At 47.1% G+C, this 72,089-nt stretch overlaps 1 protein-coding gene across 1 annotated transcript; it reads right to left on the bottom strand.

The window, feature by feature from the left end:
- Positions 1–12,152: 12,152 nt before the first annotated feature.
- KGD4 (alpha-ketoglutarate dehydrogenase subunit 4) lies at positions 12,153–69,851 on the bottom strand. Its single transcript, XM_086962969.1, has 4 exons — positions 69,618–69,851; positions 32,503–32,566; positions 19,450–19,658; positions 12,153–12,420 (listed from the first exon to the last, which is right to left on the bottom strand). Exons 1-4 carry the CDS (start codon positions 69,654–69,656, stop codon positions 12,403–12,405), a joined length of 330 nt encoding a protein of 109 aa, XP_086819095.1. The 5' UTR covers positions 69,657–69,851; the 3' UTR covers positions 12,153–12,402.
- Between the last annotated feature and the right edge of the window lie 2,238 nt (positions 69,852–72,089).

Genomic DNA, 72,089 nt, shown 5'->3' with positions numbered 1-72,089 from the left:
CGGGTCCCCTTACATTCATGACACTTTCAATACTTTTATTTCGAAGTGGGGGAGCTGACCACCTTGGCCACTCTCACAAGCATCATGCTTGTGTACATATTGCCATTGCATAATCATTGGAAATGAATAGGGCTTAGCATGACGGTATGTTCAATATCCCAATTAGTTCGCAAACTGTGAGTCCTCCCAGATCTCCCAATAGTTATATTTCCTACTGGGTTTCCCTTTCCTATCCCACTTATTTACTCTATTTATGGAAGCCACCCATTCTAAGTGCGTAGGGGAAACTGGTCTTATCCACTTAATGCAGAGTTCCCTTCGCGCAAGCAGAATCAACATAAACAACAAGTTCTCTTCTTTCCTTGTTAAGAGTGTTACTCCCTCTTGCCGGCAGACCCCAAAAATAACAAGATCCATACTTACTATGAGTGGTCTTCTCAGTACAGCTTCTAGGATTTTACTCACTTCCTGCCAGAAACCACCGAGCTGGGGGCACTGCCAGAACATGTGCACATCGTCCGCCCTTGGTAGGCCACATTTGGGACAGGATTTTGTGTTACTGCCACTGAATTTGGATAGACGCTTTGGCGTCCAGTAGGCTCTGTGGGAAGTAAATAGGTGGTTTCGCCTTAGAGTAGCAGATTTCACAATGGACCAACATTTGCTCATAGATACTTGCCACAAATGTTGAAGGTCCAACGATGGTAGATCTTTTCCCCAGGTATTCTCCGGAATCGACAAGTCCTCTTCCTTGGCTCCAATCAGTGCCCAATACCATAATGCAATTTCTTTTCTCTTTGGGGAATTCTGCAACATTGAAGCTTCTAGGATTTTGTTTCCACTGCACTTCTCCTTCAGAGTTTTTGCCCAACCAGAAAGTTGATAAAACTTGAATTTTGAGAGGGATGCATTTGTGCTTGTACATAGAGACTCCCAATCTATTAGAGTGTTCTTAACCAGTACTTGGCCCCATACTTCATAACCTGATGATTTTAGTGGTTTTGCCAAACTGTCTTTAAGACACTCCGGAGTTCCTGGAGAGTCCCATATAGGTGCAAACTCACTATAATAAGGAATATCCAGAGTACTCCTGATCCGATACCACAGTTTCGCAGCTGATTCCAAAGTCTTCAATTTTATTTTTTTGAAGTACTTTGGGTGTCCGAATTTGTACAAATAGTGGCCAATATTATTGGTCGTTGCTTTAAGATGACCCGGGTATAGATCTTGTTTACCTAAGAGGACCCTAATATGCTTAAATTGAAAGGCTCTATAGTATTCAACTAGATCGGGACTAGCAATTCCTCCTTCCATTTTTTTTCTCCGTAATTTACCCCATGCAATGCGAGGGCTTTTAAATGCCCAAATGAAACTTGACAGTTCACCCTGTATTTTCTTTAGAGTTTCTCTATTAAATTCTAGAGGGATAGCACTAAATATAAATGTGAATTTCGGGAGGATGGCCATTTTAATTAGGTTAGATCTACCTAAAAATGTTAGAGGAAGACCTCCCCATGCCTTCAGTAGTTTTCTTACTTCCGCTGTTATCCTGTCTAGGTTTATCTTTGCTATTTTATCTAAGTTTTTGGTCAACTCTATCCCCAAATATCTGATTTTCTCCCTGTTGTAGTTGCTATTCACTTGGAAATTCCAGCTCATAATCTCTGTTTTTGATTGATTAGTTTGATAGCCGGATATCCTACCAAAGTCGTTTAGAGTGTCCTCAATCGCTTTGATGGATCCTACGTAATTATCCGTGAAAATCATCAGGTCGTCTGCATACAAAGCTATTTTCTTTTCCCATCCATTATATTTGAACGAGGTTATTTCCGAATTAGATCTGAGCTTGTGTGCCAGCGGCTCGATGTATAAATTAAACAATAGGGGCGAGAGGGGACACCCCTGTCTAGTCCCCCTCTTTATATCTATATTCTTTGTTAAGCTCCCATTTATTAGAACCCTGGCTTTTGGTGATCGGTACAATTCTTTAACAGCTTCCTGGAAGTTTTCACCCAACTTATATTTTTCTAGCGTTGCATTTAGAAAACCCCAGTTCACTCTGTCAAACGCTTTAGCCGCATCCAGCGTTATTATTGTTAAGGGGATTTTCTCGCTTATCGCTATATCTATAGACCCAATAAGCTCGTGGGTCAGTTCCTGCAAGTGCCTGCCTCCTACAAACCCTTTCTGATCTTCTTTTATCAGCTTTCCTGCTATTTTACCGAGCCTTTTTGATAAAATTTGTGTAAAGATCTTATAATCACTATTTAAAAGGCTTATGGGGCGATAGGATTCACATCTTGCTGGATTTTTACCTGGCTTTAGTAAGATACTTATCGTGGCGTCATTCCACGAATCCGGAAGTTTCCCTTTCTCTAGATAGATTTTGTTTAGCAAGTTTGTGATAGGGGGGGAAAGGACCTCACTAAGTTTAATATAGAGTTCATTTGGTAGGGCATCCGGGCCTGCAGCTTTACCCCTTTTCAAGCCTCTCAACACCTCTTCTACTTCCTCCTTTGCAATTGGGGCATTTAATTCATCTTGTTCCTGGTTCGATAACACTGGTAAATCCAGGGTTTCTAAGTATTTATCTAAATCTTCACTTAATGGGGCTGTGTCCTCGGTATATAATAGGGAGAAGAAGTCTACAAATTCTGTTCTTATTACTTCTTCTTCAGAACAAATATCTAAACCGTCTTGCGGTAAGATATTGAGTATCTTGTTTCTATTGGAATCTGTTTTTATTTTCCACGCTATCAGCTTGCTGCACCCCTCCCCATATTCATAATGCGCCAACTTGCTTGCCTCCCATTTCTCTCTTACCCTACTCTCTAACTCCCCTGTTAGCAGTTCTTCTTGCCTCCCCCTGTCGTCTTCCAACTTCTTTATTGTTTCAGGATCAGCCTCAGCCACTATTAGTAAGTCTAGGTTTTTGATGTTAGTTTCCAGTATTCCTATCTCTTGTTTTGATCTTTTGTTTTTGTATGCAGACAAACTGAGTATCTTCCCTCTTATAACCGCCTTATATGCATCCCACATGACCTGTGGGGACACGCCCTCCCTATTATTCTCAAAGTACTCTAACGACTCTATTTTGAGACTCTCAATGTTCTGTGGGTCATTAAAAATGGTACGATCCACTGTCCATCTAACTGCCGGCTGTTGTGACTGAGATTTACCAGTGATCCAAATTACTATGTCATGGGAAATGTTTACCAGAGCAAGTAACTCAAATACAATGCAAGAAATGGAAATATGGTAATGTTTTTGCAACTAAGAGAAATACAAGAAACTAAGCAACAGAAAATAGAAAGATTTTCTACTTTTCTAAAAACGGTGTGGTGTTTCCCTTTTGGTGGATGGGCGCTAGATTACTGTCAAAGGTGTGATGCAAGCATAACACGAATGCCTTTGGGATAGGTCTTTCCACTCTGTGCCGGGCACAGAGTTGAAAGACCTATCCCATATTTGTTGGTACCCCAGGTCCAACAAATATGCATTCAGGAAATTTGGTGTATAGCCCCCATCTACTTTGAAGGTTTTCAGCACACTGGCAGGAGGCTGATCCTTCGCCTGCTGGCAGGGCCAAAGGGGACCTCATGGTCCTCATATCAAATAAGCTCCCGGTAAACATCAAGACATTTTTTTACTGTAGGAGCACATTCACTGATACTATGGCTAACATTCAGGGGAGGCCGGGATATGGTACTGATTAATTATTACAATCATGTTTTCGAAGGTACTCGGGGGAAGGTGGTATCAGCCCTTGATGGGGGACTAGAGACGTTACTCTCTTCTGCTTGCATCCAGCATACCGGTGTGCGGTCTTTTGGCGGCCGGTTCCTGTTACGAGTCCCTTTTATACCAGGAGCGTTACTATTTTTATCAAAACTCACGGACAATGCTATGACCAGATCATCCTTCTTAGAATCTCCTGCTCCTGGGACATCTTTTCTACTTTATTTTTAGATGGATACAAAATATTCGTGCTAATAATCAGCCATCACTATTGCTCACCTCCGGATATTTTATCTGCTTGTGGAGATAAAATACTCGTTTCCTTCTCTATCGCTCTCATCACCTCAACATCTATTCGCAGGAAGTTATCCTTGTGGAGGTTCTACAAATGTTAATACAAGCAACGATCTGAATTAAAGCTACCTCCACTATATTCCCCCCCCCCCTTTTTTTCCTTTTTATTTTTTCTGATGTCATAACATCATATGATACGCTATAGGACTACAACCTTCCACATTTTAAGACTTTGAGAAGCTGTTTTTACCGACTGACCTTTTCTATCCACGCCACACCTAATTGTGAGTCTCGGACTTTTTGAAATTCTAACAATAGACGGTCACCTGAAGAAGGCTCAAGAGCCGAAACGCGCGTAGTGGTGTCTACCGCTTTGCCTTCATCACTGTATATTTGTTTCATGTCTATTGATTTTGTATTTTCCCTTTTGTATTTTTTAATTCAAGACTATATAAATTTAAACACATAATCACTTATAAAAACTATATATCAAAAACAGTAGAAAACAAAGAAAAAATAATCAATAATAATAAACAATAAAGCTTTATCAGAAATAACTTGTTTATTGGTTTCTGTATACAAGTGGACTTAACATACCGCTTACTCCAGGTTTTCATCTACAAAAAACCATAAACTAAATTATCTAATCATTGCTTGTCACTTGGCTATAGACCTTTCTCAACTCTGTTTCTTCCCTATGTATAGCAAGTGCAACTGTATTATATAGGGGTCCCCTTTTTCCAAATAGTTACTCTCTTCTATTACACATAGTTTTATATTATTTTGGGCAGAGGTTTTAATATTCAAGCCTCCCCCTTGTCCGACACACAGGTGTGTGGGGTTATGGATCAGATTCGGCTGGCTACTTACATTTTCCCCATAATGATTACGGGGGCTTACTGAACTCCATGATTACTAAGTTAGATTTACATTTATTAAAGTGTGCATGTGATAACAATGGAGACCCTATACCTATCTTTATAGGACAGACGCCACATCCGTTATTGACCACGTTCTAATTCCAGCTAAAGCAAGTAAGTGGTGCTCTATACCTAGGGTTGTTAAGTCGGATTTGAGTAATCATAACTGTATTATATTGATGGTTTCCTTTTAGGGTAAAGCAATTGAAGTTTCACCAAGCCTAATTCCCGACATTGTCCCTACAAGACCTAACGAGGTTGCGTTAAGTGGGATGGAGTTGATCCAATTCAATTCATGCATGGTATCTGTTTTAAAGTGTATAGAGATATTATTTATTGCCTGGAAGAAGAAGTTATCCCCAAACAGTAAAGAGTAAAACAGTTACTCTTTACTTTTATTGGCATTATTAATATAATCAATGATCTCTTGACCCATTCGAGCAAAATAGGTCATGGCCAACATAGAGGTTGGTTAAACAATGCATGTAGAAGAGCCTCCAAAGAACTGAAACTGGCCCTTCACTGTCAACCCAGAGAAAATTTGCTGATTAAATAACTTAGAACAAATTATAAAGATGCTCTTCTTGATAGGAAAAAAGAGCTTCAAGAGGAGGCTTGGTCCAAATTGTCTTATAGATAGAGCGGATAAACCATTTTGTGTGATATTGTCAATTCTCCTTTTTTAAAGAGAGATTCTTTCCCAGAGTTACTATCCCAGGTTACATGTGCACTTCCAAAGCGCCACAAATGTACTGAACACAAAGAACAACTAAGTGGAAGTCCTGCATCAATTACGATAATTTATTTTATGATATTTTCTGACAGGGTCAAAAGTACCACTCTACTCTTCAAAGGTTCGTAGTTTATTTTAGTCAATCTAACTATTTAAACTTGTAAATAGCTGTAGAGTGTAAGATGTGAAATGCATCCAAAAACATCGGCACAGAATTTCTTAAGTGAAAGTAGAACCCTCTAGTCACTAAATACAGTTGGCTTTAATATGAACTCCCCGACAGAGATGAAGCCTGAAGCCTACCCGCAAGCCCGCATGGCTGTTTCACTTCAGTAATCAAACAGGGTGGTATTTATTTATTTATAACATTTATAGAGCGCACTGTGTGTCCTGGCGCTAGAATGAAAGCTCCCCTCACCTGGCCTGAAACTTAATGAACGAAGAGCCATGTTTTCAGAGTTTTGCGGAAGGTCATCAAATATGTAATCCGTCTAAGAGCCAAAGGGAGAGCATTCCAAGCCCTTGCTGCCCCAGAGACAAAGCTTCTGCCACCCCAGCGTGCTTTCCTTATCCGAGGGGTCACGATCAGCCCCAGGTTGGCTGAACTTAGATATCTGCCCGGCCGGTACCATTGAAAGTATGGTGTTAGAAACGACGGGCCAAGACCACGGAGGGCCTTGAAAACTATGCACAAGGTTTTAAAAGAGATCCGTTTCCGCACTGGGAGCCAGTGCAGCTTCACCAATTCCTTTGGTTAGCCTGTGATGAGACTAGCTGCTGCGTTTGCAAGGCCTGTAGTTTGTTAAGGAGTCCCTGTTGGGCATTAAGAAATAGGCAGTTGCAGTAATCAAGGCGAGATAAAACCAGGGCGGTCACCACTGTTTTCTTACACTCATCGGGTAAAAAAGGAAGGATCTTCCGGATTATTTTCAGTGTAAAATTAATGGATGATGTCACTGCATTGACTTGGGGCCTAAAGGTGAGCTTATCATCAATCAGAACCCCTAGGTTCTTGACCTTGGTGACTGGAATGGGGGGTACACCCATCCCTTCAGGCCACCAGCTCGGACTCCAAAAGTTATCACTGGAGCCAAAAAGTAAAACTTCGGTTTTAGCCGAGTTTAACTTTAAACAGTTTCTGGCCATCCAGTTGCTAACCGCCGACATGCACTCTTGGAATTTACTGGCTATGCCTTCCTCTCTACCTGGTAGCAGTGATACCACAATCTGCTTATCATCCGCATATGGCCTCCCATGTAATAAAGTACTCTAAAACTGTCCTAGTGGGGGATTTAAATTATTGGTTCGATAGAACAGACACAGACACCCAAGCTGGAGAACTGAAGGATCTGCTTACAGATCTAAACCTGGTCCAACATATTCACTTTCCTACTCACCAGAAGGGTCACAGCCTGGACCAAATTTGGACATATAACTTACCACCATTCTCTCCTATTATAAGCCCTTGTATTTGGTCAGACCATTATCTCATCCAGTTCCCGCTAGAAATTCAAGGGCAGCACAAGGCCAAACCTCCTATGGGAAAAGAGTTCCGTAAATGGAAATCCATGGACCGCTCTGGGTTCATGGACACGTTGAACAACACCCTTCCCCCATTAGGCGAAGACCTGGAGGTTGACGAGAGGGCACTGTCCTCCTGGCTCCTCCACGCAGCAGATCTGTTCGCCCCCTCTGTATACTTATCTAACATTAGAGGCAATGATGCCCACAAATGGTTCACCCAGGAACTTAGAGCACTTAAATTAGGGGTACGACAGAAAGAAAGACAGTGGAGAGCCACCTACTCCTCACAGGACAGGGAAACTTTCTGCGTCACTAGGAAAAAATATCAAAAAATTTTAAGTCAACACAAACTCAATTACTTTTCCACAAAAATTCTATCTTCATCTAACAAGTCCAAAGATATTTTTAATATAGTCAATGAACTCTGTGACAACGACAGGACAGCCCCTTCAATAGCTCCTACGCAGAAGCTATGTGACTCCCTGAATAACTTTTTCAGAGAAAAAATTGTCACTATTAAATAGAGCATTGCCAGTTCCCCAACGTCACTTCCTTTGGATGACGTCTTTTATAATCCCTCTGTACTAGATGCCTTCCCGGCCATTGATGGTAAAACCTTTTCTTCACTTTTGACGAGGGTAAAGTCCGGATCCCCTAATGACATCTGCCCCCCCCACATCTTCTCGGAAATCGGTCAGACTATCCCTCAGGGTATCCTACCCCTACTAAACAAATCACTGACCCAGGGCAGGGTGCCTACTGGCTTTAAACACGCCCTGCTAATCCCTCTAATAAAAAAAACAGGTCTGGACCCCTGGGACTCATCAAATTATCGTCCCATATCCCTGTTGCCGTTCTTATCCAAGATATTGGAGGCTCACGTCTCCAATTGCCTTTCCAACTTTGTGGAAACCACTGGGTTTCTGGAGCCAAATCAAGCTGGGTTCCGTCCAGGCCATTCGACCGAGACGGTAACCCTGGCAGTCCAGAATACACTTCGGTGTAACGCAGACAGGGACGTCCACCAGGCACTGGTGCTTCTTGACCGGTCTGCTGCATTCGACACGGTCGACCACACTATTTTGGTCGGCCGTGTCGGGCAGGCAGGCCTCAGAGGTACTGCCCTGAGCTGGGTGGAATCATTTTTGTCTGACCGAACTCAAGCAGTGAGACTGGGCACCTTCACAGCCCCTAGAATTAAGAACGACTGTGGTGTCCCGCAGGGCTCTTCCCTGTCTCCCCTTTTATTTAATTTATACTTGCGTCCCCTCTTGTACTCCTTGAGGAAATTCAAAGTGTGGATCTTTAACTACGCAGATGATCTGCAATTGATTTTCCCCCTAGGGTCGCCGGATGCTGTCACTGAGTTTAGGGAGGTCATGGCTCATATCCAGAGATGGATGGGCCTTAACCACCTAAAACTTAACCCAGGCAAGACTGAACTGATCTTGCCTGGGAAGAGCGAACTCAGCTGGGGACCTCAATTTTGGCCTCCGGAGATGGGAAATCCCCCCTCCAAATCCCGCACGGTCAAGAGCCTTGGAGTCACCTTTAGTGAAGACCTCTCCTTGAAAAGTCAGGTAGGGTCAGTTGTTTCCGCATGCTTCTTTCAGCTGCGCAAGATCAGAAAGATTGCCCATTTCCTAACCCACTCTGCCCTGATACAGGTGACCATCGCCCTTGTGCTGTCTAGGCTGGATTACTCAAATAGTTTATATTTGGGCCTTCCAGCCGGGCAGCTCAAGAGGCTGCAGCTGGTTCAAAATCAGGCGGCCAGGCTGATCTGTGGGCTTCCTAAATGGCAGTCCATCAGGCCAGGCCTGGCAGATCTGCATTGGCTGCCGGTAGCCCAGAGGGCGGCTTTTAAAACCGGCTGCATTATCTTTAGGGCATTACAAGGCAAGGGCCCCAAATTTATCATCAACTTGCTTGCCAGATACATCCCCTCTCGCAACCTCCGTTCTGGTCACAAAAGCTTGCTCACGGTGCCGGTTGTTAGGAAACAACGTCAGGGCGGCAGCTCCTTTCATTTCCTTGCTGCCTCCCTCTGGAACTCCTTGCCAGCTTCTTTAAGGTCACACGAGGATATTCTAGCCTTTAGACTAGCCTTTAAGACCTGGCTTTTTAGGGAAGCCTATCCTTAGATGTTCTAAGTTGTCCTCCTGTTGTTGTGTTGTGCTTCTGAAAACTTCCTACAGCGCCATGAAGCCTACGGGCGTACGTGCGCTTTATAAGCTAAATTTAACATAACATAACATAACATAACATATGATGTAAGCTCAAACCCATACGATCGAATGACTGGGGCCAAGAGGAAACATAAACATTGAAAAGGGTGGGACTTAGGGAGGATCCCTGGGGAACCCCGCAGGGTAGCACGAATGGTTTAGACTCAAACTTCCCCAGTCCCACCACCTGGATCCTATTGGTGAGGAAAGCTTTCAGGATCTTAAGGGCCTGCCCTTGTATCTCGCAGGCCTCCAAACGGTCCACCAAGATCGTGTGGTGGACCGTGTCGAAGGCCGCCGACAGATCCAGCAGGAACAGGGCTGCTCTACCGCCAACGTCCATCACTTTTCTGATCTTAATAGGGAGCCAGTGGAGGCTTTGTAGCAGGGGGGATGCTTTAGTGTGTCTTGGCTGTCTGAAGATAAGACGAGCGGCATCATTCATCACCACCTGTAGCCTATTTATCAAGGTTTTTGGTAGGCCAAGGTAGAGGGCATTTCCATAATCTATGCGTGAAATCACAGTAGCTGCGACGATGGAACGTAGCATAGATTGGGAAATGATAGGCACTAATTTCCGTAGCTGTCGGATGATATTAGTACAGCTGCCCACCACTGAAGAGATTTGGCTGAACATAGAGAGGTCACAAACCAGTTTGATCCCCAGGCTCTTCACGTTCAAACTGGGTTTTGGGGCTGGACCTAACTCTGCGGGCCAGTAGAGGTCACACCATGGTGAGGTGGTAGATGAAATAACCAAGACCTCAGTCTTGTCTGGATTGATTTTTAGGAGGTTTCCTGTCATCCACTGGACCGTGTGTCTCAAGATATTCTGAGTGTGGAGTTGGGCGGTGTTTGTATTGTCAACACTCAGCAGCAGCTGCGTGTCGTCTGCGTAGTTATATACTGTGCAGCCCATACTCGCCAGGGAGGCAATCAGAGGCTGCAGATATAGGTTAAACAGCAGTGGGGATAGGGCCGAGCCCTGAGGTACCCCACATTCTATTTCTCCCACTGCGGAGATTTCTTCTCCGAGTTGTATTCTTTGTGTCCTTCCTGACAGAAAGGACTGCAACCACTCGAAAGCCCGGCCTTTGATGCCAAAGTCACTCAGCCTTTCCAGTAGCAGCGCATGACTGACAGGTGGCTGCTGCTGTAGCTCGTCTTGGTCTTGGTTGGTGCTGGAGTAGTGCAGGTCCGGATGCAGGTGAACTTGCAGGAGTTGCAGCAGAAGGGTCCGTGGGTGCGTCTCGGGCGGCTCGGTAACAGCCCAGGAATCGGCCGGCGTTGAGTGTGTTGAGGGTGGCGGCGTCGTACGTCTGGCGGGTGGGCTGGGATCTGCGGGGGCCAGGGGTCCTGGCACTGGGCGCGGTCCAGGCGCGGACGGGCTTACCTTTGGCGCACCTTCGGCGCTCAATCTGTGCTCCCGATGCGCGGTCGCTCTGGGGGCGTCATAAATCTGGAGCCGGGAGGGCGGGTCAGCTGGGAGGCGGGAGCGGGGCGGCCAATGGGCTGGTGGTGGGCGGGGCCGCAGGGAGGCAGCGGTGGGAAATCGGCACAGCCGGGCGGCTCAGCCGCAGCTGGGTCGCTCGGCTCAGCGGCGGCTGGGTCGCTCGGCTCAGTGGAAGCAGGCAGGAAGGTGTCGGCAGCAGGAGGGGTGACCCGGCCTAGTTAAAGGCACAGTGGTCACTCCTGGGCTCTCGCTGCAATCCCCTTAAATCTGGAGCCGGGAGGGCGGGTCAGCTGGGAGGCGGGAGCGGGTCGGCCAATGGGCTGGTGGTGGGCGGGGCCGCAGGGAGGCAGCGGCGGGAAATCGGCACAGCCGGGTGGCTCAGCGGCGGCTGGGTCGCTCGGCTCAGCGGCAGCAGGCAGGAAGGTGTCGGCAGCAGGAAGGGTGACCCGGCCTAGTTAAAGGCACAGTGGTCCCTAACTTGACCTTCAAGGGAGTTAAAGATTATCTCCACCTTGCTTAAGAAGAACTGAGCCAGATCCTCACACAGTTCCAGACTGGGAGGTAGTATTGGTTTGTTGTTTCCTATACCGCATGTCTGTTCCATAGTCCTCCTTTACCAGCAGCTTGAATAAATAAATCGGTACGGCCATGAGGCATGAAAGCAATTGGCTTATGGGTTTAGATGACTGCGTGATCATGTTCTATACTAGGAAAATCAGCCCAAAATGTATCACTGTAGCGTCTAATGCGCGGCACTTGGCAGGGCTGCATAAGTTACCAGTAGCACTACCCAGATCCGTTTGTATGCAGTAAGCAATGTAGTTTTGCATGGAAAAGGAACACTGGCAGGAGTGTCAGCAATTAAGTAGCAAGTAGCAGCAGCTGACGTCAAAGGACAATAATAAAACAGCTCATCCCAAATACAAGGGGAATTTATATTTTCAAATGATGGGTCGGTCTTAATACAATATACTCTCCTCTGTCTCTTTTCCTTTATGTCCTTATACCCACAAAATCCCTTCCTAATGCAGGACATTAGCAGCATTACCACCAAAAACCTCAATAAGCATTCCATGACCTCAAAGAACACACTACAAAAGTTACTTAAGCTGTGCATACATTCAACAAAGGTACATCAGTTATTAATATTTTAGAGAACATGAGCTGGTGTGTGGCAGACATGACCTCAATCCTTAAGCAAAATGTAAAACATGGAAACAAAGCCATATCGTTGTTAAATAATGGTTTCTAAACAATAGCCATTTTCTTTAAAAAAAAATTATGTTTAATAACTGAAGACAAACTGTGCATATATATTTTGTAAAATTGTCTCCTGATAAAAATCATTCTTAGAACCATAAATTACAGAGAGTGGTATGAGGTAATACATTTCAGAAGAATTGTACACCTGCTTTTATTAAAGCAACTTATTGTTGAACACTTCAGTCGTTAATCGAGGAAGGTTTTAAATCGACTGCTTTCAATATTGATGAACTGGAAGCATTGGTCATGTCAATCTGGCCCTCCACGCTGTAAAAGAAAAGAAGTCATTTATTAAATGTGCGCTACTCAAAAGGCATATGTCTGAATGCTTAAGATAGGAGGCATACATCAAATTAAATGCATACAGTAACTTATTTCATTAAAATCAAATACAGTTAACTCAATCATTTGCCCCTTCCTTTGGGCTGGGGGACGGACCCATATTGCCTCCGACAGCTGCCGACAGCCACCCTATGATGGATGGGGTTATGGGAATTGCAGACCTGTACGGTTACTACAGTGCCTCGCAGGTGATTGTGGTGAACTACTGGCCTCATGGGGACTGGAGTCACCCAGGCAACTGGGCTGCCGGGGCTTGACCAAATCATGGGCATCCTGTACGGTTCCCAGATTTGCCAGTTCCTCCCAGACATTACACATGCGGTCTTTTTGAGCCGGGGCGTAGTGCTTCGCCTTACGGGTTGGGACTGTAGATTAACATGCATGACTCTGGCTGGGGACACTGCTACATCACCCTGCAAGCTTGGACAGGTTTGTGAAATGAGCAATTTCCTTACTTGGGGATTTCTGGTCCATGGCCTGCATTTAGATGTTCCAAGCTCTACAAGAGCAATATCAAGTTTCTCGTACTCAATTTCATAAGTACATACAATTACAAAACGCTCCCTCCACCCTACTCCCCTTGGACACTATGGTCCCAGAATTTAGTCCTCCAGAGGCTAAACTGTTGACTAGCAGACTTAACAAAGGTGCAATATCACAGGTTCCCCATTTACTGGTACTTAATTCCCCCCGACTGGTTTGCGAGGCAGATGTGGGATGCATGGGTCGGGGAACTGGAGGACATTGATTGGAGGGTCGCTAGGATGGGAACTGGCCATCCCCACATAATTTAGGTTGATGAAACTCAACTGTCTCCATCTAACCTATATGACCCCCCCGCTCCCCAGTGGGCCCAGCAGGCAGGCATGATTTTACAGGCCAACAGCTTTTGTTGCTCGGCAGTGGATGTAGATTTTTTCCACATGGTTTGGTCCTGTCCAGCTTTGACCCCATACAGACGGGAGATAGAGCAAGAACTCGTCAGTCCTTGGCTGGCCCATGGCTCTCTCCTGAGAGTTGCCCTCCTGGACCTGCTGAAGGATGGGGGGGACCGAGACTGAAGCATGCCTTTGTGGGGGTGGCCACACTGGTAGCTAAGAGGGATATTGCCCAGGCATGGAATTCTAAGACCTCTCCTTCGTTGGCTGCCTGGCAGGCGGGAGTAAGCTGGTGTGCCCAGCAGGAGAGGCCAATTAACATGGCCTGGGGCTGTCCACAGAATCATGGAAGTTTAGGGGTAGATGCTGGAACTTTCATGGTATGGGGTTATAAGACTGATGGAGCGATGTGCGTGTATTGGGGGCGGTCGGTGACAGTTGGTTGGACTGTACTGTTGCTCATGGTTTATGAACAAAAACTCAATGAAATTAGTAATTTAAAAAAAAAAAACAGTACAAACATATTACCAAAGGGAGCGAAATAAAAACACAAACATCCGGTTATGTTATGTTTGGGGAATTTATACAACACATTTTATTACTGGTATTATCTTGCAGCACTAACAAAGGTGCGTGTGCCTTTCTGAAGATTCCTTTTTTTTTTTTTTAAATACTTTATTATTTTCACCTGGTATAAAGTTGCAAAAACATTCAGATATTATTTCAAATTAAACAAGTTCGTCATATACATACATAATCTGTTCTCGGCTTATAAAATATTAGTACATAATATAAATCATTACTAAATGTCAATTCAATTCAGTTCTAATTTCCCCCATATTTTCTCATATTTCCGTAACGATTTGACGCCTCTAAGTTCTGCTAGCGTACATTCCATAGTTTTGATTTCATTAACCACATACCACCATTCCAAAGCGTTAGGTGGGTTAGGACTGACCCAAGCTCTAGCTAGAGTTAGTTTAGCACAGGAAAGTAAGATAGATAACAATATGGTGTGTGGTTGATTTATAGTATATAAACCTAATATTACCATAGGGGCTGTTATTGGTGTACTGGTAACATTTTTTATAGCTAAGATTTTCCCCACTTCTTCCCAAAACTTCCCAAGTTTTGGACATGTGAACAGCATGTGTATGAGATCAGCTGCATATTCGTCACATTTTGGACATTTGGTTTTTTCTCCCACATTATTATTGAAGCCCAAAGATTTTTGCAAAATGCTTAGCAAGAAGACTCGCACCGTTACTGCCTAAAATAGTAAGTACACAACAACACAGGTTTGTGATGGGGAGGGACACATCAGCCCATGTAAACACGGCAATAACTGCTTTTGACATAGCAGAGGTAGAGTCCACTCCCTTAGCAATGATTATGCTTGATGCTGAAAAAGCATTTGATCGGGTGGGGTGGGACTATTTATGGCATATAATGGGACACATGGGGTTCGGCAGGAACTTTTTAAATGGGATTCGGGCACTTTATGATAATCCTACCGCTTATATTAGTTACTGCGGCCTCACATCAAATTATTTTGCAATCAGGAGAGGCACACGTCAAGGGTGTCCCTTATCACCTTTATTATTTGCCTTATCTTTAGAGCCGTTTTTAAAGGATAACCAATCAGGAATAATACCATTTAAAACCAATAGGCAGAGCCTAAAAATAACCGCATACGCGGACGACATCGCCATTTATTCAACCGAGGTTACTGACTCTCTGAAAACAATTAATTTAGAAGCAATTAAATTTGGTAAAGTATCGGGCTATAAATTAAACACTCACAAAACTCAAATAATAGCGAACTTCGTTCCCCCCCAACCAATGCCTGAAATTTGTAAGATTGCGACATATCTAGGAGTACAAATCACTTCAAATATTAAAGAGCTAAACAAGATTAATTATAATAAACTAATGAAATCTACGACCTCGAATCTAAAAAAATGGCATCGACTCCCACTAAATCTAATCGGCAGAATAAATCTAATAAAAATGAAAATTATACCCAAATACTTATATCTATTCAGATCAATTCCTTTGGCACAAAACAGGCTTTTTTTCAAACAACTGGACAGCGTTCTCTGTAATTTTATCTGGGGTTATAAGAGAGCTAGGAGATCGCTAAAGATGTTAAAAAATCAAATCGGATCAGGCGGTCTTAATTTTCCTGATCTGAAACTTTACTTTTGGGCCTCTTTTATAAGGCGTATTAGATCCTTATTAGATTCAGAGAATCTGCTTTTCTACCACCATTTACTTTTAAAAGGAGATTCCAACCAATTTTTTCTTCGCATTACAGACCCCAATTTCTACAAGAGGGTTAAATTTAAGACCGCACAGGATTTAGTAAAGATATGGAAAGATATACTAACCTACTGCAAAAGTACTATATTTCATACTCAACTAACCTTATGGGACAATCCTGGACTACCTAACATATTTAGCGACGGGGAATCTCGAAGGTGGCAATCGAAAGGAATTGAGGTACTAGGGGACTTATATACCTCTCAAGGCATAATGGAGTTCTGCATCTTAAAACAAATATATGGATTGTCCGACACACACGAGTTTAAATATAGGCAAATATACGACTTTTTAGTACGTAAGAATAAAATCAAAGTCTTATCGAGCGGGGGTATCTGGGACATCCTAAACTCAAAAAAGGAGAAATCAATAATCAGCTTGGCATATAAGATCTTTATAGATTTAAGAACGAATGATAACGAAATAATAGCTAATAAATGGAATGTAAAACTGGGAACTAATATAACAGGAAAACAAATAAGCAATTCGTACACTAATATTCATCACTATGTAAGATCCTCTAGCCTTCGTCTACAGCAATATAGAACTATATATATATGTTATACTATACCCCAGAAAAGATTTCAAAATGGGCTTTCTGAAGATTCCAACACAGACCAGAGACTGATGTAGCTAGTGAGGACGGCCTTATTATGTACACGTGCATAGTTCAATAAGGGAACTTGGCCGTGTTCAGTAGTTTGTGAGAGCATGACCTTAATATGTGTTGTAAGGACACCAGTTCAAGAAAAATACGAACCAATTAAATTATGGGTTTAGGAATATGGATAAAGTCAGTGACCAACAGAGAATCACTATATTCAAAAGCATTTAAAAACTAAACCGAAACAGAGCAACCAATAGGCCATACGTACCAGAGTTTAGTGTTTTTTAAGGTCAATTCACTTAGCTTGACCAGTTGATATCGGCCCCTAGAAGAATGTCTGTGAAGATGGATTCTCACCAGACTGAAATAAGAGCTTGAAATGTAAATATGGCCAAGTCTTTGGTTGGTCCAGGATTCCAGGTAGTGGCATCAAAACAGGATAAATACTGGCCCACTTATGCTAATAAGTGTGCCAGTACTTATCTTGTTCGAAGTAGTCTGGATGGCGGAAGGCACTCTTGTTCCAGCAGAAAGAGACATTGACCAAGAACAGGAGTCTACATCTCAATGGTTTCCAAACTTTGGATCTGGAAGGAAATGCTGGAACAGGAAGCTACACTACTTGAAGTGAAGATGACCAGAAAGTCATAGACTAATACCCAACAGACTAAAGCCTATGTAGAAGATGTCAAAAGGCTCCCAGAACATGCACAGGCAGGTGAGCACAAGCGACGAATGGGAGGCGATGGAACCATAAAAGTACAACTCAGATTATATCTTAGAAGCAGTCAACAAACCACACAGCTGGTGTTCTACTGGTACTATATTTAAGTACAGCACTTGCTTTACCGCTTAGACTTTACTCCATCCAAATGACAATTGTATTTTAGCCTAATTCCCTTTCATATCTCATTTTCAGTACCTCATGCAACCAATTGTAATACTTCACCACCCCCATCAGAAAGCAGGCACAAATTCTACCTAAATACCGCTAATAAGCATAATTATTACCAGATGCTACAACCTTTGTTACTGCCACTGACCCAAAGACAACCAAAAACTCACTAATTATTCATAAGATCTTTCCTCCACACCAACCCACCATTCCCCCTCTGCTCTAGCACAACCAATCCACATCAGAGCCGCCTCCTTGCTTCTTGAATTCCAAAAGAAGCTGCAGCCCTGGCTCTGAGTAAATCCCCCTGCTGGGCTACCCTCACACAACGGCAAAGTGTTATGTTATGTTATTATTATACTTCTATAGCGCACGGCCACTCCACGGAGTATCCCGGCGCTTTATCGAAGGAACCCACCGAAGAAGGGAGAACATAACACTGAGAGGACACGCAGATACAGGAAAGCAACACCAATTTAAGGGAAAAGCCATGTTTTGAGGGCCTTTCGGAAGGACAGAAGGCTAGAAGCCTGTCTTAAAGAAATTGGGAGGTCATTCCAAGCATGAGGAGCTAAGTAGCGAAAGGACCGTCCTCCTGCTCTGGCGCGCTTGATAATGGGAACATTCATTTTAGATAGGGACGAAGATCTAAGAGATCTCGAGGGATGATACCAGGACAATCGTTTGGAAATATATTTAGGGCCTATACCATGTAGGGCCTTAAAAGTCGTGGTCAAAGTTTTAAAAAGAATCCTTTTGGCAATAGGTAGCCAGTGTAGGGTTGAAAGAAGATCAGTGGCTCTGGCTCTTCTTGGAAGACCAAAGATGGCTCGGGCCGCAGAATTCTGGGCGATTTGTAGAAGCCTAACCAGATATTTGGGAAGTCCCCGAAACAAAACATTCGCGTAATCCAGCCTAGAGCCGACCAGTGCCTGGACAATGATTTTCCTGTGCTGGATGGACACTAAGAGGAGAAATTTACGAAGCATCCGAAGGATGCCGAAACATTTCCCAGTAAGAGAGGAAATATGCGGTCCGAAAGATAAATCACTGTTGATAATAACTCCCAAATTTTTGGCCTTCAAGGATGCCACGATATCCACACGGGAGATGCGTGCTTTTCAGTCACAGATAACATAACAGCACATATTGGATTACTGGTTCATATTCCTTTCATCACTAACTCTGATGTAAAGCCAGATGCAGTAAGATCAACTATCAATTCCCACCCTGATAAGGCAAATTCCCATCTAGCGGCCCCCGCCTTCCTACGCTTGAAAAATTTTCATCTGCAAGTATTTCAAAATACCACAGTCAACTAATAGCTGGAAAAACATAATTAAATTCTCCATTCCCAAATATGAAAACAACTAACTTGCCCCAAAATGTTCTGAAGCACAACAAAATTACCCAATGTTCATGACAACCAAAATCGTCCCCACGTGCCCAGAGAAAGCCCGAATCTTTCAAAAGGTACATATTTAGCAATCCAAGCTTCCAAGTACCCAGGCACTCGAAGACAATGCCATTGATCCTTCGCCTGTACTGAATTATCTGTGTATCCACAATACATTTGCAGAGCTGTAATAGTCCTGTCAATCATTGAATGAAGGGAACTGCTTGAGCCAGTTATAAGCAAACTATTAGAGAGGCCCGTCATGCTGGAAACATTTTATGGCCTATATGTGCACTGGCACTCTTTCCATGTCCACAAGTATACGGAACATGAACACCTTAAAGGGCAATTCTAGTCAAGAGAGCCATTTTTAAACAAGCCATTATTATCTGATGAAAAGTATTCTGTAGAAATAAAATATATCTGTATAAAAATAAAGCTGGTTTTAAAGAACGAACACAGAGTGCCACTTTCGGATATTATAGATTTGAAAAATGCTGACATCAACACAAAAACTCCCAGAACACACTGCAAGCAGACAGAATAAAAAAAAATACTGAAGGTTTAAAAGCAGGTTGGAATTTAGTCGGGTGGACGTATTGTTATGCCACGCCAAACACTCATGCAGCATCAGGCAAAAAAGTATTCTTAAAGGAAGCTTATTTTTCGCAAGAAGATGTTGGTCCGTTGAAGGAACTGCCACTATGTGCAAAAAATGACAGTGATATGAACAATTAGGAACTGCATACATAACATTTATTAAGAAAGCCTCTACACTGCTGAAGGTAAGGATTGTCTGGTAAAGGAACTAGGAATTCTCTTTTAAGAATTTATAGGGGTGCAAGGAACAACTCACTTGGATGTAGTCCATCTCTTCTTGGGTTAGTAATTTCCGCCTGTATTTTGAAGGTAATGTTCTCACTAGTTCTGAAGTGTCAGGTGTACCTTGGGCTTTACTGACTGGTGGTGTACTCTGAAGGCCTTGTGGTCTGACTCCCAAAGATGACTGTGCAGCAGTAGATGGTGCCGTAAATGGGTATAGCATTGATTTTAAAGCTTCTCGGACTGAAAAAGAAATGGTTTCGAACAGTTGAAGTATACATTCAGTCCAGGAAAAATGGTTACAAAAAGAGCCATGACTCAATATGTAGTCATGTTAAAAGGTGTTAGAAAAAATTACAAACTAAATCACAGAACCCCTAAAGATAAGCTATACATACACATTATACAAAAACACTTGCTGATTGCTGGTGTTTGAGAAAAGGAGAATTGTGGAAAAGGAGAGAAACAATTTTGCTGACAAAACTGCTTGTAAGGTAAAAGCATTATAGCTCAAATTTCTGCAACTAGAGAAGAGATGGTCATTACTAAAACAACAATTGGTAGGTGACAAGAAAGGTCTTCTAATAATTTCTCAGCCCTTCACCAGTGCGCACCTTTCCTTTATTGCGGGTGTTCACATTCAAATGTATTCCCTATTCCTTTTTAGGTTTCGCCTGGCGTCCACTGCGCAGTAGTGTTCGCGCAGGCGAAATCTTTTGAGTTTCAGTATGGGGCTTTAACCCGCCTCTCTGTTCCATTGGCTGGCTCCATAAATGGAGGCTAGCCATTGGAACAGAGATGCGTCAGTCATTGTCCGAGCAGATTCATGGGCTTTCCGGCGATTTTTTCGCTCTCCGCCCCTTTAACAACGTCATTGCGGCGGTGGGCGGATGTTTTATTTTCTCTCCAAGGTTTGTTTTGTCATTCCTCCGAAGATGGCGGCCGGGCAGTAGCGATCCCTGGGACTGGAGAATCGTGAATCAAAGCTGACTGGTGGTGCTGCAGCTGCGAGGGAGGGCGGGGCTGGCTGCAGACCCCGCCACTTCTCTGACGTGAGCGAGGTGTATCTTGTTTTTAGCGGTCGCTCGTCCTCCTCATGCCCGGTGCGGATCAGCCATCGTCATTCGTTGACGGAGGTCAGTGGTGTCGAGAGAGGGGCAGGCAGCTGGAGAAGCGGGGGAGCTCTGCATCAAGGATTAGCTGAACATGATGGGCGGACAGCAGAGGACTGTGATCGGCTTGCGATGAAGAGCATGGCACGATCGGCTGGCCGTCCCGCATACCGGAGTGTACACGCTGAGGTATAGTATGGTGATCAGCTGTTTAGTACGGTGTGCACTGCAGCGAAGGAATGTCTCTCCCTGGACCGATCGGGAGTTTGTCTTTAGCTAGGTCTGGCCGTCCCGCAATTTTTGGATTTATGCACGTTGCAGCAGAGGGGGGCATGAGCTGAGGTACAGTGGTGTGGGTCATCGGGGAGGAGATCAGCTGTTTTTGGGGCGATCGTACCAAGTAGCAAGTCGAGCTGCAGCTGAGTGGCGTATCCCTCCTTTGGGTAATCAGTTGTTTTTTGTGTCGGCTACGGCTGACTGTCCCGCAGTTTGGCTTTGCACGCGATTACGGCAGCGATTCATTTGCAGTTTGCGGCCCAGGGTACTCTCCACCATATAGATTTTAAGTCCCTGGCGGCAGGGTGGGGGAGGCAGACAATACATTTTCCCTGTGATAGTTTGTATTCCTCTGGACTGCTTTCTTTGGTATTTCGCTGGACCCGGCTTTCTACTTGTCCTAACTTAGAATCCTCTGAGAAGGACTGCCCAGAGCCTGCACAACCTTTACATCGCATTGGAACAGTTTTACTCTGTAGCAGATGTTTTTGCTGTTTCTTGTCCCTCATCGTGAGTGACTCTTGATGAAGCTACCTGAAAAAGATGGGAGGGCACACAGGTCTATAGGAGGCCTCTGGCTGAGTTGAAGATTGGGAGGGATGAACTTTTAAATAGGGATCCATTTACTTACTAAACCGCTTGCGTTTTAGCATGTCTTCATGGAGTGCTTCAGCCACGATGAGTCGCACGTCTGCCTATCTTTTAATGCTTATGTGAGTAAGATTGTAAAATTATTTGCAGATGATATTTTGGGTTTGAGCCTTTTTGTGGAGCTCTGCATGTTCGTTGATTGATTTCTTCGGAGAGTCAGTCACTGTTAAATAGGTGTAGGGCGCCTGCAGCGTGGGCAGTGCACATCTAGAAGGGAGGCTCCTCTGATTCACACGAGGCCGGTCCTCTCCTCTGCCACTTCCCCTGACTTTTTTACCAGTTTTGATTCCATAATCTGTGGTGGTGATGTTTTTTTAGAGTGTTTCCTATGGTGGGACAGCTGACTGTGCCCAGTTTTACAAGAGGCGGTCCTCTTCTTTGCCACTTCCCCAGATTCTTTGTTCAGTTTTATTTCCATATTCTGTAATGGGGATGTGTTTCAGAATGTTTCCTCTAGTGGGACAGCTGACCATGCCTGGAGCACCGCCGGTTGGTATAGGCACTGCTCGTTGGCACCAGGTGTATAGGGCAGAGACACAGAAGTAACCTAGGCACAGACAGTTGGAAATACACTAAGCTCTGCCCTCCTATCACTCGTCGATTATAGGTATGCACACAAAACAACCGTAATTTATTATTAATTCCTATTTGTAGAGCACAGACATAGCATCTCTTAGTGTTTCAAGGTACCAGGGCCAGCAAGGAGATAGGGTGGGTTGATGCCTGGAGTCACATGGTGCAGGGGAGCTAACTTAACGCCCACCTTATCGGCTGCTGGAAATATAGATGAGGATGGTTGCCAGTTGGGAATCCACCAATGGTTTGTTCAGAATAGCCAATCACTGGAAACATGGCTGTGCTTGCTTCCCTGCCCCCTGGCTGTGCTTGCTTCCCTGCCCCCTGGCTGTGCTCGCTTCCCTGCCCCCTGGCTGTGCTTGCTTCCCCGCCCCCTGGCTGTGCTTGCTTCCCCGCCCCCTGGCTGTGCTTGCTTCCCCGCCCCCTGGCTGTGCTTGCTCCCCCGCCCCCTGGTTCCCCTTCCCCTGGCTGTGCTTGCTCCCCTGTGCTTGCTTCCCTGCCACCTGGCTGTGCTTGCTTCCCTGCCCCCTCGCTGTGCTTGCTTCCCTGCCCCCTCGCTGTGCTTGCTTCCCTGTCCCCTCGCTGTGCTTGCTTCCCTGCCCCCTCGCTGTGCTTGCTTCCCTGCCCCCTCGCTGTGCTTGCTTCCCTGCCCCTTGAGTGTGTGTGTGGCTCTGGGTGGGTGTGTGTGTGACTCTGGGTGGGTGTGTGTGGCTCTGGGTGGGTGTGTGTGGCTCTGGGTGGGTGTGTGTGGCTCTGGGTGGGGGTGTGTGTGTGTGGCTCTGGGTGTGTGTGTGGCTCTGGGTGTGTGTGTGTGTGTGGCTCCGGGTGTGTGTGGCTCTGGGTGTGTGTGTGTGTGTGTGTGGCTCTGGGTGTGTGTGTGTGTGGTTCTGGGTGTGTGTGTGTGGCTCTGGGTGTGTGTGTGTGTGGCTCTGGGTGTGTGTGTGTGTGGCTCTGGGTGTGTGTGTGTGTGGCTCTGGGTGTGTGTGTTTTTTGTGGCTCTGGGTGTGTGTGTGTGGCTCTGGGTGTGTGTGTGTGTGTGGCTCTGGGTGTGCGTGTGTGTGTGGCTCTGGGTGTGCGTGTGTGTGTGTGTGTGTGGCTCTGGGTGTGCGTGTGTGTGTGTGGCTCTGGGTGTGCGTGTGTGCGGCTCTGGGTGTGCGTGTGTGTGCGGCTCTGGGTGTGCGTGTGTGTGGCTCTGGGTGTGCGTGTGTATGTGGCTCTGGGTGTGCGTTTGTATGTGGCTCTGGGTGTGCGTGTGTGTGTGGCTCTGGGTGTGCGTGTGTGTGTGGCTCTGGGTGTGCGTGTGTGTGTGGCTCTGGGTGTGCGTGTGTGTGTGGCTCTGGGTGTGCGTGTGTGTGGCTCTGGGTGTGCGTGTGTGTGTGTGGCTCTGGGTGTGTGGGTGGCTCTGGGTGGGTGTGTGTGTGTGTGTGGCTCTGGGTGTGTGTGTGTTTGTGGCTCTGGGTGTGTGTGTGGCTCTGGGTGGGTGTGTGTGTGCGTGTGTGTGTGTGTGGCTGGCTCTGGGTGTGTGTGGCTGGCTTTGGGTGTGTGTGTGTGTGTGGTAGTAATTGCTGTCTGCTGAGCTCATCCGTAGGGTACAATAGGTCTCACATTTGCGAGAGATTAAGCTAATGGCAATGTAAATGACAATGCCATTTATTTATCTGTTTTCAAAACCAACACATAAATACAAAATTTGTCATTTACAATGCCAATAGCTCTAACTTTTCCAAAGGCGAAACCATTGCATTGTAAATGCCTGTTACTTGTGTAGCTCCCATATCAAGCTTAACCGTTTATTTCCTGTCTTTTGAGATTTTGTGTTGTAATAAGTATGCACCATGTATCGCCTGAGCGCAGGGACAGTGTAAACCTAGGCCTCAGAGTGGGGCCTACCTAAAACTGGAATCAACCACACGTACACACTATCTGCAGGCTAGGGCCGAAGACCCCGAGCGGTCTCGCACCCAGGGGCTGCCCCGCCCAGCCCCTGAGGTGTGTGCGTGCGTGTGAGGACGGGCTGGGTGGCACCGTTACAACATCCCTCCAAACTCACGGATCAATATTCCCGGTCACTGAAGTCTCTTGAGGGGACCCCGACCCCACGCATAGTCCTTGAGTCTTTGGCTGGGAGTCGGGTTGGGCCGGAGATGGTACCTTTGCCTCGGTTGACTCTCGATCGCTCCTTCCTCTCTGGACTGCCCTCCAGGGTCCGGGGTTTCTCTTGGGGTACCCTCCGGGTTGTTGTTATTCTTTGGTTCAGGTCTTGGTGGGGATGTCTCCCCCCCTTGCTGGCTTGTCGGCACTCCGATGTCAGCATCATCACCACACTCATGCTCCGCTTCCTCAGATGTTTGGCTTGCATCGTCAGGCCCTCTCGAGGCGCGCTTGAACCAGGACACGTTTCGTGTGACTGCTCTCGTGCCTCAGGTTGCGGATATCATGGTGCCTTGAATATTCACGATCTCCCACACTTCCGGCTCATAGGCGATGTCATACTTCCAATTTGGGCGACGGTTCTGGAGGACAACTTTGTCGCCGACCACCAGGGACCTGGGCTGGGCTCTCCTGGCCCGGCTGGCTCTTTCATTGGTGCGTCTCCTCCTGTTCAGGGTGGCGTTCTGGTCTAACTCTGGCAGGCGCCAGGAGGGGTCGTTCGGAACACAGTCTATTGGTGTTTTCTTGAACAGCAGATGTGCCGGGGCGCATCGGGTAGTGGAGTGAGGGGTTTGCCGATCTGTGCACAAGAACTGGGACAGAAATTCTTCAGCATCTTCTCCTCTCTCCACGCCGATCTAGAGCGCACGGTTCAATGTGCGCATGAACCTCTTGACTTCCCCGTTCGCTTGGGGCCACTGCGGGGTGATCTTCCGGTGATGGATCCCTCTGGCCGCCAGGTAGGCCTGGAAGTCTCTTCCTTGAAAGGGTGGGCCATTGTCTGACCTTACTTCCTCCGGCAGGCCCATCATGGCAAATATGCGTTCCAGTGCTTTCTTCACATGCGTGAATGCGGTGGATGGTACCACCTCCACCACTGGGAAGCGGGACTATGAGTCTATTACTACTTACGTGTGACGCACATCCGGGGATGACCCGAAGTCCACGCTGAGTTTAGACCATGGCTCATGACATGGGTCTTCAGTGATCACGGGATGTGGAGCTGGGTCTTGGCCAGTGATTGTACACGAGTGACAGTTGCGGACCTCCTCTTCTACCGCAGAGTCCATTCCGGGGAACCATACTTTACTGTGCAGCCGCGCCTTAGTATTTGAGGCTCCCTGGTGACCTTAGTGGGCCAGGCGTACCACTTCTTTCTGTAGACTGGATGGAATCACTATCGCCGTGCAGAACTACCCCGTGAGGTCCCACACTGAGTTCGCTCTGTTCTCTCCATATTTGTTGTCTGAATTGCTGTTCCCTGGCTATGAGGGCACGGACCCCGTCTAGGAAGTGTTTCCAGCTTCGGTTGGTCGAGTGCGTTTTTCACCCGGTTGAGGCACTCGTCTTCGTCCGTGGCTTTGCCAAGGGCCTCCAGGGTGAGGGCTGCGGGGCACACCTCCTGCAACAGCATTCTCACAAATTCCACGACCTCCTCTGTGTCCTCCATCACCTGGTCATGGGTAGCCGTGCCTGGGTGCCGTGACAGGAAATCTGCCGGGTTGTCTGCTCCGGGACGGTAGGTGACCTCGAAACGATATGTCTGCAGCTGGACAGCCCACCTCTCGATGCGGGGAGGGGCAAGCCGGCCGTCCCCGCGAATAGTGGCACCAGGGGTTTGTGGTCGGTGACAACTTTGAATTCGTGGCCATAAAGGTACAGGTGGAAATGCTGGCACGCCCTCTTAATAGCTAACGCCTCACGCTCGATTTGCGCATATCTCATTTCCGTGGCGGTCAATGCCCGACTGGCATAGGCGGTGGGTACCCATTCGTGGGCTTCCGTCTCTTGCATCAGGACAGCTCCAAGACCGACCGGGCTCGCGTCTACAACCACCTCCGTGCGCCGGTGCGGCCTGAAATATGCCATGACCTTGTCAATCAATGAGTCTTTGACCGCTGTAAACGCTTCATCCTCCTTCGCGGACCACGTCTATGGCTGTCCCGCTTTGGCCAGCACCCTTAATGGTTCCGAGAGGGATGCTAGTCCAGGGATGAAGCGGACACAGTACGTGGCTATCCCTAAGAAACTCCTGACCTCCGTTGCAGATGTTTGTTTCAGCGCTGATCTTATTGCCTCTGCCACTTTCGGATCCACCTGGAGTCCATCCCTTGAGAAAACATACCCGAAGAACTCTACTGATTCTTTGTAGAAAGAGCACTTGGCTCGATGTAAGATGAGGCCATGATCAAGCCAGGCGTTGTAGGGTGGCCCGAAGGTGTACGTGGTGTTCTTCAAGCGTTTTTGAGAAGACCAGGATGTCGTCACTCAGATTTATGACTCCCGACAGTCCCGACAATGTCTCCCTTATGGCGTTTTGAAAAACTTCGGCGGCAGATGACACACCAAAGCTTAGCCGTTTGTACCTTCGAAGGTCGACATGTGTAGAGATGGTGGTTATGTTGCGGCTGTCCGGGTGTAGCTCGAGCTGGTGGTACCCGGCATTCAGGTCCATTTTAGAAAACCAACAGGCTCTGTTTAGATCCGCTACGATGTCGTCCATCGTGGGCGTCAGATGTCTTTCTCTCTTCACTGCTTTGTTGGGGAGGCGCATGTCCACGTATAGGCGTATGGCACTGGGTTGTTTGGGCTACGGGGCAACCACGAGAGGTGAAACCCAAGGCGCCGTGCCCGACACCTTCTCTATGACTCCCAACTCCTTAAGTTTACGCAACTCCTCCTCCACTTGTGGTCGCAGGTGGAATGGCACCCGTCTGTCTCAACGCCGTTGGCCTCACTGTATGGTCTATGTGTAGGTTGAAACTCTTTACCTTCAGGCGGCCGAGTCCTTGAAACAGTGCAGGGAAATCTTTCAGCATAGCGTCTGCGTGTAGCTCATGCACTTGGCGTGCAAAGAACACCAGCTGTAGATCCTCTGCAGTATGACAGCTGAGCAGCGTGCCACGCTTTCCTCCCGTCACGTGAAATCTCGTCTTCACCTCCTGGTCATTGCATGCTGCCATCACTTCTATTACTCCTCTAAGGGGGAGCGGGTCATCGCTGTCGTAGGTATAGATCTTCGCTTTCGATGGAGCTAGTGGTGGACGTGGAGACAGCTTTTCGTACTGGATGCTGTCCATCACATTTACCGAGGCCCGGTGTCAATCAGAGCCTGTACCGGGGAGCCGGCTATAGTGATCTCACACATGGGGAGTGGCCGTCTCCTCGACCCCTCTCTTCCTACGAAAAACACAAAGAAAACGTCGTCGTCATCCTCCAGGTGGAACGCCGATCGTGAGGCGTCGCTGCAGGGTCATCCAGTGACAGTTGTCGCACAGCATGGACAGGGCCCCTCGTGCTTGGACCAAGGCGGCGACCGCCGCTGCTACGGCACACTTTCTCAAAGTGATTAGGCTTTCCACAGTTCGAGCATATTTTGCCTTTCGCGAAGCATCTCCCTCCTGCTGGGTGGTCCATGCCGCAGTTTCCGCATGCGGCACGTGGCATAGTTGGCGTGTTCCCTCTTGCTGTAGGTGGACGCCGGCGGACCACGTCCACTTGTTCCTCCTGGATGGTTGGTGGCTTTGCCGCCACTCCGGGACGGTTCAGGGCAGCTTGCATTTCATCTGCCCTGGCATTGGAGAACTCGTGCGACCTTGCCAGAATGAGCATTTCGTCCAGGGATATTCGCGGTTGCCTGAGGATGAGGCACCTGAGTTGCACTGACCAGCAACCCTGAATGAGTTGCACACGTATCTCTAGTCTCTAGTCTGGTAGTTCGCAGGCCGTCGCAAGCTTTCCCAACCTTGCATAGAAGGTGTCGATGGATTCAAATTTGCTTTGCCGCACCTGGCGTAGCTTGAACCATTCGTAGTCAGGGTTCACCCATGGGTCAAAATATCGATTCAGCGCAGTGACCGCCGCGTCGTAGTCATGGGCTTCACCTCTGTCTGGCAGCGTCTCAAATAACTCGTAGAGTTTGTCCCCCACCAGAACACATCAGCAGCGAGCACAAAATAATGTTCAAGGCGGCCTATCCACAAACGCCATCGCGCCGCCGCCGTAAACGGGTCCGAGAGCTCGCTGAATGGTGGGAGAGGAGCTGCCAACCCATGGCCGGGAGGGGCACGTGGCGAATGTCTGCTGGGGTTGACCGCGCCCTACCCTGAGAGGCGTGTGGGCAGGGCTTCTCCGCGTCCTGTCCGCGCCGTGAACTGCTCTTTATCTGGGCTCTGGGCACTTGCGGCCTGGTGAGGCACCCTCTCGTTGGGCGTGGCAGTGGTTAATTGCAGGAGGCCATGGCTTTGCAGCGCTGCTGCTTAATATGGGTATTTGTCTCTCATGCATGTGTTATGCAGGTGATGCGAGGGTCTTGAGGTGAGGCACACTGTTTGTGGGGCCCGGCAACCACCCCTTGTTGGAGCTGAGCGCTGCCTGAGCACGTTCGTTGGCCGGCAGCCTGGGCACGTTTCTCCTTCTTTCCTTTGTATTTTAAAATGTCGCGCTCTAGTGGCAATGCGGGAGGGGCCGATCCAGTCCCCCTGATGCGCGCAAAACCCAGCGCAGGAAGCGGGACGGAGTGTAAGGCAATTTGGCTGCCCCGAGTGACGGCCGCGGCAGGGCGCGTCACCGCACTCGCAGGGCTGGGCGGGGCCACACACACACTGGCCGCGGACCGCGCCAGGCTCACCTCAGCGCCACGACCTGGAGCACATGTAGTGTCTGGGCAGCTGGACTTCGCCGCTATGCTGGGCGACAGGGCAGCGGAGCGGGCATCCTCGATAGCCGGCCACTCGCCGAGGGTTCAAGCGTGGCAGGCACGAGCCCTCCAGGCGGGGGCGGGCCCGACGGTGAACTTCTGCGGGGGCGAGGAGTGGAACAAGACCCGCCTCCTCGCCAGTGTAGCGCCTGAGCGCAGGGGCAGTGTAAACCTAGGCCTCAGAGTGGGGCCTACCTAATACTGGGAATAACCACACGAACACACTATCTGCAGGCTAGGGCCGAAGACCCAGAGCGGTCTCGCGCCCCTGAGGTGTGTGCGTGCGTGTGAGGACGGGCGGCACCGTTACTACACACCATATGTCAACCTTTGCCAAATCTTAACTAAAGTTACTTATAGTATAGTGTGTTGTTTTCTGAAGGTTTTAAAACACTCCTTTGGCATCAATGGACTTCAGCCCCGCTTTGACAAAGAGTAGGGACATACCAGAGTTTAGTGTATGCCCGCCTTTCTAAAAAGCTATTTTTTATAGCCATTTCCTGCACTTATAAAAAAGGGTCAAGGGTGGCCAGGACAGCAAACTCCTGCTGAGATATCATGTTGCTAGATGTCAAAAAGACACTGACTGGGTCAGGTGTTGGTTGTCCTGCTTCGCTATAACATTAAATATTTCGAGAGTGAAAGAGGGCTGGGACAGCAAACTCCAGTCTCAATGCCCTGTTGACAAATATCAACAGAAAACAAGTATTTTTTTCCAATGTGTTTTAACCATGTCGTACACCAGTGTGGCTGCTGGACAAATTGGCTAAAGGTTTGTGGCGTGGAGTGTCATAGAGTGGAATGATGTAGAGTAGAGTAGAGTGGAGTGGCATAGTGTTAAACTGCGTAGAGTAGCATACACTGGAGTGCCATAGAGTAGAGTGAACTGGTGTAGCGTGCACTGGCATAGTGTGTTGCAGGGTATATTGGCGTACAGTGTTGAAGAATATAGTGGCGTACAGTGCAGTGGCATTGAGCTCAGTTGCGCACAATGAAGCGTCTTAGAACACAGTAGCATATATTAGAGTGGTGCATAGTAGAGTGCAGACGTGCAGAGGCACAGAGTAGAGTGAACTGGTATAGAGTGCACTGGCATAGAGCATTGCAGAGTATATTGGCGTACAGTGTTGAAGAGTACAGAGGCGTACAGTGTAGTAGCATTGCGTTCAGTAGCGTACAATGCAGCATCTTAGAACACTGGCGTAGATTAGAGTGGTGCATAGTAGAGAGGCGTAGAGTGTTGTAGAGTGGTGCGGAGTGGCATAGAGTTGAGTGATGCAGAGAGCAGTGGCATAAAGTGCAGTGGCGCAGAGTAGAGTGGCATAGAGTTGTGCAGAGTAGAGACACACAGAGTGTAGCAGAGTAGAGTGCAGTGGCATAGGGTGGTGAAGCGTAGAATGTAGTAGTGTAGAGCAGAGTGCCATACAGTTCGGTGGCAGAGTGCAGTGTTGCAGAGTGTACAAAGTCAGAGTGCAGTGGTGTAGAATGGAGTAGAGTGGCATAGAGTAAAGTGATGCAGAGTAGAGTGCAGTGGCGTAGAGTGCAGTTGTGTAGTGTACTGGCTTAGAGTGCAGTGGATAAGAGTAGAATGGCATAGAGTGCAGTGGCATGGAGTGGAGTAAAGTAGATTTTTCCAGAGTAACGTGGAATAGAGTGGAGTGGTGCAGGGTAGAGTGCAGTTGCATAAAGTGTAATGGCATAGAGTAAAGTGGTGCAGAGTCAAGTGGCGAAGAGTAGATTAGAGTGGGGTCCAGTGGATTGGTGGAGTGCAAAGGCCCAGAGTTTAGAGTTAGAGTGTAAAGTGCATTAGCAGAGAGTGTATTGACAGAATGCCGCGGTATAGAGTGAAGTGTTGCAGCGTGGCGTAGAGTACATTGGGCGAGAGTATTGTGCATAGTAGACTGGTGTGGCCTAGACTGGAGTGGTGTAAAGTGCAGTGGTGAAGAGTGCATTGGCGTATAGTGGTACAGGGTATAGAGGTATACAGTGCAGTGGCGCAGTGTGGAGTGCTGCAGAGTGCAGTGGCATGGAGTGTTGCAGAGTAGTTTGGCACAGAATAGAGATTTCATATTGTGGTAGCACACTGCCTTTACAAACAACACATTTTCAATTGAAATGACCAATACATTTGCACAGACATAGATTTACTGATAAAACGATACAATGCACAGACGAAAATGTGTGGACAGTGCATCGCCTATTGTATTAACTTGCTTTGATCATATTAAAGTATTTCTTCCCAACCCACTTCAGAAAAAACAAAAAATTTGCTTAATTTTTGTTCCTAATTCTGATATATTCTGGAATACGTAATCAGTTCATTTAAATGTTACTGTGTGCTAGAAAAAGACTCTTTCCTACCCCCAATATCCAGCAAGATCCTCTCACTTTGAAGTCAGAGAAAGAAAAGTAATCAAGCACTCTCGGAAGACAGCATTTGACCACAAAATTTGAATGCATACCAAATGTGATAAGATAAGAACACGAATTACAGGCCTGTTTACAGAAAGGGAGCACTGGACGGATACTGTAAATAAGGTTAGGGCAAGGGAAGGTACGAACTCAAGCTGAACAGCTTAAAACAATGCCAACAAATCGAAATCAAGAAAATGTGAGTTATAAACCACACAGCCAATGATAAGCAATGGGCAGAATGTATTCCTTGGTCAAGTATCTGAATGTATCCCCAAGATGTCTTTCACAAACCAGACAGCTGCTCTGCGTGGTAGAGTGAGACCTAAAAAGGGCAGCAATTAGCTGCCCCACTGACCACCCTCAACTCTTGGTAAGGTAAGCAGGGAGTGTGGAAGAGAGTATCACAACTCCCTATACCCTGCACTTTGGTAATGTGCGAGCAGTTCACTAAAATACTCCTACACCTCATCCTTTAACACAATGGGAAGGAAACAAAGACCCCTACACCTGGGGTGAGCCAAAAGACGAGAGCAGAGAGACTCGTGAATTTCGATTCCCACCCTCCAGTTCCTTAATTAACATAAAACCACAACTGAAATACATACATATATGTATAGATGGCATTCAGTGACATGTATGGCAACCTTGTTTTCCCTGTGGAATCTGGGTACATTTAAACAACAAAAGCTCCTCTCTATATTTTAGAAATCATTAAAAATGTGTTGTACCATTAACCAATGCAACTAGCAACCAGCGCTACAAGCACTGTACAGTGAACCATTTCATGCAGAGCCAAGTGCTTCTACTAAACTTTAAATAATGCTGAACATTTGCTACTGAGTTGGGCAGTAAAAAAGGTTCTCCCACCTAGAAGACTAGAGTAGGTTATCAGTAAGTCACGATGCGCCATGAATAAACAGAAATAACTGCGATACAAACACAGCATAGGCTTTTTCGCAGTAGTGGTCATGTGAAAGAGTGCGGTATGCATATGTAAAAGACATTTTTGTAAAAATACTTTAACAAAAGGGCAATCCAAGTGGACCAAGAATACTTTTCTGCTTCCACTCACACCAGCATAAATTTGGTTAAAGGCTAATTTTTTTAAACCACGTTTCACTTTTCTTTGATCAGTCTGACCATATGCCTATTCTATTGATGCTATGCATTTGTATCAGGAATAATATAAAAACACACATCTACATACCATCAGGTCTTGGGCTGGCTGTTCTGTCTGGAAACTTAATTAGCCGAGCATGGGGCTTGACCACCTGAAATATACGACAAAGAAAATCACCAATAAAATATGGAAGAAGCCCCCACTCCACCCATCAACCACTATTTTTGCACATCGCCGTTCCTTAAATCAGTAGAGTAACCCTAGAAAACTCTTCTTGTTTTCCTGAAACATTATTCTATCGCACATAACTTGTTGATTGGACTATCTTATACCAGCACTCCGAGGAGGCAATGAGGAGCCTTCCTATTGCTCTATAAAACCACAATATATTCTTAAATTACACTGCAATGCTGCAAGCGAAGTACATTAATGAATTTATCGTACACGTACATTGACTCGCGGCAGTCACTCCTCCACAAACCATCCACAGTCAGAGCATGCCATACTCTCTTTACAAAGGACAGTTGGAGGCACAAAAACAACTGTAAGTTAATTGTCTGCTTTGCCCTTTAAGAATTTTTTGTGCTCATGTGCTGAACCCCGCATCAACTTTCTGAATTTATTAAAGTGGTTGGTAAAGAGCAGGGCCATAGATGACTGAATGGGCTCAGTAGATGGACTTCAAATCAAAAGGGGGCATGTGCCTCTCTGTACTGAAAGCCTATTGTCAAAGTTAAATATTCTGCACATAAGGACTGATTCATATAAACAGACAATTCAACTCACACCTCTGTCAGATACAAGCAGGTCCTTCCCTTGATACGATAGGCAATTCAACGGGTATAGAGTTTCTGCTCTCTCTTCTAGAGACATGGCCAGATCAGGCCAGATCAGCAGACGGCATTCGACACCGTCTGCCACCACACCCTAGTACAGCGCCTCAGCAACGTCGGAATCCAGGACAAGGCGCTGGAATGAATCATCTCCTTCCTCGACGGAAGAACACAGAGAGTCCGCCTACCACCATACAAGTCAGAGGCCTCCGAAGTCATCTGCGGCGTCCCTCAAGGATCCTCTCTGAGCCCCACCCTCTTCAACGTCTACATGAGCCCCCTCGCGGCCATCGCACGCCAACACAACCTCAGCATAATCTCCTACGCTGACGACACCCAGCTGATCCTCTCCCTGACCAACGACCCCACCACCGCCAGATCCAACCTGCAGGAAGGGATGAAAGATGTAGCCGAGTGGATGACGACCAGCCGCCTGAAACTGAACTCTGACAAGACGGAGGTCCTCATCCTGGGCTCTTCACCCTCCGCCTGGGACGACTCCTGGTGGCCTTCCGCCCTGGGCACCGCACCCAAACCGACAGACCATGCACGCAACCTGGGCTTCATCCTGGACTCCTCCCTCTCCATGACCAGGCAAGTTAACAACGTCTCCTCGGCGTGCTTCAACATCCTACGCATGCTACGGAAGATCTTCTGGTGGATCCCCACCGAGACCAGGAAGACCGTCACCCAGGCCCTCGTCACTAGCCGACTGGACTACGGCAACGCCCTCTACGCGGGTACCACCGCCAAGCTCCAGAAAAGACTCCAGCGGATCCAGAACGCCTCAGCCAGACTCATCCTCGACATCCCACGAACCAGCCACATCTCCGGACATCTGAGAGACCTTCACTGGCTCCCCGTCAACAAAAGAATCACCTTCCGCCTCCTCACCCACGCACACAAAGCCCTACACGACCAAGGCCCGAGCTACCTCAACAGCCGGATCAACTTCCACGCTCCCAAACGCCACCTCCGATCAGCCAACCACGCCCTCCCCGCCGTCCCCCGCATCCGAAGAGCGACTACAGGAGGAAGGTCCTTCTCCTACCTGGCCGCCAAGACCTGGAACTCCCTCCCGACCGACCTGCGCCTGACCCAAGACCACCTCTCCTTCAGGAAGAAGCTGAAGACCTGGCTGTTCGAGCAGTAGAGGCACCCCCCCCTCCCCCAGCGCCTTGAGACCCTACGGGTATGTAGCGCGCTCTATAAGTGTCATTGATTGATTGATTGATTGAGTGTCTCGCTCTACGAAAAGAGCAGTTTAGGTTCGGATCTTTATGCGCCACCATGGACCGCAGGGAAGGTCCATGATTTCTGTGACAAGAACTGACAAATAATGCCCCCTCTGGATGGCAGGCAGGTGTTTGTAGGCAACAACTGAGATGTCCTATAAGTGAAAAATATGTGCAGGTCCTGGTTATATCTTCTGCCAAGCACAGACATACTTTGTTGTTTGTGATATACACGGAGAAGCATACACTGCAGCCGCTCTGTGTATAGCGCACATACACAAGTTACTCCATCCATCTGGACTTTGTTACTAACCAGGAGTGGTTGACTGGCAGAGCCAAGTATTCCGCCCTGACTGTAACAAGCTTACATAAGAGCAAGGTCAAACCAGGATAAGGAACTTATGCTTAGGTCTTAAGTAATAGTCAATTGATTTAGTGTTGTTGACAGGTGGGGTGGTTTCATGGGAGATTCAAAAGGATACTGATAGGGAAGTTACGAACTTCGTCAAGAGGAGAGCAGTAGTAGAATGAAACACCAATTGGAGACTGCTGGGCATGAGAGAGACTAGAGTCATTCAGATAATCGGACTTGATTTGAGGGGGAAAAAAGATGTATTGCAAGCATAGTGGTGGCAGAAAAAAGCAAAAACACAGGGGATGGAGCAAAGAGGACAGGGTAACGCAGTATAGTAAATGACCTAGTACACAGTCCTTGAAGAAGCCAACTGAGAGGAAAATATGGCGACAAGGCAGGCACCCGGTGTCAGTGAGCATATGAGTGAAATGGGGATTATCAACAGGTGGCCAGGTCAGCAACGCCTAGAGATCTAAAGTTACTAGCAAAGTAGTAAAGTCAACCGTATTGAAGCGTGCCTCAGTGGAATGGAGTGCACACAATACCAAATTAGATACATTAATGGAGAAGATGAAGCTGTTAACCACCAGGCACAAAATAATTATTTCAAAGAGAAGTTGATACTGGTCACTTATGGGCTTCCTGACTGTCAGTAGGACTAGAAACATTTTGATCAGTACCAGACGAAAACTGATCTATTTGAAAATCCATTTAGTCCATTGAAACTTAATACTCATCAAAGTGTATTGTAATCCTTCCATCATTAAAATTTAGTTAGTTATCATTATGCTTCACTGCCCATACTGGATTCCTGGACAGCATGTTATAATATCAAGTGCTAAAATTTTGTGAGATATCAGACTAATGACCACTAAAATATTGTGTAGGCAAGTATACATAGGTAAGTACCAATTTACTATACGTAGCTCCACATCTATTTACCTTGAAGAAGAAAAAATATATATATTATATTCACAACAGGATCGCTCAGCTTCAGGAACACAACCAGAGCACACTGTTTATTTATTTATTTATTTATTTAAAGTTTTGTAGAGCGCGTAGTCACCACGAGGGTATCCCAGCGCTAAAACCTTGTTACTCATAAGGGGGAGAGAACCGAAAAGGTGCCCATTTAGGGGAAGAGAAGAGTTTTAAGGGTTTTTCTGAACCGGAGGAGGTTAGGTTCTGTTCTGAGGTTCAGAGGGAGTGCGTTCCACTTGATTCCAGTGTTTACCGAGAAGCGACGGCCACCTATGCGGGCCTTTTTCACTTTGGGGATCGTGATAAGGTTTCCGTGCTCCGAGCGGAGCGCTCTCGTGGGTCTGTAAGGGGTGATCCAGTTGTTTAGTATGGGAGGGCCGGTGTTATGGAGAACCTTGTGGGCAAGACAGAGGGCCTTGAAAGTGACCCTTTCCCTAATCGGGAGCCAGTGCAGCTTCCTAAGAGCGGGCTTGGCAGATGATCTGGCCGGGGTGTTTGTTAGGAGTCGAGCGGCGGCATTTTGTGCTTTTTGCAGAGTTTGAAAAGTGGATTCCGGGGCGCCCAGGTAGATGGCATTGCTGTAATCCAGCCTAGATAGAATTAAGCCCTGGATCAGCATGAGGCGTGACTGGAAAGGAAGAAGGGGGATTACTTTCCTGCAGGATTTAAGTAAACCGTAGCAGGTGCCGGCCGTCTTTCTGGCCTGGGTCCGGAAGGTAAGGTCAGTCTCCAGCCACACTCCGAGACTCTTGACCTCCTTCTTGGGAGTGGGGGGTTCGCCCATGCAGGTGGGCCAGATGTTAGAAGGGATGCTCGTGATTTTTTGTCCAAGGAGCAGGATCTCTGTCTTGGAGCCATTTAGCTTCAAAGCAGAGTCACTCATCCACTGGTATACGCTGGAGAGGCATTCGTGGAGGTTGGAGGGCTCGAGCTTAGGGTGGGAGAGTGTAACCACCAGTTGTGTATCGTCGGCGTAGCTGACGATAGTGACTCCGAAGGGTGAGACAAGTTCCTCCAGTGGGGCCATGTAAACGTTGAACAACGTAGGGCTCAGGGAGGAGCCCTGAGGCACGCCGCACTGGAGAGGGATGGAGGAGGAGCGGCTTTCGCCTTCCCATACTTGATAGGAGCGTCGGGAGAGAAAGAACGAAAGCCATTTCAGGGCTCTGCCCTTGACCCCAACAGTCCCCAGACGGTGGGTTAGAACCTGGTGACTGACCGTATCAAAGGCCGCACTAAGGTCTAGGAGGACCACTGCCACTGATCCTCCTGTGTCGATGATTTCCCTGGTTCTTTCTACTGCCACGAGGAGAGCAGTGTCTGTGCCCTGACCAGGTCTAAAGCCTGTCTGTGAGTCGTTGAGAAGATGGTTTGACTCGAGGTACTGTGACAGCTTTTTGTTTGCTAGTTTTTCGGCGACTTTACCTATCCAGGGGAGAAGTGAGATAGGTCTATAGTTGGAGAGGTCTGTGGGGTCAAGAGACGGTTTCTTAAGAAGCGCTTTGACTACGGCTTCCTTCCAATTAGAAGGAACCTAAACCTAAACCTAAACCTGCAGATTTTCAGGGCTTTATTTATTGAAAACTCACATAACGCGTTTCGGCTTGAATGCCTTTGTCAAATGTTGATAACACTCGTATGCTTCTTCAATATCCTTAAATTACGTGTTCCCTCACTTCTATTGGAGGACAACTTATCACCAGCCTGGAAAGACTTTCCCCATATTTTACATTCTCTCTGTATGAATGCCTTTCTTTTATTGTTTTGCTTTTCTCTCCCTCGCTGTGCTTTAACCCCTTAGGTGCTCCCGTCGGTCGTCGCGAGCACTACCTGGCTGGTGCTGCGAACAGCCAACTGCCGACGCGGCCCGCTCGTTTCTTCGAACATTCCGCACTGGTGCAGAACGTTCGAAGTAGTTATGAGGTTAACTTTATAAATCGTTGTCGTTAGTGTCCTGTTTTCAATAAAATTCACCCCTGCACATGGGTGTGTATATATATTTTCACTGAAAAAAACAAAGGTTACAGGGACGTGATAGTTCGGCTCAAGTTTCACTGGTACAAAACCAGAGAAATTTGGCAGTTATAGTTAGCTAATGTTCGAAATTAAATTTTTGGTAGGCTAGGGCATGTGCCAAAGCCAGGTAGAAACCACCACTATAGTCAGGATAAGGGAGTGACACTCCTAAAATAACCCCCGCTCACCCCCTTGGTAACTTGGCACAAGCAGTCAGGCTTATCTTAGAGGCAGTATGTAAAGCATTTGCACATAACCAACAGTAATACAGTGTAAGCACTACAAAAGGACACCACAGCAGTTTAGAAAAAAATCCAATATGTTTATATACTTAAGACAAGACCAGAAACGATAAAAATCCACAATACTTCAAAATCTTAACTTATCAAAATATGCTTTAAAAATAGTTCCTTGATATCAATAGCTCCATCCAAATCAAAACAGTTCTGCCTGAGCGCGGCGTCGAGGGCCAGCTACGGTGTCGGGAAGACCAGCAAACAGTACCTTTTAAAAATGCAGGGCGTCAATGACTTCTTTTGAGCTTCCGAAGACATGGCATCCGCAGGCGTCGGTTCTGGAGGTCGGTGTAGGAGTCGTTGGTGGCCCTCGAAGTCACAGTCGCTGCAGGTCGATTGCTCTGTTGGAGTCAGGAGCGCTGGCGTCGGCAGGCGTTGTGTGCTGCGTTGCCAAGTGCAGCGCTGCTGTGACATCAGGTCGCGGTGCGAGCAGCGGCTCGGAGGCAGTGTCAAAAGGCGTCGTCAGTAAGGCAAGGGTCGCGGTGCGAGATGAAGGCAGTGCTCATCACGGTGCTGGCAGGTCACGGTGCCAGCAGCGGCATCGTCGTTGCTGAAGCGCTGTCATCAGATGATGAACTGGAGTCGATGGTGCCGGCGTCGGTAGGCCATGGCTGCGGTGCGGGATGAGGGCGGTGCGCCGTGTAACTTTACGAGCAGTGCCCTCAAACTACGGTGCAAGCGGCAGCGTCGATTTTGGCATGGATTGTGTCGTAGGGGAAGCCAAGGCGTCGTCGTGAGGCGGTGCAGAGCCCACAGGTCGCGGTGCGAGCAGCGGCTCAGTGGCGGCGTCAGCAGGCGACGTCGGTGAGACCAGGGTCGCTGTGTGGCGTTGCAGCGGTGCCCTCTGCGGTGTCAAGGCGTTGTGGTGAAGCGAGGCGGTGTGGAGTGCTGTGCCCACAGGTCACGGTGCGAGCAGCGGCTCGGTGGTGGCATCAGCAGGCATGGTCGGTGAGACCAGGGTCGCGGTGCGGCGTTGCAGCGGTGCCCTCTGAGGTGCCTTTAGGACACAGAGTCGGCAGCGGCGTTGTAGACGACGTCGGGTTAGAAACTCACAAAAGTAGATTGCAGAAAGTTCAGTCCAGTCCTTTCACTGCCCAAGACATAAGCACCCACTGCAGGCCAACACAGCAAAGCGCACAGCAAAGTGGTAGTTTCTCCTCACAGCTTCTCCAGCTCTTCTTCTTGGCAGTCTTCTTGATCCAAAAGAGTTCTTAAGTTCAGGGGTCTGGGTCCCAATATTTATATCCCAAAATCCTTTGATCTCTTAGGCAGAGAGTGCCTATGCCAAACCAGAACCAGTTCTGCCTTCTCTGCTGTGATTTCCTGGCAGGAGGTGGAGTCAGCATTTTCAGAGGCAGACCAGGCTCTTTGAGGTGCAAGGAAATGTCCTCCTCCTACCCCCATTGCAGCCCAGGTCTATTCAGCCCTTTCCTGACCCACCAAGACTATCTGGAGCCCCTCCTGCTCCCCCAGCCTTCTGTCATCAAAAACCCAGACAGGCAATCCACATCCCAGCAGAGGCACACGTGATGACTGCAAGAAAATACCTACTTTCTAAAAGTGGTATTTTCAAACACAGAATGCAAAAATCACCTGCACTAAAAGAGGAATCTTTAGATTCTGAATTCAGGCATACTAAACTTCATTTTCCTACCTAATTTCCTGGGCCAGTTATGTTTATAAGATGTTATAAACAAACTTCCCATTCTGTCCTAAGGGGAACAAGTAGCCCTGCAATAGTGAAAAACGAAATGGGCTGTAATTCACTATCAGGACATGCCACACACACTAGGGCAAGTTCTACCTTTCACATACCCTGCACCCTGCCCACAGGGGTACCTTGGGCCTACCTTGTGGATGACTAACAAGTAGAAAAGGGAAGGTTAGAGACTGGCAAGCGTGTGCACTGGCCAAGTCGGCATGGCAGTTACAAACTGTGCGCAGACTCTGCAATGGCAGGTCTGAGTTTACCTTTCTAGGGCTACTCATGTGGGTGGCACAATCAGTGCTGCAAGCCCACTAGTAGCATTTGGTTTACAGGCCCTGGCACACTCGGTGCACTTTACTAGGGACTAACAAGTAAATCAAATACCCAATATGGAAACACCAATCCATAATACAATTTACACAGAGAGGATATGCACTTTAGCACTGATTAGCAGTGGTAAAGTGCCCAGAGTCCTAAAACCAACACAAAGAAGTCAGGAAAAAATAGGAGGAAGAAGCAAAAAGTTTGGGGATAACCCTGCAAAAAGGTCCATTTCCAACAGCTAAGTATAACTCGCGACCATGTACCTGTATGGGTGCCTGACTGTCTGTGTGGGCTTGTGAGGGGGTGTGTGACACTGCATGGATGAGAGAGTGGGTGAATCACTGGCTGTATGGGTACATGAGTGCATCTGAGAGGGGCTGTGTTTATGGCTGTGTCGGTGAATGAATGGATGTCTCAGTGGTATATGGGTGAGTAACTGCATATGTGAAAGGCAGTATATGTGGGTGTTGGAATATACGTGACTGTATGTGTGAGTGAGTGATTGTGAGAGTGGCTGTATGGGCGAGTATGTGCTTATGTCACTTACTGTATAGGTGAGTAAGTATGTGTATGAATAAGTGAGTTGTGTGTGTAGAACTGTGTAGGTGAGTATGTGGCAGTGTGAGCGAGTAAATGTGTGTGTGTAGCTCTATGAGTGTCTGGCAGTGTATGAGTGGCTATATAAGTGGCTGTATGGGTGAGTGAGTGGATGTGTGTATAGACCTCTGAATGAGTGGGTATGTCCTAGTATGGGTGTGCCAATGGTTTCCAGACTGGTAGTGTGAAAGTTGGAGTAGGTGTATGACTGGTTACATGGGGGTATGAGTGGCTGCGTCAGAGATTCTGTGGATGATGTCATCAGTAATGCCATTTGAGAGGTCACTAACAAGGTCATGAGTGATGTAATACGTGAGGTCATAAGCAGTGCATTGTATGTATGTATGTATGTATGTATGTATGTATGTATGTATGTATGTATGTATAGGATTTATAAAGCGCAGGAATCACCCCCGGAGGGGTAGCTCCGTGCTATCATAACAGGAAAGTCAGACCAACATGTGTAGACAGAAATTAAACTATAAATAATGCAGTTTTCATGAGTTTCCTGAAGAGTAGAAGATTGGACGGGTATTTCTTCTGCTTTAGTTACAGCTACTGTGAGCATTCTACTTTCAAATCTCTCGACTTACCATCTACGAATTTTGATGACTTGTGGGTCCATTGGCTGAGGTAGGCTGTTGTCCGCACTGGATGGTTGAGTCTCACATTATTATTATTTATGGAACCTCCCCCTAAGCACCCGTTTTTATTTTATTTTTACAGAACCACTTGGTCCTGAGGAGAACCCCCCTAACAAGCGGGGTTCGAAACGCGTAGACCACTTTACCCCGTATCTGGTCTTGATCTGTTGTGGGAAAGATTGAGCACCTTTGCTCATTTTGAGAGAAAGACTTGTCCCGGTGTAAATCCACAAAAAAAGACTTTAAATTGCATCATTGAAAGGGATTCTTTCCAATTTATTTCTGACCATTACGTGGTTTTATTTGTTTCTTTTGGTTTGTTGATCATGTTAGTATGCGTTTGAATGTTTGTGTATGATTGGACGGCCATGTTTGACTGAATGCTTGAAACATTTATGTTTTTCTTCCTTTGTTCATTGTAACATGTATTGTATATATGAAAATTGTTGGCTTCTCCTTGCACTAAAAATTGTGTTTTGTACAAAGTAAAAAATAATTGCGAGAAAATAAATCTTGATACGTTGCTAAAGAAATTAAGCAGGGGGTTTTGCTTTTTTCAAAATTCCCACCCCTCCCCTTTTCTCAGGGTAAAAAGTTTTGTCTCAGCATTGGCTTTTGTGTTGTTTTGATATTGAGTAGAAGATTGGAGCATTTACGCAGGTCTACAGAGAGGGTGTTCTAAAATTTCGAGGCCAGATGGACAACAGTTTTCCGCCTGTTCCAAGCTTCTTAAACCGGGGGACCACTGGCAACCTTTCCCTTCTGATCTAAGATGACGATTGGGACAGTAGACTTTGAATTTAACTGCCAGATAGATGGGGCTCGTGCCATAAAGAGCTTTATGGGTAAGACAACCGAGCTTCAAATTAATTCTATGGCGGATAGGAAGCCAGTGAAGCTATTTTAATAATGGTCCTACCGAGGTGCGAGGAGGTTTTTTAGGGCCATGCGAGCGGCCACATTTTGAACAATCTGCTGTCTGCTGAGAAGGGACTCATCAGCAGATGCCAGCAGAGCATTGCAGTAATCGAAGCGGCCAATAATCAATGCCTGAATCAGGGTTCTTCACACAGAGAGAGGCAGCCAGCGAAACACTCTTCGCAGGAGGCTTAAGATATGGTAACAGGTCCCAGTCATAGTCATAACTTGGTCCTTCATGGATAGCAGAACATCTACGCGAACCCCCACGTTTTTGCCACTGAGGTTGGAGAGGGGGCCAGACCTAATGTAGCAGGCCACTACCTAGGGGACCAGACGGCCTGAGCTGTGCCAAACAACAAGATTTCCATCTTAGACGCATTTAGCTGAAGACAATGCTCCGTCATCCACTCAGATAAAGCTAACATACCCTTAGCTAAACGCTGCTCAATGTCTTCAGAGTCCTGATCAAAGGTCAGCAGCAGTTGGATATCGTCAGCGTAAGAGAAAGGAGTAAAACCGTGCTGCCTGATAACCGTGGCAAGGGGAGCCGTATAGATATTAAACAAAGTCCGGCTCAAACAAGAGCCCTGCACCCCCTTAGTAGGTTTCAAGGTTTAAGAACGGAATAGACCCAAAGTTGATGGTCTGAGTGCGCTGGTCAAGGAAACTGATGAGCCAGTTGAGTGCCTGTCCCTGCAGGCCGGCCTCTCTCAGTTGAAAAATCTGTTTCTGATGAGAGACAGTGTCGAAGACTGCTGTCGGGTTCAATAAAATCAGTATCACTGCCTTATGACCATCCAAATCTATTTTGATACGATCCGTGACCCCAATAAGGGTTGTCTATGTTGAATGGTTGGGTCTAAACCCAGATTGTGAAGGATCCAGAATGGCGTGGTTATCAAGGTAGTCCATTAGCTGAGTGTTGGCATAGCTCTCCACCAGATTACTCATCAGCGAGAGGAGCGAAATGGGACGATAATTTGAGAGCGTATCAGCAAACAGCTGATCTTTTTTCTTAATAGGAATCACTTGAGCGGACTTCCAGTCCAATGGCAGAATACCTTCGCGTAAAGAGGTGTTCCAAATCTCAGTGATTGGGTGGCTAGAAGAGAGGCAAGCATGGCATATTTGTATGCTGGCAGAACATCTAGAGGGAGCCCGATTTCACCGTCCTAAGCATGGTTGCCACCTGAGAGATCTGGATAACCCTGAAACAATCCAGGTCCACGTTTAAGTCCTTAACTACTTGAGAACTTAGGTCAGTGGACTCAGCGTGATCAGAATTTTGAGGAAATTCATTATAAATCTGATTAATTTTCTCATCAAGGTACACAGCTATGCTGTTGCAAAGGCTCTGAGAGGTGGTGATCTGTTGGGTGCAGGCTGTGGGCTTAGTGAAGGAGTTAAGGACTTTATATAATTCCTTTGTCGAGTTTCCTGCCTGGTTCAATTTTAATATAACATGATTTTTCTGTGCTCTTTTTAAATTCTTGTGGTAAGCAGCGAGGGCCAGTTTAAAACTAAGTTTTTCATTTTCAAACTGAGATTTACGCCATCTTTTTTCCAGCACCTTACATCTGGATTTTTCCCTGCGTAACTCTACAGTATACCAGTCATCGCTTTTTTTCCTAGATTTATTCATACAGTGGGCCAGCGTGTCAATTATTGTGCTAACATTATCATTAAAGACCCTCAGCTTCATTGTACTGTCTATGTGTTCCTTCAACACCAGGGGCGTATATAATTTGCTAAAAGAGTCATACGTGACTCTTTGCCATCACCTTTGAAGGAAAGGATTGTGGGGGACCGAGGTATAGTTAGCCCAACAAACTAGAACTGCTAAATTTCTCTGATTTTGTACGAGTGAAACTTGAGCCTAACTATATCGTTCCTGTAACCTTGGTTTATTTCAGTGAATTTCTAAGGTTTTTTGAATGCTAATTGTTATCTATAACGTTCCTGTATCCTTTAGTTTTAAAAATGTTTAAGGTTTTTATAAATTCTATTTGATTGTACTGTCCATTTTTATGTAAGAGAACCTGTAAGATTTTCATACTTTCTTTCTATAATTGGATATTGTGTATTATATTTATATAATAGACATATTAATTTAAAAAAACGAGTAGTGCATCAGAAAATACATTATGAACTGGTTTTATTTATAACATTTTAGTAAGTTGGCACCACATTGTTGCATTTACAGTGGAGATTGTCATCAGTAAATGTATTTCACCTACTCATAAATACACAGACATGTTTTAAATAAAGTTTAACTCTAAATATTTAGTAGATTATTACATTAACTTTTCTTTGTATGATCAATTTAGAAGAAAGCCACCTTTTCAACAACAAAAAAATTCTTCACGTCTACCAAAGTCACCGCGATGACATTGGTAGTCGCTAAATATCCACGAGCAGAGATAATACTAGTCTAGTCTAGTCTGGAAATTTGTATTGCGCAGAACATATCACATCCCGTGAGGGAGTCTCATGGCGCATGCGGACAGTCCCAGAGAAAAAGAGGAGAGATCCTAAAAAAGGCAAGACCTAGCAGAAAAGCCATGTTTTCAGCAATTTTCGGAACCTCATGTGCTCGGTCGTTGCACGGATGTTCAGCGGAAGTTTGTTATAATTTTCAGCTTAAATTTCTCAAAAACGAATGAACGGCTTTACACCAAATAAGCAAAAGACACTTCCTTGAACCGACATCTAACTCCCTGACAAATTTGGTTTAAGTCCATTCAGCGGCTCGGGCTGTAGAGGTGCTAATGGTTCCTATGGAAATTAACATTTACAAACGCAACCTTATTTTGCGTGCCAAATTCTCGGTCCCCATTGCATGGATCACCTCAAAACTTACCCAATCAATAGTACCCACCGAGACCTTTTTGACCAAATTTCATGCAGATTGGCCATACGACGGCAAAGTTATAGCCAAGTCAAAAATGCTTTTCCTATGGAAACTAGGTCCTAACTATAACCACCTACTGGCGACTGCCAGTAGGATATGGAGAATATATATATATGTATATATATATATATATATATATATATATATATATATACATACACACATACATACACACACACATACATACACACACACATATACATACACAAATAATTTATTTACATATATTGTCATGGTACATACAGATGGAGTTAAGTACAGCTTATATCTACATTCAAGGTAAATATATACAGAGTCAAGTTGCAAATAGGTGGAATTAAGTACAGTACATCTATAGTTATCTTCGCAATATTTTGGTGGTCTATAGTCTGGCTATGAATTTAGTGGCACAATATTAAAAACTTGATATTCTGGTAGTATATCATTTCTAGAAGTCAACATCATGACAGCAATGCATCTACTAGTAATTGCCATGCCTCAATCACCATCATACTGCAATCACCATAAGCACTACCTTCAAATCCCCATGGTACTCCCAAGAATTGAAGAACCTTAGAAAAATCTGTAAGATCAAAGAGCGGAACTGGAGGAAAAATTGGGACCCCATCATTAAAGATGAATATAAAAAAGCAATGAGAACCTACAAATTAGCACGAAAATCAGCACAAGCATCCTTCTTCAATGAAAAAATAAAAAATGCATCCAATTCATCCAGAGAGACTTGTAAAATCTTCAAAGAGTTACTCAAAATCCCTAACCCACCCTCCTCTGAGCAACCCACAATTTCCAGATGCAACCAAATTGCATCAATTTTTCAGAACAAAATCACCAATATTTTACAAACCCTCCCACCCATAACGAACAATGAACCCCTTGAGGAACGGGTGCCCTCCACATCTGGCCCGACTCTAGATAGCTTTCACCAACTGTCCAATGAAGACTTCCTGAAAACTCTTTCAGGCATGAAAAGTGGCTCACCCACCGATCCTGCCCCCATCCATATCCTCAAACAAATTGGCCCTGTCATTTCACACCTAGCAACAAATCTTATCAATGCCTCCCTTACTCAAGGAGTAGTCCCCCCTAACTGGAAACATGCGATCATCAAAGCCCTTCAAAAAAAGCCAGGCCAGGATCCCTCAGACTTTTCTAACCTGCGCCCAATCTCTCTTACCAGGTATGAGTAAGATTGCAGAGAAACTGGTCAACCAGCAACTATCTAACTTTCTTGAAATGAACAATCTCCTACGCCCATCACAAACAGGTTTTCGCCCCGGACAGGGGACGGAGACCGCCCTAGTAAAGGTAGTCGAGGAAGCCAGATGCATCTTGGATTCAGGGGGATCGGATTTACTGATCCTCCTGGATCTAAGCGCTGCATTTGACACGGTGGACAACAAGATCCTGATCCAGCGACTACTCAACCTGGGAGTGAGAGACAAGGCACTCAGCTGGCTTTCATCTTTCCTGAAGGACAGAACCTTCCAGGTCTGTGAAGGGAATATACGATCAGACCCATTCCACCTCCAGTGTGGGGTTCCACAGGGCTCTTCATTGAGCCCCACACTATTTAACACTTACATGGCCCCCCTGGAGGATGTGGTAATTCCCTTTGGGATAAAAGCCGTAACATATGCTGACGACACCCAAATGGTTGTGTCTTTTTCCCTTGAAGGTGAAAAGATAAAAAACCTCCATGACTGCCTTGAGGGAATCTACGAGTGGATGTCCAAATCAAGGTTGAAACTCAATGGCTCCAAGACCGAGCTCATGCTGCTGGGTCACCAATTGTCGCCTCTCCCGCCCGCCATGTGGCCCTCTTGCCTAGGTCCCCTTCCTCAGCCCAAGACGGAACTCAAGAGTTTAGGCTTCTGGCTAGAACAGGATTTATCTATGAAGACACAGGCCAAAAAAACTGCCGGCACTTGTGTCGGCTTACTCCGCTCAGCCAGGAAGATTCTCCCTCTACTCCCCTCACAATCTCAAAAACTGCTTATACAGGGACTAATACTATCGAGGTTAGACTATAGTAACGCCCTCTTCCTGGCAGCCCCAGAAGCTACCCTTAATGTTCTCCAAAGAACACAGAATGCCGCTGCTCGGATGCTGACAGGAACACCCCGGAGATCTTCTGCTAAACCAGCACTAAAGGCACTCCATTGGCTGCCGATTCGAGAAAGAGTCATATTCAAGGCCCTATGCACCACCCATAGGGCCCTGCAAAACCTAGGGCCACCGATGCTGAAGACCATGATCTACCCATACAAACCCAACAGGCCCCTCCGCTCCTCTCAAAGGAACCTGGCTACGGTCCACAGAGCAAAGAAAGCCCGCTCTGGAGGACGCCGTTTCTCGGTCACAGCCGCTACTCTATGGAACGCCCTACCAATTCGGCTTCGGGCCGAATCCAACTACATGAAGTTCCGAAAACTACTCAAAACGCACCTCTTCCCACAATAAAACGCCTCTCCTTCTTTTTCCCTTTGTCCCCCCCCCTCTTCCTCCCCTCAGCTGTTTATGCAATCTCAGCGCTGGGACGCTCTCGGGCAGCCATGCGCTATATAAGTCCTGCTTTCTTTTCATTTCATTTCATTTCTGTGAGGAAATTCATTGACTTTCGCGTTTCCCTGGTTTTGCTTCAGTTTGGAACTCTGGACTGTTTACCTCTACTGTGGCCCTGAGTCTGCAACAAAGAATCCAGAAACATGTAGTAGCATGTTTTTATTTTCTTGGTGAAACTCGCACTGCTGTGGACATTGGCTCTCACTGAGGCATGTACAAATATTAATACATCACTCCTTGTAGGCAAAGTCTGATTTGCAGGAAGTAGGGGTGGAGAAGATTTAAATCCAGCCCATTCCTAAGTTGCTCCATTACTCCTCAGCTCATGCTGCAGGCCTTTGGATCGTTCAAACAAAAGAAATGACTTTACTATTAATTTAGACCTCTTTTTTTGGGGGGGGGGGGGAACTTCCAACTGAAACCTGTATTCAGATTTCACCTAACCGTTTTTGTATTTTTGACTTCTAGGACCTGGGTAGTGTGTGCCTAATCCAAACACAACCTGATAAGCAGAGCAGTGGGGACCTGCCATGGTAGTTCTGCCGGGTCCTTACAATAACTGTTTGCCCTTAGTTTGCTCCCTCTTTAACAAAACTTGCTTGGCCCACTGGTGAGTCGGTCCTTGTTAGCACACTGCCCTGCCAGCTGCAGAGTTTGATCAGTAGAATAAACAAAATTGGATTTGAGTGGTGTGAAGTGATGCAGAGTGTAGGAGGGTAGAGTGCAGTAGAGTGCTGTAGAGTTGAATGGTGTAGACTACAATTTCAAAAGGAGCATTTACTGTATTATTTTGTTTCCAGCCCCAATTCAGGCAGTCCAATTTTTAAGAACATATCAATAATGATCAAGAATAAGATTGAATTGTCTGGAGTCTTGACAATGCGTTTAGTATCCAACTTGTATTCATTTTTCAAAACGTTATTTTCCAGTCAGCCCAGCCAACGTGTTTCGTCCTGTAGGACTTTATCAGGGTTGTACGTTCCAAACTCGTGTGACTTCTAGATGGCGTGAAGTACAACCTCCTCTTTCAGTGTCTTCATAAGGATTCAATCCCATTTCTTATGATATATAGTACAACCTAAATCTTCTTTATCCTCTTGTGTGTCAGCCAGCATGACTGCCACATAAATCCTCTTACTTTAAAATCACAGAAAGAAAAGTTAACACCAAGTTCCCTGGAAGACAGAGTCTGACATTTGACCTCCATCTTTGAAAGCACAGCCAATGTGACAAGATAAGAACAAGATTTAAAAGGCCCGTTTACAGAAATCCTGTGCTGGTGGACTAATACAGTAAAGAGGGTTTGGGCAAGGGACGGAATGAACTTAAGCTGGGCAGCCTAAAACAAATAGAAGCAGCAAATAGAAAGGAAGAACATTTGAGTTACAAACCACAAAACCAATGGTTAAGCAATGGATGTAATCCATTCCCAGGGAAGCTTTCTGAATGTCCCCAAGATGTGAGCAAACGACACAGCTGTGCTGTCTGGTAGGCTTTCAGAAAGAGAAAAAATTAACCTAACCTCCAATAACTTCAAACACATTACTACTGTGAAGTAAGATAAACCAAAATTAATAAGTTTATCTTGGAAATAAATGTTACCTTTTATTTCATGTTTGTTTGGATGTATGATTTTTATCGCAGAAAAAAAACATCTACTATACAAAATGCCACAAAAGTATATAAAAAAACAGTACAACAACAAATAAATTGTGTCTTATCATACATGTAACTACAACCACATATTCAATACATATATACACAACAGTGATATGTCAAGAAAACAGTTGGTATGTACATGATTAATCTCATATAGTTGTCATACGACTAAAATGTTTCGACAACTAAACAACCATATACTTAGAAAGTGAATGATTCTCCAAGTATTTCTGCACTGGAATCAATTTACTAATTTATACAAGAACAATAATGTCGTTGGCATTTAATGTCATTGCCGACGCGTTTAGAGTACTGGTTTATGAATTACCGGACTCTCATCAGGGCTGGATTAATCTTTTCAATGAAGGACTGTTCATGACAAAAAACAAAAATGTATTTTAGAAGGCTTCCTCAACGCCTTTAGTGCTCATTCTATTATATACATAGTTACTGGCCACATACCTGCATGATACCATTGTAGGAAGCTTGCCTTAAAAATGTCTTTCAACGCAGTGGGTGTCAATCTGCAACAAAGTATCAAATTTGTAGCCCTGCTGCATAATGATGCCTTTTAAGTTACATAATAAAGCTGTATCCGGAAAAAATTTACCTTGTTGTCGGAGTGTGCAATCCCACACCCTTATTTTTCAGAAATTTCAGTCAGTGCGCCCGTGGGTCTTTGTTTCTGTAAGAGCAGGTGATTGCAATTTAGCCAGAATCCCTTTAACATTGAATGGTCAGGCCAAAACAGGGGAGAATGAATTTTACCTCATCGCTGATAGACGCATTCAGATACCCTTTCGTTTTCTGAAATATGGGTCAGGGCGATCACAGGTCTCTATTTCTGCAAGAGCGAGTGATTACGTTTTAGTTGGAAACAATGTGTCTAAACAAACACAAGCGGCTACTTACTCATGTACGGGCGGAAACTGCAACCCGCGAAGAGGGATTATCCGTTTTTAAATGCCAATCGTTCCATATTAAAAGCCTGTTTAACTGCGGAAAACAAGGGCGAAATTAGTCCCCGTTTTTTGTAGGCACAACGCTAAACTTAAACTGAGTCCGATGGAATGTTCGCTCACCTTATTGCTTTTGAAATTATTTCGAACGCGAGCACACTTCTGGTGTGTGTGAAGCAGACAGCAGCGGCTTTCGATTAGATTACCGAATCAACCCATCACGTGGTCCTTTATGCAGCCAATTAGGAAGGGGGCCGCCCCTATGATGGTGAACTCTGGGAGTTGTATTTCAGTACCAGGATTGTTTACCTATTATTAAGAAAAGTTTGAAACAACTTGGAAAAAATATGATGAGATTATCGTTCCTGTTTATAATAACAACTTCGGCTGGAAAAGAAGGTTTTCGAATTCGAGAAACTTGAATTCGTCTTTTTTAGCCAAAGGCGGACAGTCAAGAAACTCGAATTTGTCTTTTTTAGCCAAAGGCGGACAGTCAATGGTTCGTTTAAAACAGCCCTGGGAAATGAGGACACGCAGCAGGTATTACAAGAACTAGATAATTCAATTCTAGTCAATCTTTCTGATAAACAGCTCACTAAAGTCGAAGAATTGATCCTTAGCTTAGGGCTTAAGTTTGTCCCCAACACGCGTACTGACTTTACTAAATTGAAACTAGAGGCATTGGACTTTTGCCGCAAAATTTTGCAGGGATTGAACCAACAATTTGTCAAGAAACAACAGCCCTTAGGGTTAAGTCCAAATTTACCCCTACTCAAAATATACCGAAACAAATTCACGCCTTTGAGCAGGCGGTACTATCATCCATTACTTAATTGGTAAACAAAAAGAGCTTTGTACACAACAATATAAGCAAGGGCCAACTAACAGCGATTCGTGACCTGAAGGCTGACACCTCTATTGTGATAAAACAAGCAGACAAGGGCGGGCGGTAGTCATCTGGCCCCGACAGATGTATATGACTAAAGGCAAACAGCATGTCGAAAACCAGGAATGGTATAGACCGGTTAGAGAAGATCCTATTCATGAGATACAGGCTAAAATTGGGAAAATAACTAAAGCAGGCTTAGACGAAGGGTTTCTAGGCCCCAAGGAGTTTGAATATTTGAACAAAAAGCAACCTAGAACTCCTGTATTGTATTTTCTACCGAAAATACATAAGAACATCCAAACACCCCCGGGAAGACCGATTGTATCGGGCTGTGACTCTGTATTAGATCCAGTCTCGAAATATATCGATTTCTTCCTAAAACCTTTCCTGTTGGGTGTTAAATCATATCTCAGAGACACGACTGATTTTATCACAAAAGTGGAGGTTAGTCCGTCTGATGAGGAGACACAAATAATGGTCACACTAGACGTAACATCTCTTTACACTCCGATCCCTCAGGGTGAGGCACACCAAGTGATGGAATTGTATTTGGAGTCAAGAGAAAGACCGCACAGGGTACCCACATCATTCATTATTTCATTCGCTGAAATATCACTACGAAGTAATTACTTCAAATTTGAGAATGAGTATTTTGTACAGATCAAGGGCACCGCAATGGGTTGTCCTTATGCGCCTGGGATGGCAGTGCTCTATATGGCACAATATGAAGAGAGATTCATATATAGTAACAACCCCTTCTTATGCAATATGCTCCAATGGCTCAGGTATATCGACGATGTCTGGCTCCTGTGGCAGGGGAGCCAGGCAGAGTTGAATCAATTTTTTGACTGGATAAATACAAGACACATGGACATTAAATTCTCTATTCAGTCCAGCAAGACGAAAATGACATTTCTTGACCTTTCAGTTGGCTCTGATAACAGAAAACTAACTACATCTTTACACAAAAAAGTAACGGACAGAAACACTATACTACACTATACACAAGGGCATGTATCCTCCTGAGGCGGAAGCCGGGAGGTTGTGTTTGTTTTGCCACGAGTAGATTTTTAAAAACAACTATTTTAAAACGTAACTTTCAGGGCCTAGGCTTGATTTAAGAAGCCTTTCTCCCTTCCTTCACCTCCCTGCTGCCTGGGCCACTCGCAGGAGCGTTGACACTGCCGAGTCGGTCCCGGCTTAGCATCCACGGCAGACATATTGGGTGTGCTTGAGTGCCACGACGCGCTCTAGTCGCGCATATAAGGGGGCGGACATGCCTCCGCGCAGCGGACGCGCCGGACCTGTGCCGGAGTCGTGCCAGAGTCCTGCCCGTCTGCGCCCGTCCGCGCCTGTACGTCACCTCTCGCCAGGAATTATGGCGAAACCAGAAAAGAGGTAATATTGTACTCTAGACAATCTATACTATCTCTAAAAGACTCGACCAGAAATTGTGCCAAAGTAAATCCCTCATGTATGCGAGGTCCCTACTCATGCCCTTGTGGTTTCGCTCTCCCGAGTCCTTTACGACTACCATCCCTAAATAAAGTCACGCCTCATCAAAGCAGAATAGGCCAGTTGAATGTAAGATCCATGCAGAAACACTGCTCGGAAATTTACGAGCTACTCTCCAACTATTCATTAGACATTTTATTTCTGACAGAAACATGGCTGCAAGATGACTCTGTCATCAATCTGGCCACCCCCCTGGGATATACCACACATACGCTGAATAGACATTCCAGGGGAGGGGGGATAGCAATAATGGCTAAATCGGACTTCATTTGCCACATATTGAAATTAGAAATTAAGGATAGTGAATGTGCACGATTTACAATTAAGATAAATTCCCAACTTAGTCTTATAGGTCTTCTGATATACAGGCCCCCGGGAGCAAGCACGAATTTCACTACCTCGCTCCTAGAGCATTTATGCTCCTTTGTCACCGACACTGCTAATTTCACCATTAAAGGTGACTTAAACTTAAACATTCATTTTGATCTTACTTCTGATACCAAGATCAATACCTTGCTAGCTGATTTGGATGCCTTCCAACTTCGTCAGCTAGTGAGTGGCTAAACACATAACGGCGGGCATCTTTTAGACCCCATTTTTTCAAATCTAAACAATGCGAGTGTTGAACTCCCCATCCCTATGGTGTGGACCGACCACTGTTTGGTGATTATGACCATTCCTCTTGCTAGTGACACTAACTCAAAACCCCCTCAACTAAGTGAAGATCTTGATCAAAACTATGAGCAGTTTTGTGAGTGGATCAAAAAGGCCTTAGACTCCCTGATACCAGCTAAATGGATCAAAGCGCGTACACATGAATCTAGTCCCTGGTTCAATGAAGCACTTTCCCTACAAAAAAAAGAATGCAAAAAAGCGGAACGAAGATGGAGGAGAGAGTATGATCCCACACTTAAAACCCTCTACATTCAAATGCAAAAAAGCTATCATCAGAACATCTGCAGGACTAGAACGGAGTATTAAACCACGGAAATTAAGAATAGTGACAACGCCTCTCAAACTATCTTCAGGATATTGAAAGAGCTTAGTGCCAAAAAATCGACATACAATCCCAATATATCTGCTGCATCCTGTGACAACATGGCATCTTTTTTTATCGATAAAATTAAGAAAATCTATAGCACCTTTCCAACAAATACCTTCCTCACTCCTCAAGCTGACCTGAGTGGGCCTAACCTCTCCGATATTCCAGCACTCACTCAAGATGACTTTCTCAAACTGCAATAAAATCAAATCAGGCTCACCTGCAGATCCCCTGATACCGGAACGATTTAGAAATTCTGACTGGACTGCGAGGTCCCTACTCATACCCTTGTGGTTTCTCTCTCCCGAGTCCTTTAAGACTACCATCCCTAAATAAAGTCAGAAATTAAGGATAGTGAATGTGCACGATTTACAATGAAGATAAATTCCCAACTTAGTCTTATAGGTCTTCTGATATACAGGCCCCCGGGAGCAAGCTGACCTGAGTGGGCCTAACCTCTCCGATTTTCCAGCACTCACTCAAGATGACTTTCTCAAACTCTGCAATAAAATCAAATCAGGCTCACCTGCAGATCCCCTGATACCGGAACTATTTAGAAATTCTGACTGGACGGTCTTAGGCCCTCTTAGAGACATGATTAATCTATCCTTCTCGACAGCCAACTTACCTATGAGATGGAAGCAAGCCTGGGTGACTCTCATCATCAAAAAACCCACGCTAGATCCTGCCCTACCTGAAAGCTTTAGACCCATCTCTCTCCTCCCCTGGCCGGCAAAAGTCGCAGAAGCCCACGTCAACTCCATTCTGACCAATTATTTGATATCCAATGCCATTCTGGATAGATCTCAACACGGCTTCCGCGCTGGCCACAGTACTGAGACAGCTCTTCTTAGTGTGACAGAACACCTCCGTACCATATTAGATTCTGGGGGAACGGCAGCACTAATTCTTTTAGATCTCAGTGCTGCCTTCGATACGGTGTCACACGAGATCCTGCTGTCGAGGCTGGAGGGGATAGGAATAACAGGGCTTGCCCTCAAATGGTTCAAAGCTTTCCTTTCGAGCAGATCCTTTAGAGTCTCTACCCCTCCATTTCTGTCTAAAGAACACCCCATTGAACAGGGTGTGTCCCAAGGGTCAGCTCTGAGCCCTACCCTGTTCAATGTTTATGTCCAACCCCTGGCAGAAATAGCTAGAAAACACGGCCTCTCACTAGTGACATACGCCGACGGTACCCAGCTGGTGGTGACACTGGACAATGAAAACGGTCTTAGAGCACAAAATTTTAAGCAGACGCTTATCGACATCACCAGCTGGATGACAACAAACTATCTCCAGCTTAACGCTGGAAAAACAGAAGTGTTACTGGTGGGAAAAGAAACAACGACCTGGGGAAACAATTGGTGGCCAGAGACACTCAGCCAACCTCCCGAATGTAAAGGCCATATAAGAAACTTGGGAGTCTGGACGGATACTGATCTATCTTTTACTTTTCATACCAAAAAGGTAGCAGCTACCTGTTTCGGTATCCTACGCAATCTTAGACCCATCCTAAAATTCTTTGACCCCCAAACCCGCCAAATCGTGGTGCATTCAGCAATCTTGTCAAGACTGGACTATACCAGCTCTCTCTTGTTAGGGGCAAATGTAGCAGAGAAAGCTAGGCTCCAGCGAGTCCGGAACGCCGCAGCGAGAGCGTTAACCGGTCTCCCATGCTATAAGTCATTGTCTAATGTCCTTATGAAACTCCATTAGCTTCCCGTAGAAAAAAGGATCCATTTCAAAATCCTTTGTCTTGCATTTAAAATCCTTAAAACTGCCTCCCCCCACATGCTATGTTCCCTTCTCACATCGTACGTCCCCCGGCAGTAGTGCCCCGCTTCAAACTAGCAAGAATGGGCGGTCGGTCATTTAGACACCTTGCCGCAAGACTCTGGAATGGACTCCCTATCCATATTCGAAAAATAGAAGAGCTTCTACCTTTCAGGAAAGCGATAAAAACCCACCTCTTCTGTTAATGTATAACTGCCTCACTGTGTCAGAACTAACACTTATCTCTGACACTCCTCTTACGGCAAGCGCCGGGACGCCCCTTGGCTGGGGCAGCCGTGCGCGTTACAAGTTCATTTAACATTTAACACTACAGAAGTTCACACCCCCAGTGCCTTAAGGAAAATCTTCCTTACGGGCAACTACTAAGGATCAGAAGGAATTGTTCAGAAGTGAGAGATTTTGATACTCATGCAATGTCTTTCTGAAAAGAAATGGAAAAGAGGGGATACCCAAAAAAATTGTTAAAACACTCTAGGAAGAGAGCAAGATTCACCCCTAGGGAAAGTCTGCTACAGAAAAAAGAAAAAGTAGATCTGGACAAATTGGTTTGTGTGACAACCTATGGTTCTCACACAAATAAATTCAGACAAATCATCTTAAAAAACTGGCACTTACTGGAGAATTTAGAACATCCATTGCAGAAACCAATCTTTGCGATGCGAAAGAACCCGAGTATTGGCCAGCAATTAATAAGAGCAGTGTTGGACAGGCCACATGAAGGGCTTACTTCCTCCCCGCATGACAGGGCCCGAGCCCGGCCCTCCAGGTGTTACCCACAGAAGCAACCCGCACCCAGTCTCATACGGGACTCCGGCCCCCGGACATCTCTGCATCATGGGGCCGAATCACTACCGGCTCCCTCGCCCGGCCCGGCCGCCATCTTGGACACTGCACCACGAGGCCGCGTGGCCTCAGATCGACCCTAACCCTGGGCCTGGCCAGGCCCCGACATCCCGGCACCACCATCCACCCAGGAGGTGAACGGACCACTTGGCAGGTCAATGGGAGAAAGAAGTGTCGATGGCTCTCCCCCGCCAGGTGCCGATCGCCCCCCAGCACCCCCGGGCGCTGGCTCCACCCCCCTGCTGGGTGTCTGGACTCCCTCATCCCGGACCTCCCGACCTCCAAGTGCGAGGGTCCGGACATCAAAGGGCGCCAGACCTATAACTGGGGCAGCTCCAGAGCAGGAAGGCAGTTGTATCCTGGAGTCGAGAGACACCGCGAAGAACTCATCCTTGACGGACTACTGGCGCTGCCGTAGCCCTGCCTTGCGAACTATTGTCTTACCTGCTGGCGCTGCCGCAACCTTCTGCATCCTTCATCCTCGTCGGACCTGCTGGCGCTGCCGCGGACCGTTGTAACTACCACCTTCACCGGGACCTGCTGGCGCCGCCGCGGACCGTCGCTACCTTCGATCATCTCGGGACCTGCCGGCGCTGCCGCGGCCCGTCCATCTAGAACGCCGAGCTCGAGGATTGTGAGCTATCCATCATATCATCGCATCTACCAGATTGGTAACAAGACTGTCCCGCTACCCCCTTCCCATCTAAGAGACTAGAATCGAGGGGACCCCTGAGTCCAGACCTCCTTGTACCATTCTACCATACTTAAAGATTGCTTATAAAGAACGTTAAACCTTATCTTGGTGTGGTGTACATCTGTGGGGGGGAAGTTACTCGTCTGTACGATCGCTGGAGACGGCTCTCCCAGGAGACCTCTCCCCTTGTCCTCGGCCGACCCTCCCGGTCCGTCTAACATTGGTGGCCAGCGGCGCGATCCGAATCAACGCGTAATCGTACAGAGAGTAGCTCACCCCACGACGAAACCACAATGACAACCAAAGAGAGCGGATCCACCGAGAAATTCCAGATGGAGAAATTGGTAGAGTACAGCCATCGTGAATTGAAACAATTCTGCATTGAACTAGGCATTGCTACCACCGGTCTGAGTACTAAAGACAATTTCAAGCACGCCATTGAGTCGTGGGCAGAAACCGGGGCCGTCAGACCCCCGGACCAAAATGTTGCAGCATCAGAGAGGAACACCACGGCTCCCGAGGAGCGAAGAACGGGTCTCTCGCAGGAAGAGATCCAAGAGAGAGAAAAAAGCAGACTACATGAGTTAGAAATGGCCCGGCTCAAAATGGACGGTGAACTCAAATTAGCCGAACAAAAACTGAACCTAGAACATCTGCGGCTCCGAGAAGAACGGGAAGAAAAACAGAGGCAGAGAGAGCTCGAAGAAAAGAGATTAGCGTACGAACACGAACGCAAACTAGCAGAAATAGACTTACGGAAGCAGAACAAAGAACTGGGGGTGCCCGAGCAACCGCGCACCCCAGGAGCGACAGAAAAGAAAGTACACATCCCCAAGGATGTCGTTCGAGAGTATTTCCGAGATGACGACATACAACAGTGGTTCAAGGCCTACGAGATCGCCATGACCTCCCACCGGATCGATCGAAGCGACTGGGGAGCCGGTCTATGGGGGAGGTTCGTCAATGAAGGCCGCGATGCCCTGTTACAGCTCCCAGACCATCTGATGACCTCCTATGACCACATGAAGGCTGCCCTCCTCACCCGATATGGGCTCACACCCGAAATGTACCGCCAGAGGTTCCGAGACTGCACCCGGATCCCGGGTACAACTTGGGTGGAATATGTAAACTATTTCAGCCGAGCCTTCGAGGGTTGGATCAAGGGAAGCCATGTAACGACCTATGAGCAACTTTTTAATCTCATGGTGTGGGAGCACCTCTCTAACAACTGCTTCGTCGAGCTCAGGCAGCACCTCCTCGACAGTAAATTGACTGACCCACGGCAGCTCGCCGCCGAGGCTGACCGGTGGGAGATCACCCGAGTAGGCCGGAGTGGGCCGCACGAACAGAACCGGAACAACCAAGGTCAGCACCGTCCCCGAGGAGGAGGAGGGGGCCAGGGACGAGGAAGAGACACCGTCCCGGCCGCTCCCGCTGCCAGCACCCCGCCCCCGGCCAACTGGGGCAACCCCCCGGTGCGCCCGGGGGGTTGCCCCGGACTCAGGGGTCCCCTCGATTCTAGTCTCTTAGATGGGAAGGGGGTAGCGGGACAGTCTTGCTACCAATCTGGTAGATGCGATTATATGATGGATAGCTCACAATCCTCGAGCTCGGCGTTCTAGATGGACGGGCCGCGGCAGCGCCGGCAGGTCCCGAGACGATCGAAGGTAGCGACGGTCCGCGGTTCAACCGAGCCAATGTCACGTGTCACCGATGCCAGCGAGTCGGCCACTACGCCAATGACCCGAACTGTCCACAGAACCAGACTCCGAGACCCCGCCAGGTAGCTGCCGCCGCCCTGGGGGGAGAACAAATCTCCCAAGAACAGGAAGAATGCGAGTAAGAACAACAAGAGTGGGAACCGGCCGCCATGGTTCTAGCGTGCCTAGGAGGAAGAGACATGGTCCCGCGGGCTCCCCTACCCGCCAACACCAGAAAATATAGTCAGTGGGTGAACATTAATGGGCGCAGGGCCGAAGCCCTACGTGACACAGGGGCCAGTGTGACGGCCGTCCGCTGTCACCTGGTGACCCCAGAACAGATCCTGCCAAACATTCTCTGCCCCGTCCTTTCAGCCGACAATTCGGAGAGTCTATGTCGGATGGCCTGCGTCCCCTTCGAATGGGGAGGAGTCTCCGGCATGTTGAAGGTGACGGTCCGAGATGATGCCCCCGTGGACTGTCTCCTGGGGAATGATCTTGCGAGTTCCCCGTGGGCCGCCGTAGAGAGAAGAGAGCACCTGGGGATGTTGGGCCTCCCGGACTGGGCGTGCGTAACCACCCGGTCCATGGCCGCCCGTACCATTCCCCGACCAGAAGAACCCGAATGGCCAGCACCTCCTCCCCCGATCGCTCCAGTAGAAGACACCGACCATACCGACCCCCCAGAGCAAACTCCCGAAGGGCTCGCTCAGCCCCAGGACCTTCCCGGCCTGGCTCAGTGGCATCAGGAAGGGGGGCCCACCCAGGAACAGTTCCGTCAAGAGCAGAAGACCTGTCCCTCCCTCGAGGGACTCCGCCAGCAAGCCCTCCCCCAGAGCGCAGGGGACACCTCCGGAGCCCATTGGATCTATTGGGACAACGACCTGTTGTACAGTGAACAGAGAATCGCGGAGTTAGGGGCCAGTCGAGTGCTGGTGGTGCCCCTCCGCTTTAGAGACTTCTTGTTAAATTTGGCCCACGATGTCCCCCTGGCTGGACACCTGGGTCAGGACAAAACCTACAGTCGCCTGGTGACCCACTTTTTCTGGCCCAAGATGAGAAACGACGTCCTCAATCACTGCCGGTCCTGCCCCACGTGCCAGGCCAGCGGGAAGAGCGGCCGCAAACTTAAAGCACCTCTGCAACCCTTCCCAGTTGTCACCACCCCGTTCGAGAGGGTGGGAATAGACATTGTGGGGCCCCTGGACCCCCGTACAGCACAAGGACATCGGTTCATCCTGGTACTGGTGGACCACGCCACCCGCTACCCCGAGGCTGTTCCCCTGCGAACTGTAACAGCCCCGGTGGTCGGCCGGGCCTTAATGGGGATCTTCTCCCGGGTGGGCTTTCCCCGAGAAGTCGTCAGCGACAGAGGCACAAACTTTATTTAAAAATATATGAAGTCCCTCTGGCAACAGTGCGGGGTCACCTACCGATTCACGACCCCCTATCACCCTCAAGGAAACGGACTAGTCGAGCGGTTCAACCGCACGCTCAAAAGGGATGATTGGGGGGTTGGAAGAGCCCCTCCGTCGCCAGTGGGATGTGCTACTGCCGTGCCTCCTCTTCGCATATCGAGAAGTCCCCCAGAAGTCCCTCGGCTTCAGCCCGTTCGAACTCTTGTACGGACACCCTGTGCGAGGGCCCCTCAGCCTAGTCAAAGAAGGTTGGGAGATGCCCCCCCTAAAGACCCCTCCAGATGTCTTCAAGTACCTCCTGACCCTACGCAATCAGACCAGGCGATTCAGAGAAATGGCGAAAGCGAACCTTGAGGCCAGTCAGGAGGACATGAAGAAATGGTACCATCAAAATGCCTCCTCCATCGAATTCGAACCTGGCCAACAAGTGTGGGTGATGTCCCCCACCGAACCATGTGCCTTGCAGGACAAGTGGACGGGGCCCTTCAAAGTGGTCGAGCGCAAGAGCCCCGTCACCTATCTCATCGATATGGAATCTTCCCGGAACCCCCTCCGGGTCCTCCACGCCAATAGACTCAAACCCCACTTTGTGCGCTCGGAGCTTAGCCTCCTGATGGCTACAGACAGCGGAGCGGAAGACGACTCCGAGCCTCTCCCTGATCTCCTAAAGACCCGGGAGAAAGATGGTTCCGTGGACGGGGTCCGACTCTCAGAGGCCCTCACCCCGGAACAGCGCCAAGGCTGCCGGGACCTCCTGCTGCAGTTTGCGACCCTGTTTTCCCTCACCCCAGGGGTCACCCCCTGGTGCTTGCACGACGTGGACACTGGGGACAGTCCCCCTATCAGACATCGGGCGTACCGCGTACCAGATCGGGTACGGGCCTGCATCCAAGAGGAGGTGTCAAAGATGCTCACGCTCGGGGTCATCGAGCCTTCGGACAGCCCCTGGGCCAGCCCGGTCGTGCTGGTCCCCAAAGCTGCGGCCCCCGGCACCACCCCTGAGCTCCGATTCTGCGTCGACTATCGGGGCTTGAACGCTGTCACCCGAACCGACGCTCATCCCATCCCCCGAGCAGATGAACTGATCGACCGCATGGGGGCTGCCCGCTACCTCAGCATCTTCGACCTGACCGCGGGCTACTGGCAGATCGGTCTCACACCCCGGGCTCAAGAACGATCCGCCTTTTCCACCCCTGATGGCCACTACCACTTCAAGGTCATGCCATTCGGCATGAAGAATGCTCCAGCTACTTTTCAGCGACTGGTGAACCAGGTCTTGGCGGGACTCGAGGAGTTCAGCGCCGCCTACCTGGACGATATCGCCGTGTACAGCCGCCACTGGTCCGACCACCTCCACCACCTCCGAGAGGTCCTGCAGGCCCTCCAACGGGCCGGCCTCACAATCAAGGCCAGCAAATGCCAAATTGGTCAGGGGTCCGTGACCTATCTCGGACACCAGGTGGGAAGCGGTCTGGTGGCCCCTCTTCAACTCAAGATCGCTGCCATCCAGTCCTGGCAGCCCCCCGTCACGCAGACCGAGGTCCGAGCCTTCTTGGGGCTCACAGGCTACTACAGGCGGTTCGTGAGGGACTATGGCAGCATTGTGGGGCCCCTCACGGAACTCACATCCAAAAACCACCCGAAGAAGGTCAACTGGACCCCAGACTGTCAGGCGGCCTTCGAGAAGCTGAAGGCCGCCATGTGCACTGCCCCTGTGCTCCAGGCCCCCGACTACAGTCGGGAATTCATCATACAAACGGATGCCTCCGACCATGGCATTGGGGCGGTCCTCTCCCAGTTGAACCCCGAAGGACTTGACCAACCAGTGGCCTTCATCAGCAGACGTCTCCTGGCCCGAGAACAACGCTGGAGCACCATCGAGAGGGAGTGGTGTGGGCCCTCAAAAAGCTCCGGCCTTATCTCTTCGGTACCCACTTCCGGGTGCAGACAGATCATCGGCCCCTGCAGTGGCTAATGCAGATGCGGGGGGAAAACCCAAAACTATTGCGTTGGTCCATCTCCCTGCAGGGGATGGACTTCACTGTGGAACATCGACCTGGCCAAGACCACGCCAACGCAGATGGCCTGTCACGCTTTTTCCGCCTCGACGAGGAGAGTCCCCAAGAAGATGGGTGACTCCCCCCGCCTTCAGCTGGGGGGGACGCATGTTGGACAGGCCACATGAAGGGCTTACTTCCTCCCCGCATGACAGGGCCCGAGCCCGGCCCTCCAGGTGTTACCCACAGAAGCAACCCGCACCCCGTCTCATAAGGGACTCCGGCCCCCGGACATCTCTGCATCATGGGGCCGAATCACTACCGGCTCCCTCGCCCGGCCGCCATCTTGGACACTGCACCACAAGGCCGCGTGGCCTCAGATCGACCCTAACCCTGGGCCTGGCCAGGCCCCGACATCCCGGCACCACCATCCACCCAGGAGGTGAACGGACCACTTGGCAGGTCAATGGGAGAAAGAAGTGTCGATGGCTCTCCCCCGCCAGGTGCCGATCGCCCCCCAGCTCCCCCGGGCGCTGGCTCCACCCCCCTGCTGGGTGTCTGGACTCCCTCATCCCGGACCTCCCGACCTTCAAGTGCGAGGGTCCGGACATCAAAGGGCGCCAGACCTATAACTGGGGCAGCTCCAGAGCAGGAAGGCAGTTGTATCCTGGAGTCGAGAGACACCGCGAAGAACTCATCCTTGACGGACTACTGGCGCTGCCGTAGCCCTGCCTTGCGAACTATTGTCTTACCTGCTGGCGCTGCCGCAACCTTCTGCATCCTTCATCCTCGTCGGGACCTGCTGGCGCTGCCGCGGACCGTTGTAACAACCACCTTCACCGGGACCTGCTGGCGCCGCCGCGGACCGTCGCTACCTTCGATCATCTCGGGACCTGCCGGCGCTGCCGCGGCCCGTCCATCTAGAACGCCGAGCTCGAGGATTGTGAGCTATCCATCATATCATCGCATCTACCAGATTGGTAACAAGACTGTCCCGCTACCCCCTTCCCATCTAAGAGACTAGAATCGAGGGGACCCCTGAGTCCAGACCTCCTTGTACCATTCTACCGTACTTAAAGATTGCTTATAAAGAACGTTAAACCTTATCTTGGTGTGGTGTACATCTGTGGGGGGGAAGTTACTCGTCTGTACGATCGCTGGAGACGGCTCTCCCCGGAGACCTCTCCCCTTGTCCTCGGCCGACCCTCCAGGTCCGTCTAACAAGCAGACAGTTATATCCCCAAACCCAAAAGCGATTTAATCACACAATGGAATCTGAAACCTGTCTGCGGACACCACAAATGTGGGAATTGTATAGCCTGTTCCGCAACGATTGAGGGCAACATCTTTGACCACAATGGGGTCAAATGGAGACATGATAGTTTCACAAATTGTAAAACGAGGAATGTTATCTACGCAGTGGTGTGCCCATGCAACAAAGTATATATAGGCAAGACATGCCAACAGATTAATATGAGAATAACACAACACAGATCTAGGATCAGGAGAAAAGTTCTCAGTGCCCCCATGGTTGAAATTTTTTTGTCTGCAAACCATAGTGAAAACGAGCTCCAATGGACCATCCTTACAGGGATTGATCCTGTTGCGTGTTTATCTAGGTTCCTGATCGATACTGTGACCTTATGCCCCTATTCGGCTATAAATCCATGTATTCCCTATATTGACATAACCGTTCAAGTGCGATTTTCTGAAAAGTCATCTCTAGCCTCACACGAACAGAGCCACATTCCAGCATAGTTCTCTCTGCCACTTCCTTTGCGACCAATTAGTGCAATGACAGAGCAGTAGTCACTATCTGATATTCCTAGATAACACTCCGAGTTCTTCAACAAGATAAAAACTCAGCAAACCTGGAAATCCCCGCTTGCTATGTTTTGATTAGTAATGGAACTCTAATGAGCAACTGATAACTATCACTTCCTAGTGACATCTTTAATTGACGTCTTATGTCCAGCAAACTTGCGTCAAACCCGGCACCTGTCAGGTATAAATATTACCAACGTTGCCTTAAGCAATGCCTGTTGTACGAGCTACTGATGCCAGCTGCCTGCACGACCCCGTGTTGGTAAATCTAGCACTCTGTCGCTGCAGCCTGCTATCCTGTGGTGGTGAAGCTGCTGATACCATTATTGCCGCTAAAGCGCGAACTATGGTGCAGTACGCTTAAGGAGCTGAACAGCCGTCCCTCTGCGAAGACATCCAGCAGATCCAGCTGCCCGCGGACGCTGTCCCCCCTCCTTCCTCGACGCGCTGAAGAGAAGCCGCTGCCTTTCTCGTGCAGAGAAATCCAGTCCCGGCGCTTCCGGTTTACCCTCGCGGGTGACTGGGATATCGAGAGAGACCCCTGAAGGAGATACCAATCCTCCATCACTCTATTCAGAGGTATGGTGTTGACTAAACCCTTAGACGAGAATTCTTGAAACAAACCTTGGCAAAACCAACTTAACTTAAAGCTACTTACTTACTCCCCTTTTCACGTGTTAGGCTTAGGTCAGGCACACTGGGGTAGGCTTAGTTAGAAGCACCAGTTGAGTATGTTAGCCTAATGTATATATGACTGTATATATGTTTTATTACTTTTAAACCATTGTATGGCTAAGAAACCATATCAATGCTTTTACAGTTCTATTTCGCAATACTTATCTTACTGTACATACTTTTTATAATAACAATTATTGCAATTGTGGCAATACATTTCTCTTGTACGAGAAGAAAGACTGTTCAATAAATGTTAACCCTTTATTGACGAACGCCCGTCTCTCTATTCTCTACATCTCGTGAAAGTAAACTGCACTAGACTGACTGAGTGAAATACATGTCTATTGTTTCACACGACCCTAGAGATGGACTCTTGATCTGAGGAGCAAAGTTGTCATGTTGCACGGTTGTTGGAAAGCTGAATCCCTTCTTGTCTGTGCCAAGGAAGCTGATCACTTCCCATGCAGAGAAGAAAGTTTCCAGTGACCTCTGAGCTAGTTGGTAACACAACCCAATTAAGTTTAGCATAGTCAGTGGAGGCCTGGAATATCCGCAGTTCCACGTCGATACTACTGTTTATGTTATTCCAATGCGCAGGGCCTAGTGGGAAACTAGGAACTACACTACAATCCAAAACATAAGTCTCCAAATATTGAAAGCGCTCTGCTACGCAAAGAAGCGTATTTAATCATGAAATTTGATAGTATCAATCGGGGTTTGAACTGTATGAGTGAACTAAACAGGGTGTAAACTAGAATTGCTATTTCATTTGACTGGGTCACCTCGCATGTCTATGAGGTATCAAATCGCTGTTACATTATTTTAGGATTAAACATGTGTTTTGATGACACAAAGTGGCCTATTCAAACAGGAACGATAAATGTACATTAAAAAATGCCTCGCTATTGAAATACGACTCCCACAATCCATCCCCACAGTCACAAGACGGCCAATCTCCATGATAATGATTACGGAATAATGCAATTCGGTAAATTAACCGAAAACCTTCTTTTCCAGACGAAGTTGTTATTATAAACAGGAACGATAACCTCATCATATTTTTTCCAAGTCGTTTCTAATTTTTCTTAATATTTGGTAAACAATCCAGGTACTGAAATACAACTCCCAGAGTTCACCATCATAGGGGCGGCCCCCTTTCTAATTGGCTGCATAAAGGACCACGTGATGGGTTGATTAGGTAATCTAACCAAAAGCCGCTGCTTCGGCTTTACACACACACACACCCACCCACCAGAAGTGGGCTCGCGTTCGAAATAATTTCAAAAGCAATAAGGTGAGCGAACATTCCATCGGACTCAGTTTAAGTTTAGCGTTGTGCCTACGAAAACCGGGGACTAATTTCGACGTTGTTTTCCGCAGCTAAACAGGCTTTTAGTATGGAACCATTGGCATTCAAAAACCGATAATCCCTCTTCCCAGGTTGCAGTTTCCGCCCGTACATGAGTAAGTAGCCGCTTGTGTTTGTTTAGACACATTGTTTCGATTTAACACATGACGATCCAACTAAAACGTAATCACTCGCTCATGCAGAAATAGAGACCTGTGATCGCCCTGACCCATATTTCAGAAAACAAAAGGGTATCTGAATAAGTCTATCAGCGGTGAGGTAAAATTAATTCTCCCCTGATTTAGCCTGATCATTCAATGTTAAAGGGATTCTGGCTAAATTGCAATCACCCACTCTTACAGAAACAAAGACCCACAGGCGCACTGACTGAAATTTCTGAAAAATAAGGGTGTGGGATTGCACACTCCGACAACAAGGTAGATTTTATCCGGATACAGCCTTATTAGTTAACTTAAAAGGCATCATTATGCAGCAGGACTACAAATTTGATACTTTGTTGCAGATTGGCACCCACTGCGTTGAAAGACATTTTTAAGGCTAGCATCCTACAATGGTATCATGCAGGTATGTGGCCAGTAACTATGTATATATTGAATGAGCACTAAAGGCGTTGAGGAAGCCTTCTAAAATACTTTTGTTTTTTGTCATAAACAGTCCTTCATTGAAAAGATTAATCCAGCCCTGATGAGTGTCCGGTAATTCGTAAACCAGTACTCGAAACACGTCGGCAATGACATTAAATGGCAACGACATTAATGTTCTTGTATAAATTAGTAAATTGATTCCAGTGCAGAAATACTTGGAGTATCATTCACTTTCTAAGTTATAGGTTGCTTAGTTGTCGAAACTTTTTCATTCGTATGACAACTATATGAGATTAATCATGTACATAACAACTTTTTTTGACATATCACTGTTGTGTATATATATGTATTGAATATGTGGTTGTAGTTATATGTATGTTAAGACACAATTTATTTGTTGTTGTACTGTTTAGTTATATACTTTTGTGGCATTTTGTATAGTAGTTGTGTTTTTTCTGCGATAGAAATCATATATACAAACAAACATAAAATAAAAGGTAAAATTTATTGGCAAGATAAACTTATTAATTTTGGTTTATCTTACTTCACAGTAGTAATCTGTTTGAAGTGATTGGAGGTTAGGTTAATATTTTCTCTTTCTGATAATTATGCCCTACCTAGCCTCTAACCCCTATGGCCAAACCCCCCCATTTTTTCAAAAGTCTGGTAGGCTTAGGACCTAAAGAGGGTGAGTGGGAAGCAATGTGGAAAGCGGGCAGAGGCAACACAGGTGCGAGGATGAAGGGAAGTAAATCAAGACAAAGATACATGAAGCGGAGTAGGAGAAAGTAAACAGATGAGACAGCAGAGTGGTGTATTGGAGTTAGAAGCACACAGGTGAGACAGCAACAGGAGCTGAGGCAGGGGAGAAGCACATGAGGGCGAACTCATCACAGATTGGGCAGGATCGATAGGCTTTTCTGCTATTTCTTTTCTCTTGTTTACTTTGTGTCTTTTTCCATGTTTTTTTTATTGTCTCTCATCCACCAATCTTCTCTATTTACACCTAGGGTGGCCACTTCGCTCCATTTCAATATCCGGATTTTTATAAGACAGCCTAATGCACTGTATGTGTCCTAGTCTAGGTTTAACTGAACTAATTAAGCAAACACGTCTGGGGCCGTAACGGGCATTTGCGCCCACTTTGCGTGCACTTTGGTAATATATAAGGGGTGTAGACGCTTGTGCGTCCACTTCTATAATACTGATAGTATGGTGCACTTTATGCGCCAGAGCTACCTTCAGAGGGTGTTCCCTCCTTTGCATAGGGGCATGCCCTATGCAAATGAGAGAATTCCTTTGACTGTGTGCCTGCTCCATATTACAGCTGCGGGTGCAGAGTCGAAGAAGCCCGCAGGAGGCGCACTGACAGTGCGCCATTTAAAAAGATGGCGCACTGTCAGTGCACCCCCTGAAAGCAGCCCTCCACAGGGAATAAAGGGGGTCGCATGGACCCGCCAGACATCCCCTTGCAGGCAGGTGCAGTCACTCACTGCACCGCCTCCAAGGGGATCTCTAATCCCCTTTTAAGGTGCAGGCGGCTGCTGCCTGCACAGTGAAAGCACGGAGCAGCTGCTCTGTGTTTTCACATAAATGTGCTGCCTCCAAGGCAGCGAGAATTCACGGCTGCCCTGGGGGCAGTGCATTCACCATAATAGGGTGCAAACAATGATAATGTGTAATACAACCCCTGATAGCATTAAATATCTTGACATGTTGGTGGCATCCCTACGCACACTGAGACCGACCGACCGACCGCACAGGCACGTGTGTATGGATGTATGTACTGGTGGAAGACCTCTAGAAATATACAACAAAAAATACAAAATTGGTATAGCTGCCAACACTGGAACAAGGAAATAAGGTTTGAGTTTAGCATCAGCTCAACCTGTGATTTTGAATAAAATCTCTCAAGCTCCTTTGCCTTTTAAAAAAAAATCATACCTTGTGTAATGGTATCTGGTGCTTAAGTACATGGCTCTAATTCCTAGGGCCAAGTTAGCATTATATAAAACTGCTAACAAATTGATAACCGGGATGAGATTATCTTAAACAAACCGCTACCTGGCAACCCCTGAACAAAAAAACACGGGCGAAGTCCGGCTTTTAACAGTGTAATCCATTAGGTGAATGACGAACGAACACGAAAATACGGGAGAGTGGTCAAGTATGCACAAACAACCCATGGACATTACCAGTGTATATTTCCCTTGCACACACAGAACCAATACCATAGGAACAACTTGATTTCAAGATCCCCTCTAACAAAAAATGTGAGATGTATCAGGAGCGCAAGCGTCACCGGCACACACAAAGCAGAGACTTCATACCGGAGCATGCGGAGACATACTTCTAACATTTATCAAGAGCCCGAGATTTTCTTTTAACAAATACCCTATGGATTTCAGGATCCATTGCTCTAAACAAGTGACTAAGACGAAGGCTGCGAAACTAAAATGTAAGATTAAAACGAAAAGCGTAGTCTCACAGGCGCGATCAAAATAAGCGTTATAACGGTGCTCCACTGAAAGTGGCAGAGCTGAAGACTGTTCTATGACGAGCTTCATTCAAAGTGCGAGACTCGAGCATCATACGTGCAGTTTCCGCAATACATCATTAGTTTATACGAATACGGTCCCTGCGCAGAGTTTAACGGAGCACAATACTTTTCGAACCAGTAATCAGAACGTTCAGATGTTTTATTACAGTTAATAACGTCCATAGAATTCTTGGACGACTCATTAAAGAAACCAGAGCATTTTCGCCACTTTAGAGACAGGCTGCCACTGAATGCACTGTCCTCGTTCCTCCATTACGAGTCTCTCCTTTCAAGTACTGGGGGCATTTGCAAAGTTACCTGAACGACCCTGCTGGCAGCAGCCATCTTGCTGCCCATGGCGACCCAACGTATCCAAGGCTTCCGGGTCAGCAAATAAAACTAGAAGAGGTTGGGATAAAGAAAGAACACAGTGACAGGACGCGTCACTTGTACGCCAGGCAATTATTCATTTTGACGTCAGAGCTCCTGCCCACTGCTACGAGCACGTCTATGGGCGAGCACGTCGGCCATCTTACAATTCGTAGCATGTATCCCAACAAGTAGAAAAACCGAAAGAAACAGTAGAAACAGGTTTTCAAAAGACTGAGCAATGGTACGAGTTTTTTTTAGTACTAAATAAAGCAACTATTTAAATTCTGTGCATCCAATGAAAGTAACTAAATGCTTGATGTGCTTATGTGAAAATATTTTTTTTATTCTTTCTAGAAACGTGAGAACTTACCAATATAGAATGTCAAATGATTTAATTTCAAACAGTGGTGTTTAGAATAACTGCTGTCCCGTGGAATTGTCTTGTTGATTCTCGGCTTTATTCGAGACAACTTCCTATTCATACACAATGACTTTCAAAACATTTGATGATCCGGGAGGTGATACAGGGTGGAGTTTTTTGCCCTGGCTTGTGCCTTGAAGTGGGACCTGGAAGTATAAAAACAGTCGGCAGGGGTGACCCGCATTGTGTGTGTCCTACTTTAGAAGTCGCAGCACATGGGTGTACTTAGGGAACTGTGGTTTTGATTCTTGCTTCACTGTTTGCTTATTTGGCTGCCATATTAATAAATGGCAAGAAAGAAGCCGAGGATTATGCATTTCTTTCTCGACCTTATTCTTCCTCGTCCTTATTAAATTAGTCCTTTTATTGAACACTATTTATTCAAATACAAAAAAACACATCAAACTACATATCCCTTGCACCCTTTGGGAACCTGTAACCATAGTAACAATCCTTTAAGCAAAGCACAGGTCCTATATAATGTTGTGACTTCCTGTTCTTCCTAAAGCGAGGAAGTTATCCTTTGTTACTGCCCCCTATCCATTCATCTGGTTGCTACCTAAGGATTAAAGCGTTATAAACCTTGTCAAGTATTACACAAGCATGAGCTACACCATCAAAGAAAAAATGCACAATACTCTACTCTCACAATCATTAAATGGAAATCTGGCTCATCATTTTGTGTCCTCCTGCAACACCGTTCTGGCAACTTACAAATTACTCTCAGTGTGTGAAGAGGGGGTGGGGCTTTGAAGGGGATGAGACCTCATGCCGACAGCTACCTAAAAGGCACTCTGCCCCTCATCAAACTTTTCAGACACTCACCCCCAGTTACAGATTTGGGTTGAATCCATCATCATTCTTTCGCTCACTTCACCACCTCAGTTCAGACCCAGCTAAATGCAAATCAATCTTGAACCTGTGCCGCATGGGAACCGTCCAGCCCGAACTGCCAAACCAGGTCTTCCCTGAACCGGAAACTAGCATCCTGGGACCGGTTTCTGGGTAACACCCTTCATCAGCCAGGCTAGCTTGAATTCAGTGGCAAAGTAAGCACAGGGTCAAGACTGATTTGCAAATAGCTGTGTCTGAACTGGGGTGGCGAAGTGAGCTAAAGAACGATGATGGATTCAACCCAGATCTGTGACTGGGGGTGAGTGTTTGAAAAGTTTAAGCGCTCTGTCCACCATCTCCTTGTGTTTGCTTTGTTCACCCTAAGTTGGCAGGGTATGCCCAGACGTGGGCCCCTTGCTCACTTTGCCACTGAATTCAAGCTAGCCTGGCTGACGAGGGCTGTTAGCCCGAAACCGGTCCCAGGATGCTTGTTTCCGGTCCAGGGAAGACGTGGCTTGGCAGTTCAGGCTGGACTGTTCCCATGAGGCACAGGGTCAAGACTAATTTGCATAGAGCTGTGTCTGAACTGGGGGTGGCGAAGTGAGCTAAAGAACGATGATGGATTTAACCCAGGTCTGTGACTGGGGGTGAGTGTTTGAAAAGTCTCAGCACTCCGTCCATCATCTCCTTGTGTTTGCTTTGTTCGCCCTAAGTTGGCAAGGTATGCCCAGATGTGGGTCCCTTGCGCACTTTGCCACTGGATTCAAGCTAGCCTGGCTAACAAGGGCTGTTAGCCCAAAACTGGTCCCAGGATGCTTGTTTCCGGTCCAGTGAAGACATGGCTTGGTAGTTCGGGCTGGACTGTTCCCATGAGGCACAGGGTCAAGACTGATTTGCATATAGCTGTGTCTGAACTGGGTAGACAAGTGAGCTAGAGAATGATGATGGATTCAACCCAGATCTGTGCCTGGGGGTGAGTGTTTGAAAAGTTTCCGCGGTCCGTCCATCATCTCCTTGTGTTTGATTCATATGGTCTATCCACCACTGGATTTCCATCTTGGCTTTGGGCGACAGAGGAATCTATTCTGAATATGTCAACCCTCTCCCGAGGTGAGCTGCCTTGAGTCTCTGCAAAGCTCTGTAGTAAATTCGGCATGGAAGGA

This window comes from Lissotriton vulgaris, chromosome 3_1 (assembly GCF_964263255.1).
Source record: "Lissotriton vulgaris chromosome 3_1, aLisVul1.2, whole genome shotgun sequence".
Classification (NCBI taxonomy): domain Eukaryota; kingdom Metazoa; phylum Chordata; class Amphibia; order Caudata; family Salamandridae; genus Lissotriton; species Lissotriton vulgaris.
This window is presented reverse-complemented; position numbering and strand designations above follow the sequence as displayed.

Bases quoted from the DNA above. Each gene is read 5' to 3' on its own strand.
- KGD4 (XM_086962969.1), bottom strand. From the start codon at position 69,656: ATGGGCAGCAAGATGGCTGCTGCCAGCAGGGTCGTTCAG. The intron at 32,567-69,617 runs GTAACTTTGCAA...CGTATATTTCAG, and splicing joins CTGCCAGCAGGGTCGTTCAG to GTGGTCAAGCCCCATGCTCG. The intron at 19,659-32,502 runs GTATGTAGATGT...TTTCTTTTTCAG, and splicing joins AGCCAGCCCAAGACCTGATG to TCCGAGAAGCTTTAAAATCA.